The sequence below is a fragment of the Perognathus longimembris genome, chromosome 18 (assembly GCF_023159225.1).
Source record: "Perognathus longimembris pacificus isolate PPM17 chromosome 18, ASM2315922v1, whole genome shotgun sequence".
NCBI classification, from domain to species: Eukaryota; Metazoa; Chordata; class Mammalia; order Rodentia; family Heteromyidae; genus Perognathus; species Perognathus longimembris.
In genome coordinates, this window is record NC_063178.1 from 26,242,468 (window position 1) to 26,297,407 (window position 54,940).

The 54,940-nt window shown below is 40.1% G+C and overlaps 1 protein-coding gene across 2 annotated transcripts; it reads right to left on the bottom strand.

The window, feature by feature from the left end:
- Positions 1 to 317: 317 nt before the first annotated feature.
- Spag6 (sperm associated antigen 6) lies at positions 318 to 46,969 on the bottom strand. Of its 2 annotated transcripts, XM_048367783.1 has the most exons (11): positions 46,822 to 46,969; positions 46,608 to 46,703; positions 35,502 to 35,668; positions 31,826 to 32,009; positions 19,712 to 19,917; positions 18,736 to 18,909; positions 17,643 to 17,795; positions 15,096 to 15,287; positions 9,739 to 9,855; positions 6,029 to 6,174; positions 318 to 1,275 (listed from the first exon to the last, which is right to left on the bottom strand). In XM_048367783.1, exons 1-11 carry the CDS (start codon positions 46,844 to 46,846, stop codon positions 1,206 to 1,208), a joined length of 1,530 nt encoding a protein of 509 aa, XP_048223740.1. In that variant the 5' UTR covers positions 46,847 to 46,969; the 3' UTR covers positions 318 to 1,205. The 2 variants fall into 2 exon arrangements, with proteins under 2 accessions (XP_048223740.1, XP_048223741.1); XM_048367784.1 differs by lacking the exon at positions 6,029 to 6,174.
- Between the last annotated feature and the right edge of the window lie 7,971 nt (positions 46,970 to 54,940).

The following is a 54,940-nucleotide window of genomic DNA, read 5'->3' on the forward strand; positions in this document are numbered from 1 at the left end:
GACACAACAAAGCTATGGACTATTGGGAAATAGCAATGACAGAGAAATCCAGGAAAATGCTAAAAGATAATTTCCTTTTGGGGGGTGGGGAGAGAGAGAAGTGCAAGAAGGAAATCTGAAAACAAAGCCAGCTGGCTGGGCTATGGCATTGGGGATCTCTGGGCCACCCTTCCCGCCTTCAGGAGCAGTCTCTGTAAGGAATGTCCCTACGGGCCAGCAGACACACCCACCAGCCAACCCAAATTCCCAAATCCAAGCACAGACTCGACGTCCAAAACACACAGAAAGGTCAAGTCTAAAGCTGTTTTAAATTTTTTATTGAAATCCATGTTGACTCTAATAGCTTCTTTATTTTGTTACAATTTAATAAGAAAATGCATGTAAAGCCTGAGCTGGATGATATTCTTCTCAATTTTTTCCTTTAAAATTCCTGAAAATGTGACTTTGGGATTGGGGGAAGGTTATGTTTGGTCAAGGGAGGACTGAGGACTCATTTTACATGCCAGCTTCCTTGGTCAAAAGACTTTTCTATGAGAATACAGAACCGTTCGCAAGGTACAATGTTCAATACTGACTTGTACCATTCTCCAGCCCCATGAAAGATCGGGAACACCTCAGGCAGGGGGGAGAAGAAAGTCGCAAAACTGGTGAAGAGGAGAACCTTCCTAAGTTAGGAAAACCTAACAACGACACATTATCCCCAGGCTCGGTGTTAGCTTAATGCATTTATGTGCCCAGCCTCAAGGGCTCTTTCTAGAACACTGAACTTATGTCATCACTTTCCTCTTGCATCTCTTCCCCTCTACATCCTGCTGTGTAATCACTATGGCCAGTTTTCCTTACCTATGCCTACTTCCTAATTGGCCAAAATAAGGGTTTCTAAACACCATTGCTTACATTGTTGGAGAGGAGGGGTGTGTTGTGTATTTATTTGATTGTGGTCTTAGTAAAAAATAGCATATGCCTTAAACACCATTAGTGTCTTTAAGTCTACCTTTAGAGCAAACCCTATACATGCAAATGACTATGAATGGTTCCTTATGTATTCAAGATACTAATTTTTAAAGCATCACATAAACTTAAAATATTATCTAAAGGTATTTCACGTGGAATGAAACTAGTATGTACTTAGTTCAAATACTTTGAGCTTTAACGATTGTCATTCATTCTCTGTTGTGAATTTGAGTATAAAAATACAGCTTTGTTTAGTTGGTAAGTGGTTGATAGCTGTCCACCCTCTGCAGAAGTGTATCTGAATATCCAGGGGAATAATACCTGCAAAAGAAAATTTGCTATTAGCTACTTAATGGAAAGATTTTATGCCTGCACAGCAGGCATAACAGATTCTATATAAAGAATAGATTGAAGTACTTTTCTAAATGAAGCCTCGCATATACCTGTACGATTAGGAACTCATAACGCTGCTGGAGAAGCAGCAAAACATTGTAAGGGTGTGTTTTCCACGCAGGAGCCTCAGTCCAGGGGCAACATTTAATTACAGAGTCTCTCTATTCTATCAAGTGACTATCTTATTGTAAGGATCATAGCTACGGGTTGTTTTTTTTCATATATTAGTGCAACCTATCATTGCTAATCAACTTTGGCATTCTGGTTGTCTTAAAAATCATTTTTGTGTGTGTTTCTGTTTTTGCAGTACCCGGGTTGGAGTTCAGGTCCTAGAGCTGAGGGGCTCTTATTGCTGTGCCATACCTCCGGACCTGATTTGATTTGGGGGGGTGGGGATTATTTTTAAGATTGTGTCCCACTTCCTTCCTGGGAGCATGCATGGGCATGACCTTCAAGGCAGCTAGGTTAACAAGCCAACGCAGCCAGCTCCATGTCGAGAAGGAGATCTCATGAACCTCTCTGCCTGGGCTGGCCTCAAACCATCCTAGCCTCCTAAGCAGGTAGAGTACAGGCATCAGCCACTGGCACTGGCTAAAAATAATTTCTCTTTTCTTTCTTTTCCCCCCTAGGACTGCGTTTGGAACTATAGGCCTCCTGCTTGTTTTACTTTCTTTCTCTGTTGCTGTTCTGCCACTTGAGCCACACCTCCAGCTCAACTTTGTGATGGTTATTTTGGAGACAGATTTTTCTCTCCAGGGTGACTTCAAACCATGATCCTCCAGATCTCAGCCTCCTGAGTAGCTAGGATTACAGATGTAGCCACCAGTGACCTGCTGGCAATCATTTTCTTGTGTGTGTGTGTGTGTGTGTGTGTGTGTGTGTGTGTGTGTGTGTGTGTGTTTGCCAGTCCTGGGGCTTGGACTCAGGGCCTGAGCACTGTCCCTGGCTTCTTTTTGCTCAAGGCTAGCACTCTGCCACTTGAGCCACAGCGCCACTTCTGGCCATTTTCTGTATATGTGGTGCTGGGGAATCGAACCCAGGCACTCTTGCCACTAGGCCATATCCCCAGCCCCGCAATCATTTCTTAATACATGGTTTAATCAGATCTGACTGAGTTTGGGGAACTATAGTTAACACTAAAGAATTATTTTATAAATGGTTTTCAGGTATACATATCATACAAACATTAAAAAAACGAATGATTTCATTGGTTCTTTAGCTTATATAGTGCTATACATATATAATATTTGTTTTAAAGTATCAGATATGTTCATTAATGGTTATGAGATGCTTGAAATGCCATGCATATATACAAAAAGCATGCCAAATAAATTTGCCATGCCAACTTATGGATAGGGTTGTTTCTTTGAAGGTTTTGGGGGGGTTAATGTTTTGAGCTTTGAGTATATTTTAGATAGGACGCCCTTGTCAGATGTGCAGCTAGTGAAGATCTTCTCCCAATCTGTGGGTTTTCTATTTACCCTGCGAGCTATGTCCTTTGCCATGCATACACGCTGCAGTTTAATGCAATCCCAAGTAGCCAGCTGCTTTGATTTGTTGTGCTTCTGGATCTTTACTTAGGAAATTTTGACCTGTGCCAAGGAGCCCTAGTGTTTCCCCATATCCCTTCCTGTAATATTTTCAGGGTATTTTCTCTTATATTGATGTCTTTGATTTTAAAAATTGCCATGCAATATAGAATATAATAGATTTGAAAAATCTAAAGAATTGTAATTTAAAAATTTTTCCAAACACTATACAAAGTAAAGTCTTCAAAAGTTTTCCCCTAGATAAAACCTAATGTTAGGGTCTTCATTTGCCTTTTTTTTAAGTTACCTTTACCCAGGCCTAGATGCTTGACTTTAAAACTCCTAATCCACCTCATACCAACTTCTTCCATATTTGTTAAGTAAAGGTGGGTGACACAGAAAAGGACTTCCATTCAGGAAACAATCACACTGTGGAATACGTCACTGAGAAATTTACAACAGTGTTGCTCTCCATCTGAGTTAGTCACAAATGTGAAAGCTGGCCTCACCATCCAAAGTCCCTCATTCATGTGTCTGACAGAAGGTAGCTATTATAAAATATCTACCTCAGTGTAAGAGATATTTTAAAACTTTAAAAATTTGTACTGCTGAGGGGCTGAGAATTTGGCTTAGTGGTAAAGTGCTTGCTTTTGCATGCATGAAGCCCTGGGCTTGATCCCTCTGTACCACATACACAGAAAAAGCCAGAATTGGTGCTGTGGCTCAAGTGGTAGAGCACTAGCCTTGAGCAAAGGAAGCTCAGGGGCAGTATCCAGGCCCTGAGGTCAAGTCCCAGGATTGGCAAAAAAAAAAAAAAAAAAAAGAATTGTACTGTTGAATATGGTATTAATTACAAGTGGCAAGAGACCACCAGAAATGTGGCTACCATGTTGAAGGATTGGGTTTTTAAATTTCATTTAACTCAAGTCTTAAAACAAACACTTCAATTATTAGAAAATACATGTATATTGGAATAACTTAAGAGTCTGCCTTTATATAAATTTCATAAAACCTAAATATAGGTCAAACATTTCCAATGAGGCCTATCATCTGAAATAAAATGTTTGGATTGATAAGACATTATAAAATGTAGAATATAAATTTTTAAAATATAAATGTAAAACATGATAAAGTACTATAAAAATGTAAACTAGGGCTGGGGATATAGCCTAGTGGCAAGAGTGCCTGCCTCGGATACACGAGGCCCTAGGTTCGATTCCCCAGCACCACATATACAGAAAACGGCCAGAAGCTGCGCTGTGGCTCAAGAGGCAGAGTGCTAGCCTTGAGCGGGAAGAAGCCAGGGACAGTGCTCAGGCCCTGAGTCCAAGGCTCAGGACTGGCAAAAAAAAAAAAAAAAAAAAAAAAAAAGTAAACTAACTCATTCTAATTGTTATACTTGTTGCAAGTTGAAGTTACAATGCTTGGATATATTAGATTAACAAAAGCATACCATCCAAAATGTGCTTACCTTGATTCACTTATTGTTCTTAAATGTGGCTATTGGAAAATTTGAAAGTACGTATGTGGCTCACATTATTATTTGTTTTATTTTATTCTTTAGTTTGGTTTAGAGACTGGACTTGCTCTGTAGTCTAGGTTAGCTCAAACTCATGATCCTCCTGCCTTGGCCTCCTGAATGCTGGGGTTACAATACCACCGGATCCAGCATTTGCTTTCTTTTCTTACACATAGACCCCAGGCCTTGTACTTGCTAGGGAAGGGCTGGGCTATGTTCTCAGATTCACCATATTGCTATTATACATGATTGCTTTCAAATAATTAGGACCTCCCAATAATCCTTGAGGCTTTTCCAGGTTATTTCCATGCTAACTACTATAACCGTTTCCCAAGGACCTCAGAGATTTCACGGAAGGAAATGGGGTGAGGGCTTACCCCTTCAACCACATCTGCAGAGCATTCACTCAGAATACCCAGCTTCCCAGAGTTCATACAGACCAGGAAGCCTCATTCTAACTAGAAGCTATCTAATGCTAAGGAGTTCAAAAGTGGCTTTTCATGCCCACTAAGTCTCAATTAAAATATGCCTAAAAAAGAGTAAGAAGATTTCTGTTCAAGAAAAGTGCCTACCACTGGTCATTCACTTTGGGGCCCTTTAGTTTGCTTTTTTAACCTTTGTTTTTCTTTAGCTTCGTTATTTTGAAAATTGAAGGTTATTTTAAACATATATAAAATAAATTCTTTCTGTAGGGTTATACATCCCGTGTATAAAGACTAATCTTATTGGTAAAAATATTTTCATATTTCATTCACACATTTCATGTCCTATAATCTTTTTATTTAATTGTATATTTTATATGTAATAGCTCTACTTGTTAGATACAGTATGTCTTCGATTTCTTAAGTGTGCATCAAATGTTTTCAAAGCTGGCTTATTGCAACTATTGGCCAAGTAGCTCTTATATGCTTCCCCAAAGTGTACTTACTATAAACTACTGAGATACCTGAATATCATAAACATTAATGTAAGTTTTCATATTTAGGTAGGAACGTACTTTTGGTTACTAAATTTCTCTTATAATACTTCTATTAATATAATACAAAGTAAGTAAAAGTAATATACAGCAAACTATGAAAAGCAGAATCTAGGCAGAGTGCCAGTGGCTCAAGCCTATAATCCTAGCTACTGGAGGCAAAGATCTGGAAAATCATGGTTCCAGGCCAGCCCAGGCAAAAAAGTCCATGAGACTCTAAGTGCAAAATAGCCAGCAAAAAGCCAGGCTAGAAGCAGAGCTCAAATGGTGGAGCACCAGCTGAGAAAGCAGAGCAAGTTCAAACCCCATTACCACTGAAAAAAGATGACTGAAAATAATTAGAATTTATAGGCCTCTTCTAAATCAAGTATTCACAATTTTAAAACTATCCATTTAATTTGAATTATGTTTGGGGGCATTCTTCAGTAAAGTATAATACTGAATTAGTATAGAAATATCTTAAATGACATTCCAGACTGATTTAGAAATGTCTATGTCAATCAAAACATCGTCACTTAATTTACACCAGGAAAAAGAAATCAAGAAAGAAGTGAGATTACACACTGGCCAATACTATGTCAAAGTGCACCTTTTGACACAGTAATATTAATCTTCATTTGAAAATCAAAACACTTCTCAAAAGTCCATTTTCCCTACCTTACTATTTCCTCTGGGTAACAATTGTTAATACTGTTGATGTACTCCTGAAGGATAGAACCGGGCTCTGCTTTTATCTCTTGAACCTTCTTAAGTCCACCACTTGTCACAAAAAGTCGTCGAGCTTTGCTATCATGTGGAAGCACCTAGAACGGTGAGGCACATGAGAAAATCAGCACAAGTTAGATTATTACTATTGCAAAGCATTGATGTATCTGAGATGTAGAGGAGAATTCGGGCTCCAGTGAGTAGAAGTGAACTGAACTCTTTCTAGAAGTGTGTCAACTTTTCATGTTGTAGAGATAGAACAGGTCAGTGAACTTGAGTGAAGGCAATGGAGATCTACTGTAAACCTTACACTCATTTATGGTCTTTCCACTCCCTACAAAATTAAAGGCAATCCCTTGAACAAGGCAGAAGGGATCTTCTGTGATCCAACTCCTAAGTGCCTCCCTAGCCTCCTTAATAGCCACCGATCTACACCCTCAGTTTTGTTTAAATAACATCAGTGTATGCAAGTGATGCCATTCTTGGCCTGTCCCTTGCTGTTTCCTCTTAGAATTTTCACTCTATGAGACCCATCAATACCTCCACACCCTGTTCTGCATGATTCTTACTCCTTATTTAAAAACACAGCTCAATGATTTACCTCCTTTAAGAAGCCTTTAAGACTAAACTAGCCTGCCTCTCCTGCCAGCTCCAGAAACCCAGTGCCTGGCATTCTAATACCTGCCCAGCCCCCTCCTCTGGGTCATTGTTCATGTGAATCCAAAGCTCATTCATGAACAGTTAGAAACCTCTGAGTAACCAGGGAGGCTGGGAAATATATAGGTTTAGATTCTATATAGGGAAGGTGATGGTCACAATGTGGGAACAATGTGTTCAACAGGTTTGCATGGCCACAGATAACATCTTCCCAATAGCTCTGTCGCTCCTGACATCTGACACAGGATGAGCAGATTGAGATCCCCCTTTAAGACTGTGGAACATTACCCTTAAGTCAAAGACAAATGGTTCTTGGCAGTAGCTTGTTTTTGGCAACACTCTAGGGCAATGATGCCCCAAGTATTGTCCCAGGCCAGGGAAGGTGAATGCATTGTCAGTCCTCAACCATGTCAGCACAGAAATGGAAAATGGTTTTAGAAACACTGATGGACATTTGACAAAGTAACTTTAAATCCTTTAAGCCTCAATAATTAAAAATAGAGAGCCAGGCGTGGTAACACATGCCTGTAATACTAGCCCTTGGGTGGCTGAGGTAGAAGGATCTTGAGTTCTAGGCCAGCCCGGGCTACATAATAGCAAGACCTTGTCTCCTAGCTACTCAGGAGGCTGAGATCTAAAGATCATGGTTTGAAGCCAGCCAGAGCAGGAAACTCTTATCGCCAATAAACTACTCAGAAAAAGCTGGAAGTGTTGCTGTGGCTCAAGTGGAAGAGGGCTACCCTTGAACACAAAGAGGCTCAGACAGTGCCCCAGACCCTTACTTCAAGCCCAGAATGGAAGAAAAAGAGAAAAGAAAAAGAAGATAATTAAAAATAGGTGAGGACAAGCCCTGAAGAAAATAAGGCCAGGCATGATGTTACCTACCTGTGATCCAGGAGGTAGATAGGAAAGAATTCAAGGTTGGCCTGGGCTACATAGCAAGTTGCAGACAAGACTGAGCTATGTAGTGAGACTCTGTCTTAAAAGCTCAGGGGCGCTAATGGCAATGCATGTAATCCTAGCTACTCAGAAGGATCACAGTTCCAAGTCAAGCTGGGTAGGAAACTTTATGAGACTCTTATCTTCGATTAACAACCAAAAAGTTGTAAGTGGAGCTACAGCTCAAGTGATAGAGTGTCAGCCCTGAACTCAGTTTTCAGCCCAGAGTTCAAGCGTTAGGGCTGGAAACACAAACAAACCAAAGACTGTAAGTATAGCTAAGTGGTTGAATGCTTGTCTAGGAAGCACAAGGCCCTAGGTTTTGATCTCCAGTGCTTGGAGATGGGGGAACTTGAAGGAAATGGAAAATTCTGCCTGAAGTAAAATATTGCCAAAAGCATAGTTACAAGTATATCTGATATGACATACTGTCTTCAGCTATTTGAACCTCAATTCTCACAAATCCCACTATTGTATTTTCCTATTTTGAACTTTTAACGTTGGTTAAGTGTTCATTTTCATAATCAGTTCAATAAAATTGGAATATCTTGCTTATAGCTAGATAATTACACTACAACATGAAATGGTCAGAAATAATGTCAATTACCCATTTTTAAGAGTTAGGCACTGGTGGCTCACACCTGTAACCTTAGCTACTCAGGGCTATGATCCCTATTAGGATTGCAGTTCAAAGCCAGCCCAGGCAAGAAAGGCCATGATACTCTTATCTCAAATTAATCACCATAAAACTGGAAGTGGAGCTGTGGCTCAAAGTGGTAGGCTAGCCTTGAGTGAAAAAACTCTGTGTGCAAGCCCAATGACTGACTGAAAACAAAGAGTAGATGATTCTGTCTATAGGTGACCCATTAGTCCCTATTCCTTTCTTTTTAGATGATCAAATTAGCTAGTTTATTACTTAGCACCCAAAAGCACACCTAAGTAAAGAAATGGCTTGATTTTCCCTTTCCATGAGTTTGTCTTTTCCCTGAATTATTGGTTGGTTTTGTCCAGGAGCAGACCATATACCCGCACGTCCCTTGTAACTGGAAGGAAAGGAAGTTTTGTTGCTTTCTTGAAAGGAAGGAGACACGACATAGGTGTCTGCTACACAGAACTTTGTCCACAGGGGTCAGCAACAGAAAACTTCTATTTTCCAGTAACCGTGGTGCTTAAGGGTCAGCCAAGCTGTTGGGGGGCATGGAGGGAAAGTCCAGAGAACAAAGCTGTTAGTGGTTCTTTTAAATGAATATTCAGAGACTGCCAGCTTAGCTGGAGGGACAACTTTTCAAATTAATGTATGTGAGGACTTGGGTTGCATCTCTGGCAGCCAAAAAAAAGTTTTAAAGAAAAAATAACTGAACAATTACAGCTATTAAGTAGGAAATGCAAGCCTTCTAACTTTAGAGCCTACACACATAACAACGGTGATACACACGCAACTTGTAGAGACACCACTTTCTTAAGTAAGATATACACAGCTTCATTTGGCTAGTTCTTGATAGCATGGCGCCACCATCCCGACCACGGACGACTGTGACATCTGTCCTCCTTTTCCTGCCTTGCTGCCCGTCGGCAGCTCGCAGGCCCACTTCACCTTTCGGCCTTCCTACCACTTCTACCCACTTCTCTCCAAGAGAGTGGATGGCTACATTTATTAAAGTTGTTCCGGAAAGAAGTGTTTTAAATGACTGCTGAGCATGAGTCTCCAGTACAGCAGGCCTTTCTGAAAACACGTCAGCGGCTCACAGACCCCTGTCCTTTTTCTATAAGATCTTTGCTGTGTTCCCAGGTGAGCAAGACTAAGAGACCCTGGAAAATTGCTGAAAGACACTTATCGATGCAAATTATCTGTGTCATGTCAAAGTGGGAGTGTGAGAAAAATGTGAGGAAAAAGGAAGCATTTCATTTGCTGGTGGGTTTTATTAACCTATGCTACCCTTGTCATTGCAGAGTGGAGAGTTTGGTAATAAAACATGAGCCCTGGCTTACAAAAGAAAATGGGAAAAGCAAGTTACCAGATCATTTTCATTGTGTTCCCTCTCACAAGCGATGAGAGCACGGCTTACCTTACTAAACTGTCCAACCACGTGCTTCAGAATATTGGGCGGGGCATCATACAGGAACGGCTCCAGGGCTGGTAGGTAGGTGCACTTCTGCAGGATATTCTTGATGGCTTTTTTACTCTGTGGAAATACAAAGCAAAATACATAAAAACTGGATAGAAGTGAATTGTACAGCTCTTAAAATATCTAAGATTATAAATTAAAATCTAAATGAAAATCTTAGATTATACATTAACTGTAAAGCTATGTTATATTTTATATAATGTAATTGTTATAGATTACAAATTTATGTATATAAAAACATTTTCTGTATATGAAGTAGATAACTATTAGATCTTATTGCTTCCAATCAGAGGCTATGTGAAGATAACTTTCTGGTGAATATCTTTATTAGGAATTATATACATCTATATACAATACACATGTACACACACATACTATGTGTACATACATATAGGATATTCCAAATATATATATATATATATATATATATATATATATATATATATGTACCGAACTTCAAATTAAGGGCCTCGCTAGGTAGGTGCACTACCACTTAAACCATTTCTAGCCCTTCTGAGCTTTTGCTCTTTCTTTCATAGAGTCTTCATTTTCCCCAGGCCCAGCATCAGACTGTGATGTCTACATTTCCCACATAGTTGAGATGACAAGTATGCGCTTCCCTGCCCCCAGCTTGTTGGTTGAGATGGGGGTCTCATTAGCTTTTCCCCAGATTCTCCTCATCTCCTCCCTAGTAGCTCACATTGCAGATGTGCACCACCATCCCTGCTTTTCTCTAAAAGGTTTCATGACTCATAGGTATGCAGACAGAAATGTCTAATGTGTGCATTATTCAATGAGCATTTGCAGAGATGTTTCCAGGGATTCTGAGTGAAATTTTTCCCATTCATCCCATACATGGATAGGATATACTCAACTACCGAGGGAAGATTGCCCTCATTCCATCTCGATCTCAGCAGTGTCAAGCCAGCTGAGCAAGTGTGAGGCCTTGAGTTCAAACCCAGCACCAAAAATAAGAAAAATTAATGACCCAACTTTAATATGGGCAAGGCTTGGGATGTAGCTAGTAGTAGAGTGCTTGCCTAGCTTGTAGAAGGCCCTGGGTTCTAATAATAAAAATATATTGTAATGGCCAAAGGATCTGAATAGAAATTTCTCCAAAGAAGGTATAAAAATGACTAATAAGTATATGAAAATATTAGCCATTAGACAAATGTAAATCAAAATCACAATGAGATACTAATTCATACTCACTTGGATGGTAAACAAAAATAATGATACTAACGAGGGTCAACAAGGATGAAGAAAAATTGGAACCCTCCCACATTGCTCATGGGAATGTAAAACAACAGTTACACTGTCTGGCAAACAATCTGACAGCCTCTCAAAATGTTAAGTAGAGATGTCAATGATCCAACTATTCTCACAACTTGCCTCTAAGAAGTGAACACCTGTATCCACACAAAAGCTTGTACAGTCATGTTCATTGGCACATTATTCAAATAGTCCAAACGTGGAAATGAACCAATATCCATCAACTGGTAAATGGATAAACAGCATAGCATATCAATACAATAAGATGTTATTTGTCAATAAAAAGGAACAAAATGTTGACATCTATACATGGAGGCATCTTGAAACTCAGACGAAGTAGTAAAGGAATCAGGCAATAAAAGCCACATGTTTTATATGGTTCCACTTAAATGAAATATCCAGAAGAGACAAACAAATCCACAAGGATAGAAAGTAAATTGAGGGTTGCTGTGGCTAGGCCGAGGGGATGTGAAATGACTGCAAATGGGTAAGACATTTGTGGAAAGGAAAAATGCTCTAGGATTAGTTTGTGGTAACGGTTTTGCAATTTTGTAAATATACTAAAAACTACCAAATTGTATGGTTTTCTTGTTTTGTTTTGTTGTGTGGTGGTTGTAGGGACTTCTTATTTTCTTTATGGTGCTGAGGATCAAACCTATGGCCTTGTAAGTACTCTACCACTCAGCAGCCCTTGTTTTTCAGAATCAGGGTCATGCTATATAGCTTGGTCTGGCCTGGAAATCTGATCTTCTTGCTTCAACTTCCTGAGTGCTGGGATTATAGGTGTTTGCCACCATGCCAAGCCGAACTATATACTTTAAATAGATAAATTATATAGTATATAAATTATATCTCAATAAATAACACTTTATAGGTACTAAAAAATAATGGGCAACAATCGTGACCTCAAGAGCATAATAGCTACCTCAAGTAAGTACTTAGAAACAATCTCATAACTAAATTGATCCAAATGCCAAACTAAGATAAAACATTTCAATAGGATGTCTCTAAATCAAAATAAATGAAAATGCCTATTTTTATAACATAGAAGAGTAAGTTGATCAGATGAGAGTCATATTTTTCCATTTTATTTATTAAGGCACTTGGAAAAACACAGAACTTGGGGGAAAAAAGGCTAAAAGTACTAGGGCTATGTGACATCACGGGAGAGGCTGCTCACCGGTTCTCCCAGATTGGAGCCCATTAGAGTGCTCACTGAAAATGACGAGGCGAACTTCAACATGGCCTTACAATGTGAGAACTGCCACAAGGAGCATGAAAAATAGTACCAGACAGCTCCTGGTGATCTCAAATACACTCTCCCCACGAAGACAGGGGAAAATCAGACAGACTTGACTGCACTTCATCCTAAAGCCTTTGAAACAACCGCTGATAGATTCGAAGAGTTCTTGGAGAAGAAAAAGCAAGGATTAAATCTCTATAATAAGAAAATATTTACAAGGGCCTGGAGGCGTGGCATCACTCGGGTGGTAGAGTACATGCCTAGCAAGAAGACATGTCTCTCCCAGGGTTCAATTCACAGTACTTTGGCTTAGAGAAAAATGGTTTAACTTAAAGTTTTGAAGACTACTCCCAGGGCAATCTAATTCCCAGTATTGTTCCTGGAGGTAAATATTGTGTCAAATACAGGCAGAAGAAATTTAATTTCTATTTGTCAACCTAATAAAAATGACTTTGATAAATGAAAACAATAGTAGTTCTTATTTTATTTTATTTTTCAGTTTTGATTTTTTTGTCGGTCATTGGTTTTGAACTCAGGGCCTGGGCACTGATCCTGAATTTTTTCACTCAAGGTTAGTGCTCTACCACTTTGAACCACAGCACCACTTCCAATAACTCTTATTTTTAAAAAATTATTATTTAAAAATGATTTATTTTTATTCCAGTGATGTTTACATAACACCACAATAATTCATTAAAAACCAGTTATAGGGGCTGAGGGGTGTGTACTACAGAGTTCTCTGGCATATGTGAGGCCCTAGGTTCAATCCCCAGCACCACACCTACAGAGAAGGCCAGAGCCAGTGAGTCACTGGAGATAGAAGGGTTGAGGATAAAGTCAAAAGACAATGACATATGTAAGTTAAAATTATATATCTATATATAATATGTGTTATATAATATATATGTATATCAGTTCTACTGGACAAATCAGAACTAGAAATGGAGCTGTAGTAGCAGAAGTAGCTGGAGTAGCAGAAGGTGAAAGAATCAGAAGCCTGTTAAATTAGAAAAGACCTTTGAGAATGCACTGTTAAGCTCTCTCTCTCTCTGCCAAGAATTGTCCAACACTGGAGCTTGGGAGGGAAGCCCTAAAGTGGCTCAATTATTGCTCTGATCTGGAAAGTCTTACAAAAATTGAAAAAAATTGCTGATTAGAGAAAACAACTTTCTTCAATGAATTTGTAGAAAAAAACATGTAAACATAACCAAGTGAACATAAATTCATTTTTATAAAATTTATAAATCAAATAAATGATTCCCTAAAAACATTACACCCAGAGTCCCTAAACTCTATAGCCCAAGGAAACTTCACATCTCATTCTACCATCGAAAGTTGTATTTCAGGAAACATATTTTCCTATTTGGTAGTTTACTGTTTTAATTAAAATTCAATGTACAGTTCTGTCCTACAACTACTTAAGATATTTTTTAAATAAACAAATTCAATGTAATTTGCTGTTAATTTTATTTTGAATTATTGTCTTTTCCATGAGCTCCCTTCAGTCTATGTCAATTCAGAAAGTCATACATTTTCCTGGTAGGGATTGTGCAGAACACAGCTTTATTTTTAAAGAAAATACATTATTAAACTACTCACTCTACTTTATATTCATATTTTGTGAATCGCTTTAGTAGCTAGTAATAATTTTCATTAAACTTGACCTTTAAAAATCCTGATTTAGGGCTGGGAATGTGGCCTAGTGGTAGCGTGTTTGCAACTTACACATGAAGCCCTAGGTTTGATTCCTCAGCACCACATATATAGAAAAAACCAGAAGTGGCGCTGTGGCTCAAATGGCAGAGTGCTAGCGTTGAGCAAAAAGAAGCCAGGGACAGTGCTCAGGCCCTGAGTTCAAGCCCCAGGACTGGCAAAAAAAAAATTCATGACTTAAAAACTTAGTTTTCTTCATTGTCATAGTAATGTACAGAAGGGTTACAGTTTCATGTGTAAGGCATTGAGTACATTTCTAATCAAACTTGTTACCTCCTCCGTTTTCCTCTCACCTTTTCCCTCCCCAGATCCCTCCCCGGAGTTGTATAGCAACTCGGTTTACAGCATACATATTGTCTTGTAAGTATTGCTATTGCATTGGTTCACCTTTTACCTGTTGTCTCTCCATTCTGGTGTTCCCCTTTCCCTAATTCCAATAAACGTACATATAATACCCAGTGTACCAAAGTCAGTTACATGACATCAGGGGGTAAAACCATGGGGAAGAAAGACCAAAGAAAAAGGCATAATTTCATATGGTATGTTGAAAATAGCAACAAAGATAAACCACTTCAAAACTTAAGTTTTTAAAGGATTTTTTTAAAGGAAGTAACACAAGACTAACAATTGAAAATTTAAGCAGCCTTGAAGTAAGAAGTAAGGAATACTCTGAGATTACTTTATACCTCGAAACAAGCATTAAATTCTTTTGGACTCAATTTTTAATGCAAAAAATTGAGAACATTCTCTCCAGAAAATTCCAGCTGAAAAATCCTATTATTCTTTCTTTCCTATTTGGGGGGAGAAATGTCTACCAGAGCATAGAATGCAATAACCAGAATTTCATTTCACCAATACTGCTGCCCCTACAGAGAAGGCTCTTGAAGGTATATTACTGATTCTGAGGGACAAGAATAATCTAATTTCAAAAAAGAGTGGCATCAATTCTACAAATTTATATTTCTTGATTCGTGAGTGCAATATTGTCTGTCCATCAGGAAAAATAAAGTATTTTAAGTCACAACTCTAACAGGTCTTCCCCTACGACCTTTAAGAATGAAGCACTTACTTTCACTTGCAGATCCTCAGAACTCTCCGATGACATGTACAAGGAAAGGAGAACAGGTAAAGTGTTTGTGACAGCAACAGCCCGTGCATGTTCGGAAGTGTGTCTCCCAATCTGTCCTAAGGCCCATGCTGCAGCAGCCTTAATGTGATCTTCCGGTTCTTCTGACAGGCAGATTGACAACTGGGGTACACCCTGCAGCCATGATCAAAAGAGCAAGTGCTATAAATCTAGAGTGGGATTAAAGAGGCTTCGGTGCCTCTCAAACATTAGAAGAAATCATTTCAGCCTTGATCCTTTTTTTCCTAAATGGTTCAATAAATGAGCACATCACAGGCGCTGTCATTTTTAAGTCAATAAAATGACCAGAACTAAATGACCTTCATTATCTGTAACAGTCCAACTTAGAATATCTCTACTAGCCTCCCCCAAGTACAGAGACATTTAGCCAAACAACAGATGCCACGGATTAAGCCAAACCAGAGTCTTCTGTGACAAACCAAAAATGTTTAGGATCTAAAAGCTTTGCTTTCCTTTGTTAACTTAGGACTCGGGCTGTAACCCCAGAGCTTTTCCCGAGCCTGGCACTTACCTAGCATCCACGGGCTCTGGGCATCCTCACAACCGCAAGCACAGAAAAACCAAATACTCATCTCTTTTTTTAAAAAAAGAAAACTACTTTTTTTTGCCAAGTACAATAAATCTAAGGACAAAGTAATGACTACAGTCTCAAAATCAAATGAATAATAAGTACATTTTAGATGGAATACATTACGCTAATATCTTTCTCAAAAGCATACATAATTTTCCATTAATTTTGGACAATTTTTAAGTACAGTTTTGCTGCCTTTAGCTTGATTAAACATCAAAGTATAAATATGTGACTTGTTATACAGATAAGCACATGCTTGCATTTTACAACATAGGCTTCAGTTTCAGTTAAACAGTGGAAACTGTTAACTAGAGGGCCTCAAATGTATCAGTTTGTACACCTAAGAATCAAATAATTAAATACTAATTCCAGAATCCATATTGGTGTGATTTTCAAACTAATTTGAGATCATAATAATAGTACCCAACAGCTTTTGATTTGGTTATTAAGAACAATTTTCTGAAGAGACTTGCCACATTTCCTCATTTCTGCAGACTAAAAATGTATGTCTGCCAATATAAAAGGTCAGACCTGTCCTCAGAATGAAGTAACTTTCTCAAAAGCTCATGCTTCTAGAATATAACAAGACTTAGGAAGAGAAGGAAAAGTAGACAGCCCCTCCTCCCATCCTTAGATTCTACCGTACTGGCCCCATTGTTTTGAATGGACAGAGGAGACAGGAACATGAATCGCTTCCAAAGTGATGTCATTAGACGTGAGCTTCTGTCATCACTGGTTCCTATCACACTACATGGGAAAAGGAGGGAATGCTACTAAGACTGCTGCTTCCACCTGGATCTTCAAATGACTGAAAAACAAGCCAAGTGGGAGGGGCAGGCAGAGGCTCCTGGTTAACTTGACTATGACAGGTCACAAGCACAAGCAACTGCTGCCCCTTTCATCATTCCTGTTATATGGTGGCTTTCTGACTACCCACAAAGGAGCCAAGGATCAAAAGTCCCTGTACCATCCTTCAGGTGGCCCTTCCCAAAGTCCAGACACTGTCACAGTCTGTGGTCACAGGAGAACAAAAGGAAAACAGCAAGATAAAAGGGAGCAAAGAAGCATCATAAAATAGGCAGAAAATAAAGATCTGAAATTCCTTTTCATTCTGAGGATTAACAAAGGATTAAAAAAAATCCACCTTTCTATGTAACATACAGCAGCTGGTTTTCTATGCTGATAAGAAACCTACATCAGAGGGTAGCCACACAGACTGTAAGCAGACAACCCTTGACATACTCTTCAGATCAATCTTTATGAATTTTGTGAGCACCTATGTGCCAACACTGCATATGTGAGTTTATATGAAGTTGAAAATTGAGATAAGACAAAATTCCTAGAGAAAGAACACACACACACACACACATTGCTGCTATCTGCTGTGTGCTCTAATTGCCTATATCTAGCTAGAGAAATTAGTGTATGATATCTGACTATGAAAGAGTATTGAGAGGATGTTCTAACCATTGCCATCTCCTACCTGAATGACCTCTGAAAAGGGTGGAAATTCCTTCCTGGCATGTCATTCAAAATAGCTGTTTGTAACAAAAGTTTGTTATCAGTGTTTGCAAATTAGTTTGCAAATAGTGCACAATTAATCCTCCTAGATACACATATACTTAATATTTAAATATAGATAACAGCCATATTCAAAAGAGTTAATATTCCGTTAATACTAAACACTGAGTAAAACCTTCCATCTCCAGTAACCTCCACCTTTCTTCAAGGATCGCTTCGAGAAACCTAGTAATAATCAGCAGTGAAATAAGCGTTGAAACTCCTGACTACACAGTCAGGTCATTCTTTTGCCACTGGCCAGTTACATTTCCTAGAATGTCAGCATGTGCTTCTGTCTTCGGCTATGTGATGAGGAGGAGAGGCAAGCACGCACGCACCTTGGAAATGATCACCGCCATGGCCAGGTTCTCAGAATGAGCAGCCACATAGCCGAGCATCATGATGCCGGGCAGCCGGATGTTCCCCTTGCAGGCTCCAATACAATCAATCACGGCAGCAACGCCTCCTGCATTAACGATCAGCTGCGAGAGCTGAAGGGAAAGACAAGAGCCAGGAAGCAGAAGATGCTCTTTCAATATAATATGCCCATGCTCGGTTTAGGTCTTAAAAACAACTGGACAAAATTGAAGTAACGTTTAAAGAAATTATTCTGTTTCAGATGTATCACTGGGAAGAGCTTTGCTTTTTTTTTGTGGTTCAATTTTTCATGTATTAATCACACAACTTTTATCCCTATTATAATGAATGTCAAAATTCTCACCTAAACACTAAGCCAAGGGCTAGTTCAAAACTTGGTAACTACTAAATGCCCAGTCACAATGCACAGGATGAAGCGGATTAATCCCGGCCTGCCAAAGGACCATGTCAGACATAGAGCCTAGCCTAGTTGTTCCCCTTTGCTAGAATGATTACTAGCTGAGTACACTTCAATTTAATATTTTTTTAAAAAGTCAGCCAAATAAAGATGTTAGATGATACAAGAAGTGTCACAAAATAAAAATCAATTCATCAAAATACATGCAGAAATGGCTTTATCTCTACTTCCTTTCACGTCTAAGAACTCGGAGCAGTGTCGTTACGCACACTAAGCCAGGGGACCTTTGTGGTGTCCACTGCTCTAGCTGACATAAAGTCATGCGGATGGTCTAGAGCCACAGCCCCCACAATCTAGAAACTGAAAGCTCAAACTGCACTAATAGAGTTCACTGGTTCTCAACTAGGGGCAGTGTGTTTTGATTGCCCCACCTGGGGAGCTACTGGCATCTAGTAATGAGAAGCTAAGGACACTGGTGAACACCACCCCGCAAGATAGAGTCTAACTCCCCACAAAAAATGACCTCGTTCAACCTGTCAGGAGAGCCCCGGATGAGAAACCCAATGTCCTAGTTCAACCCTTGGCCCTGTAAACAATTTGGTTTTTCATTTTAAAACTGTGCATTATTGCATCTCAAGGTTTTCTTTTTCTTTTACCTCAGGTGTATGTTTGGCAATTTCTCTAATTAAAGTAGACGCATTTTTCTTCACATATTCATCTTTTTCCTTAAGACAGGTGAGTACAACTGGGAAAATCTCTGCTTCGACAACCATTTCTGCCAAATCCACAGAATGTTTTGCAATCTGACTGAGAGCTGAAAGGACCTGACGCTGTTAAGCAAAAACAAAACAAAACAAACATGACAACATTCCCATATAACCTCAACAACTTCATCCATAGTCAAATTCCTTTCTAAAATGAAACCAGTATATACCCAATGTAACTAAAATTTCTGAATCTTGAGACTTTCACATCCTTTTCTTACACTTCGATTTTTTTAATTCCCTAGTTTCTGAATTCCTTCTCCATTATTTACTTATTACAGAAGATTAAAGAATATGACCTTTGGATGAAGATTAATTTCTTAAGTGTGCAATGCTTAAATTGTTAATTGATGTTACATGTGGTAGTTAGTATAAGTAGAAATAACATTGTTTTGGCATGACGTTGATACCATTTCAAAAGTGTTCCCATTGCTTTGCTAATGACTTTAAAATTTTATATGCAAGTATAACTGGTAACTTACTAATTAGAAATCAGATTCTAGAAAATTACAAGAAGGAGTAATATAAATACAACAATTTTCAGAAGAAACTAAACTACAGTGGTAGGCTAGAAAATCTGGTCCTTTCCAACCCTCAGATTCGATTCTGTATCTTAATTATTCGTGTTAGTACTGATGATACATCTAACTCACAGCATTCACATAGTTTTCGCAATCACATCTTAGTGGTGTGACCCTTGCAGCACTGTTTTCACATCTTAAAAGACCCAGTACCTATTGTATTTGTATTTGTTCCCAGTGATATTTTAAGAAGTATTTTGGGTATATAATAACAAACTGTATACATTTCTATTTTTGTAGATTATTAAAAGACTGGTTTGCTGTCTTGTAAACTCATTTTTAAGCACCTTCAATTTCGGGTCAGGGTTGAGGATCATCTGAGCTAAGTGGGCCACAGCGCCTGCGTCCACCACCGTCTGGGCTAACTCTGGAGAATGCTTTGAAATATCACTGAGGGCCGAAGCAGCAATCCTTTTCAAAGCAATTTCTGGCTCCTGGATACAGAGTACTAAAAGAGGAACAGCTCCCGCGTCCACCACAGCTTGTGACAGTTCTGTGGGTCCAAGAAAAGTAATTAAGTGAGTATGGGTGACTGACCCTTGTGCAAGCCATTTTTCACCCTGACAGATACAGCAAAGAAAAAAGGGGAGGGTGTACTTCACTCTCCCGACATCTGCATTTCAAATCAGCCTTCCTGGTTTCATAAACCATGTGGACCAATCCTGAACTGAAAAGAACACAGGTCAATAGATGGACCTCCATTTACATGAACACATTTGAGGTAGATTAGGCTGAAATGGCTTGTTATTCTTTTTTTTTTAAGAGAGTAAGCAGATGTCAGCTGTTTAAGCGCTGACAATTCTGCACTTCTCAATAGGCAAGCATTTTATGCATGGTTTACAATAACAGAGAAAATTAAAGTACCAAAAATTTACCAACCACACTAATTAGGCAGCATTTTGTGCTATTTACGTAAGTAAACATTAGCATGAATCTTGTGCCAATAGTGTTGATTTTGAAATTCCTTTCATCTTATAATACTTTAAAGACTCTTTTAAGATAAAATGCTGTGTTCTCACTGTGCATTAAAAAGTACTTTCAAAACAGATTTGCAAATGATCAACATAAATGTATGGATGTTCATATATCTGAGCAAGATATATAAATGTCAATATTTAGATAAAATTATAAATCTACCTTAGTCATGTTTCATGTCAAAAATCATATAGATATCTTTTACAATATCTTGTATGAACAGGAATAAGAGATACAAAAATAACATTTTTAGTTATAGAAAATGGGAGGCAACCAGACAGGCTTATATGTGTGCCAAAAAATTTATATTTTCAAAAGTGTAAAGTATCATATGTAATTACAGATACAGGGGGCTGGGAATATGGCCTAGTGGCAAGAGTGCTTGCCTCCTGTACATGAAGCCCAGGGTTCGATTCCCCAGCACCACATATATAGAAAAGGGCCAGAAGTGGCACTGTGGCTCAAGTGGCAGAGTGCTACCCTTGCATCACACAACTCATTTCTACAATTTCTTACTTGCAAATATGTCCTTATTTTTCCTGATTTGTAGTGTCTTAGCAATCTATGCCCTGCCAAGTTAAAATAATTACTTATGGGGGCTGGGGATATGGCCTAGTGGCAAGAGCGCTTGCCTCGTATACTTGAAGCCCTGGGTTCGATTCCCCAGCACCACATATACAGAAAATGTCCAGAAGTGGCACTGTGACTCAAGTGGCAGAGTGCTACCCTTGAGCAAAAAGAAGCCAGGGACAGTGCTCAGGCCCTGAGTCCAAGGCCCAGGACTGGCAAAATAATAATAATAATAATAATAATAATAATTACTTATGCTAGGCACTGGGGGCTCACACCTCTAATCCTAGCTACTCAGGAGGCTGAGATCTGAGGATCACAGTTCAAAGGCAGTTTGGGCAGGAAAGTCTATAAGACTCTTATCTCAACCACCAAAAAGCCAGAGGTGAAGCCATGGTTCAAGTGGTAGAGCAACAACTTGAGCACAAAAGCTTAGGGGGATAAAAGGGAAAGCATATTTTTTAAAGACAACAGCAGAAAGGCATAACAGGTTTCTCAGAATGAATCCCCAGGCAACTGCTGCATAGCAAAAAGTGAAACGGATGATCCCTGTTCCCCGAGTCCCACCCCCCCCGCAAAAGAACACAAGTATGACATGTGTCATTGCTGAGTAAACAATTCTTACTTCCTCTTAATTATTAACACATTCCTTAAGAATACAATTCAAACTATACAGATACCATACGTTACATATAAATTTTATAGGTGCCTACTTGAATATAATGGGCTGAGCACTTTGTCTCCAGAGAGTGTAAGGAGTATTGCACCGACTTATGTATTTCTACTTTTGTACACAGTTTCCAAGAGTAAAGAGTATTCAGTAAACTACAATTCTTTAAAAGCACTAAGGACACTGAGATACATCATACTCATAAACTGACACGTTGAATTGAAATGTCTTTGCACAACTAAAGATAATATATATTTATAAACTAATAGCATATATATAAATATTTATAAGCTAATATACTTATATACTAATAGCATCTATTTATAAACGAATGCATATAGATGCATATGTGTGTACATATATTATATATGCATATGTGTTGTGTGTATATATATATATATATATATATATATATATGGCCAAAAGTGGTGGTTCATGCCTATAATCTTAGCTACATGGGAGGCATAAGAGAATCAAGATCCCAGACTAACCTGGACAAAAAGCATGGGGCCTTATCTGAAAAGAATAACTAAAAGAAGGGCCAAAAATGTGGCTCAGGTAGTCCAGCCCCTGCCGGACAAGCACTGTTCCTATCCTTTACCAGATATATATAGTCCCACAGAGGTGAGCTTTGCTCCTGAGTGGCTCACGCTGCCCCTTGGAAACGATACTGTTCGTTACCTTCACTAGTATATGAGATCTAAGCTAGTGCATGTGCAGGTACAAACGCAATAGCCGAGGGCATGGACAACAAACACTTCGTATTCTGCAGCCTTTCTCACCTGGCCTTTGCTACCTCTCCCTCCACACATCTGTCTGCTGTTTCTGTTCCAGTCACTGTTAATGGCCCCGGAGAAGGCCTTGTTAGCTGGTGTGAGCTTTGTGAGCCAGCCTGGCCCATGCGCCGGGAGAACTCATCTGGAGGCATCTGTGAAGGGCAATTTGCTCCTGAGATTCACAGGAGAAAACACCTCCTCTTTTGCGTTGGCCATGGCCATGTGTACAAACGGCATCTGGAAGTCCCACATCCATCGTGCCACTGTAGCAGAAGGAATCTCTACCATGCCGAGGAGGCTGAGCACACAAATGAAAAACATCTGGATTCTCCCTGACACTGCCCTGCTTCACAGCCAACCTAGGAAATGCTCGATGCTGAACTCCGTCATGTGAGAAAAAGAAATGTTTAATGTCTTTATTGCTTAAACTGCTTGTAGTTTGATATCTGTAACCTACAACCTACAACCTGATATAATTCTTTCCTCTCTCATGCTTGCTGTATATATGTATTTTCCTCTTTACCTTCACTCATCAGGTATTGGTTAAGAGCTTAACGCCTGCTAGGAACATGAAGAGAGTAAAAAGCTATTCTGTGCTGGAAACCACTGTTCACGGGCCACTGTTCTGGGCCTGTACTGGGGCTTGAACTCCGGGCTTCACATTCTCCCTTGGCTTTTTTGCTCAAGGCCAGTGCTTGAACCTTACCTCCAGTTCTGAAAGCTCAATTCTGACTCTGATTTAGAAATAAGCTTTTGGAGGTTCAATTAACTAGCACGCTTATGATATCAACTACTGATATATAGACTTAGATGCCCATTGAAATTTGACCAAATATGCAGTGAGCCAAGAAATTTCTCTTTAGTATGTGAAAACATCTTACCTTCACTTTAAATTAATGTTTAAAATTCAATTAAGAATATATATATTCCAGGGGTTGGGAATGTGGTCTAGTGGTAAAGTGCTCACCTCGTATATATGAAGCCCTGGGTTCGATTCCTCAGCACCACATATATAGAAAAAGACAAAAGGGGCGCTGTGGCTCAAGTAGTAGAGTGCTAGCCTTGAGCAAAAAGTAGCCAGGGACAGTGCTCAGGCCCTGAGTTCAAGCCCCAGGACTGGCAAAATATTCTAGTATTCAGTAAAATGTAACACAATCACGTTTTCTCTCATATGTGGAAGCTAGATCTAAAATACACCAGGATATAATAAATAAATAATACAAGTCTTTTGTCATTCACACACAATGACATTAAAGGAAGCTTCTCTTGGAAGAGGAATAGAAAGGCACAATGCCTATGCATACCTGATCATACAAAATAATACTTATCGAAATAAGCTCCAGGAAATGGAAACAAGGTTTTTTTTCTTTTTTGCTGTTTTTGTTTTCATTTCTTTTTGTTCTGTTTGTTCATTTATATGTCTTTGAGAATCTAATTGGAGGCACAAAAATGGAGGGACAAAAGGGTGAACAAATGCAGCAGTGGTACTCACTGGACACTGTGTTGAAAATGAACTCTACAATTTGTGAGTAGGTATGGGAAGGAAAAAGTGGGAGAAGGAGCGAGGGAAGGGGTGACATCGTCCAAAAAGAAATGTACTCTTTACCTGATTTATGTAATGGTAACTCCTCTGTACATCGCCTTTATAATAATAATAAAAAATTAAAAAATATGACACAATCTTATACCATTAAATAACAAGATTAAAACATGGTTAGAGCTATGTTTAAAAATACTAAGGAGGGGCTGGGAATATGGCCTAGTGGTACAGTGCTAGCCTGTTATACATGAAGCCCTGAGTTCGATTCTTCAGCCCACATATACAAAAAAGGCCTGAAGTGGTGCTGTGGCAAAAAGAAGCCAGGGCATTGCTCAGGCCCTGAGTTCAAGCCCAGGACTAGCAAAAAACAAAACAAAAAAAAATACAAAGGGCGAGCTAGAGATGGAGCTCAGTGGACAGCACTTGCCCAGCATGTGTTAAGACCTGGGGTTCCGGGCTGGGGATATAGCCTAGTGGCAAGAGTGCCTGCCTCGGATCCACGAGGCCCTAGGTTCGATTCCCCAGCACCACATATATAGAAAACGGCCAGAAGCGGCGCTGTGGCTCAAGTGGCAGAGTGCTAGCCTTGAGCGGGAAGAAGCCAGGGACAGTGCTCAGGCCCTGAGTCCAAGGCCCAGGACTGGCAAAAAAAAAAAAAAAAAAGAACTGGGGTTCCCCTTCTCCATTGTTGGTGGGAGTGCAAATTAGTGCAACCACTTTGGAGAACAGTATGGAGTTTCTCAGAAAGCTCAACATAGACCTACCCTATGACCCAGTCATACCACTCCTAGGCATCTATCCTAAACAACAGGTCCCAATATATCAAAAAGACATTTGCACTTCCATGTTTATTGCTGCACAATTCACAATAGCCAAAATATAGAAACAACCCAGATGCCCCTCCACAGATAAATGGATCCAAAAAATATGGGACCTATACACAATGAAATACTACATAGCGATTAGAAATGGTGAAATATTGTTATTCGCAAGGAAATGGTCAGAACTTGAACAAATAATGTTGAGCGAGACAAGCCTAGAACACAGAAAACAAAGGGGCATGATCTCCCTGATATATGACTGTTAAGGAGGGGGGAGGGGGAGACAGTAGAGACCAGGTCTGCGAAACCAAAAACTGCTTGTCAAATGGTATTTCCCACAGGATTGGGTCAGCAACCCTACATTATGTAACTAAAACCAAACAACTACTCAACATATAAAGGCCAAAAATTGACCTCTCAGTGGATCACAATAGCTCAAAAGCTATGTATGTACGTTCATATAAGACTATTGTTGACATAGTTGACTGTCAACATTACATTTAAAGCCCTAGGTGAATTTTCTTGGGCATAGGCCACGTGGCTACTGTATATGTTCTTGGTACACTGTGTATTGTATATATGTCTACCTGACCTAGGGAAGGGAAAGAAAAACAGGGTGTAAGATATCACAAGAAATGTACACACTGCCTAACTGTATCCCTTGTGCATAATACCTTGTCAAAAATTTGTTTAATTAATAAATAAATTATTTTTTTAAAAGACCTGGGGTTCCATCTTTAGCATCCAGAGGGGGGGAAAAAGCCACATGTTATGCCAATATACTGACAGTTTACTGGGCCGATAGTAGCACTAGTGATATATTTCTTCTCTATTTGCCAACTTTCCTCAGTGTGGCTATTTTTTAAATACATACACACATCTCTGGTCACACATACGTCTAATTATGCAAGGAAAAATGCAGATAAGATGGGGTTTTTCTCAATAAAATAGAAGATTTCTTGTGTTTTAATGGTGAGATACGCATCACCTTTAAATAAAATACTGTGAAACACTATGTAATTCGTTTGAAGAATTTCTACTACATGCTAGAAAAATCACTTACTTTTTCACATTTCAACTGCTACCTTTATTCATGCCCTTATTACATGTAAGTTAAAATACTAATCTTTCCATGTTAGGAGGCATTCATTTTTAACAATAACTTTAGACTGCAAATCCTCAGAGAGACTACATCATATTTCCCTTATTCACGCTTATTAAAGCCATGTTTAGCATAGCGCACATGCAGATCGCTGAATGCATAGTCTGCAGATTGGTTATCTGCTGTTTTCGGTACAGGACTAGCTCAGGAGCAGCTCATTGAGAGTGAAGGAGCCCCGGGCAGTCTCCTCTGTCCCACGGGGGCTGTGGAAAGACAGGGCAGATGCCACCTTGTCACACTCTGCCTCCCTCTGTTTTCCTGTAATGCTTTTCCTTTTTTCCCTGCAGTGCTGGGGATGGAGTCCAGAGCCTGCTGCATATGAAGCAAGTGCTCTACCACCCAGCTACAGTATCCCCAGCCCCTTACCCTTTCTTCTCAATAATGTCATGACTACTTGTCTCCTTAGACAGGTCCCAGGCAAGTAACTAAGTGAAGCCAGAGGAGGAAAGAAAAATAGGGTTTGGGGGAGCAGTGGGAGAGTGGGAATGTCAAGGCTTCATCAAGGCTCAGTCTCAGCCCCAGGTGGCCATGTAGGAATAAGGGCCTATTGTTGTGAGAACATTTTGTAATGTAAATTGTCTGGCTACTTTTTAAGTGTTGGCAACTTTATTTTTTAAATAACTATGTGAGACAGCATAGAGTAGGCCAAATAAAACACATCCATCTGTGAGCCAGCTCCAGCTTCAATTAACATTTTACAACATCAGAATTTAATTTTACACCTTCTTAAACAACCTGTAGGCAGGCTCTCTGGATATGGAAAAGTTCTACTTTTAATTCTTGAATTATACTTCGGTGTCTATAAAGGAAGAAACACTTTTTGATTACATTAAAAAAAATTCAGAAAAGAATTCCAGGAAATTGATTAAAACCTAAACATTAGCCAGCAAAAGCACAAGAAAGAGAGATACAGTGAAAGAGAAACTCAACTTTCTTTCTGCTCCCAGGAAAGTTAGCGAGACTCTTACCTCCAATTAAGCACCAGAAAACTGAAGTGGAACTGTGGCTCAAAGTGGCAGAGCAAAAAGAGCTCAGGGACAGCACCTAGGCTCTGAGTTCAACCGACAAAAAGTAAAATGAAATAAAATAAAACAACCAAGCATTTCTTTGCAACTAGGTGGTCTTATTTCGGTTTAAAGATGAGCTAGTTTTTGTAGCTGGCCATAAGACGAAATGATAAAGAATATATTATTTTACAAGGTATTACTTTAACACCTTCTTGAAATAAAACAGATTAGAAAACCCATTTCAAATTTGTCACTTATGACATTAATCTTAAGTTAATCTGTCATACCATTCAGCCAATTTTTTCATGATTATGTGAACTTGTAATAAAAAAACAACAAATATTGTACTACAATAGCCTAAACTGGTTATTAACTGGCTATACTCCAGTATGCTTTTAGTAATAGCACTTTCAAAGTTTTGGTCTAACCTCGCTGTTCACAATGTGGTTATCTACTGCTGTGTAATAAATCACAACAAACTTAGAAACTTACAATATTTACTCTCCCGGAGTTCTGTGGGTGAGGAATCCGGGAGTGGTTCACTGGTTGGTTCAGGCCTGTGACCTCTCACCAGGCCACAGTCAAGGGCTGAGCCGGGCCAGCAGTGGTCTGAGGCCTCACTTCAAGCACACTCAGGAGTGTTGGAAGGAAGCTCAGTTTATCACCATCCGGGCCTCCCCAAGACTGCTCATATTGAGGTTCTCCCAAGATGAGTGATCTAAGGGAGGCCTCAGGACAATAAGCTGTAGTCTTTAAGCTTGGACTTTGCATAGCATCCCTTCTGCTAAACTTCACTGCTACACTGTAGAAGATGACCTGACTTCCCTGACTTCAAGACACAAGCTGGATGGAGAAGGCTGCATGGTCCAAGGTTTCATGGAATTCCCTGTGAGTGCTAGAGGCCTCTCCATGGAGGCTGGCCACCCCAGAAACCTTTGCACCTCACCAACACATCTAAGAGAGGCAACGTCCATGGCAACCATAGCAAGGTAATTCTGGCTCCTTTAAGAGCAACTCAAATCTAAGTCAAATATGCTATTGATCTGTAGCTAATGGGGCTTTAGTTGAAAATGATAGCTATGTGGGATGGATAGACAATGCTTCCAGGGTTCAAGCATAAAAAAGCAGCTTCAGAACCTGGTCAGGGAAAGCCACCAAGTAGAGCCCAGAGGAAGTGGGGAAAGATGAACTCCGGTACAGCCTTGAATGACAACAGGTAGGAGAAAATGCAAAGAGCTTTTCCAACTGTCCCTTTCTCCCTCTCTCCCTATAGGGAGATTTGAACTTAGGGCCTTGTGCTTAGGCAGGTGCTCCACCACCTGACTCACACCTCCAGCTCCCTTAGCATTTAACTTTTACCAGCTGAACAAGGCAAGGTTATAGACAGATTCAGAATGCCCTCTGAATCAAATCAAATATACTTCTCATATCCAGAATTTTCTCCCACTTGCTTTATATAGACTTGCAACCGCAATTTGGTTTTACTCCACCCACAGTTTTGTACTCCACACACACACACACACAAAAGAAACATAATATGGGGGGCTGGGAATGTGGCTAAGTGGGAGAGTGCTTGCCTACAATGCATGAAGCCCCAGCCTTGATTCTTCAGCACCACATAAATAGAAAGAGCAAGAAGTAGCACTGTGGCTCAAATGGTAGAGCACTAGCCTTGAGCACAGAGAGGCTCAAGGACAGTGCCCAGGCCCTGGACTGGCAAAACACAACAACAACAAAAAAAAACCCACTTAATATGGTAAATACACTATTATTGATAGTCATGTGCATATCATGTGCATTCAGTAACTGGTTATCTAACCATAACAATTTAATGCTATAATTTGTAGACATTGAAACAAAACAAACACCATTTCTAGCTGTCAGCACCGTTTTTCCTATGATTGTTGCTAGATGTATTATATATGTGTGTGTATGTGTAACTTGTAAAAATTGTATTTTTCAAATAAGCAAAAGTCAAATAATGCCTACTTGTCACTCTTTTCTGCTATTTGGGAGCTCATTTTACTTTTTACTTTCTATAATAAAATCTTTTCCTTTGATTACCCTTAAATATTTGTTTAAAGGCAATAGATTTATGATCTAAACGTTTAAGAGTTAAACATTTCTTAAACTAATCACACATTTTACCACTAATATTAAAAACACACACTGAATGAAAGTCTTCCTATTAACCTTCTCTCTCTATATATAGATATACATCAATCCATATATAGGTGTGTGTATATATATACATATATATGTATGTATATACTCCTTTTAGGAAACCATTGAGAACTAAATCAGGTTACTTGGAGGAAAATCGTGTACTCGCACTGGTTTGGATGAGAACGAGGACTTCTAGGGCCTGCTCAGTTATCAATTTCCTTTCCTTCTGAGAAATCTATGCAGTAATCTCTTCTGGGAGCTTCTGAGTTCCAGGCCTCTAACTACTGTGAAATATTGAAATTACACTGGGAATTCCATGTGGGAGCTAGATTACAGTAAGAAATTGGAATGGGACCCCTAAGTCAGATCTTATGTATGAACTATAATAATTTCACCCTGACAAGTCAAGGGGGGAACAAAGTGGTTATCTGGGAGCACCTGCTGGATACACTTACTTATCTGTACTGCTGCCCTCAAAGATTTTTTTTGTACCACTCTGAAATATTCATGTCACAGTTTGTACCAAGCCCCTCTGACATACCAAAACTTCACTAAATCCACGCAGGTAGATAGATACCTAGCTTCTGACTTAAAACACTGCCTTAGATTTCTCCCTCAACATGTGTGACAAATGTCTTAAAGGAAACTAGATATGATGGAATTTTAATATATTCATTCTGAATCATTCTAAGTACTGTCAAAGTTTTCTTTCCCAGCTTAGTTTCCTATTGCTTTATTACTATTTTGTCACAATTTTAAGAACAAAATTAAGTATAACTATGACAGAGCTTCTCCTGTTTCTATGTGTAAGATTTTCTTCCATATTAGTGGCACATTATGGAATAGGAGCTTTGGAGTCAGACACACTTAGACATAAATTCTGACTCTATGATTTATGCAACCTCGGACATTCTAAGTTACCCTTTCTTTCTTCATTCTAGAAAGAATACGTACCCAAGGGTAACTACAATCAAAATGAGATAATGCATCTGAAACACATTACACAGATTCAGACACATAATAATTACACAACACACAGTAGCTACAATTTTATACATACACACACCAAAAAATCTAGAAGTGAAGAAAATGTCTTTTTATTTTACTACCTTAGTAAGACAAACATGTTTTACTTCTAATTTATGTCCACATAAAAACTCACCTAGAGTATAACCGTAATATACAATTTTATCCTTTTTAACATTATAATTACCTTTCCATGTTACCACACAGGGATCGTAATTACCCTTCTGCTTTGCTGCATGAGATTCTATTAAGTGAATTACTATAATTTAACCAGTAAATTTACATCACATATTTAAGGTGTTTTAATATTAAAAGCATTATAGTAACATTTTCATTCTGTGGGATTCTTTCCTTAGCGTGAATTTCCAAAGCAGCTTTTTTAGGATAAGCATAAGCTTTTTCATGACTTACATTCGTTTTGTCAAACTCCTTTCCATGTGTTTTTATAATTTGTAGTTGATTCTGCAATGTCATAAATATTATTTTATTATTATTTTTTGAGACAGGGCAGTATTAGGTTGCCTAGAATGGCCTCAAGCTCATGATCATCCTGCTTCAGCCTCTCTAGTAATGATTGCAGCCAACAGCTCCAGCTAAACACTTTTAATATCTAGTATTACCCTAATATCTTACATTTACTGAGTATTTACTAAGTACTGTAACATATTACTTCGTTATCCTCACAACAGATCTCTGAAGTAACTACTATACACTCTCTTGCCAATGAGAAGATGACGATTCAGAAAACTCAAAACCCACGTCCAAAGTGTCTCAGCTGCTAAGTGGTGGTACACGGACTCAAACTCAGATCCTGCCTAAAGCCACAGCACTCTTAACACATGGCCACAAGGCTGCTTTGTTCCTCCTCCCCTCTGATCAGCAGATGGAGAAAGACCCTCCAAATGTTTTCAATGGGCTGTTTGTTTACTACCAGCAAAGTTGGTCACTTAGATTTGCCAAACACTGTATTTTTACTGTATGTCACTTGATCTTAGGAATGTCTACAAAGTAGTAGAGACTACACAGTTCCCTGTGTATGGTTTACCAGTCAAGTGTGTTCACATAGATTTCTTCCAAAAGGCCCTGGTTGGCTGTTCTTGATGACTTACTTTATACCAAGGAGTCAGGCTATAGGAGAAGGTACCCCTATTGATTTACATCCTCCTCCTTTCTTGCCAACCTGAGCTGAATACAAACATTTTCTACAAAGTCATGTCTATTTCTTTTCCCTCCACTCATTCATGTGGCATGGCTCCTGACTGATTTGGCACCCCTATCATGAAGGGCAGTGAGAAGCCAGTGACCCTTCAAGCCACAATAAACTCTTTAGCTAAGTCTGTTTGCTGGCACTGACTGTGACAGGGTATCTCTGAGGCACAGGCTGGCTGCATTACGATCCTCCTGCTTCAGATTCCTGAGTGCAAGGATGACAACGCAGCCACACTTGGCCACCAAGGCCTTTGAGAACCAACCCAGCTCCCCTCCTCCCTCCTCAAATTTCCCTTGGCTAAGATTAAATTTGACAGATATAAGTATTTTGCAAATATGCAATCCAAACAACTTGGCTGACATTCAAAACTAATCTCTTCCAATGTAGAGAAACCCCACCTATGGGTTATTAGGCAAAAATCTGATTTAACTAATGAACGGATGCTTCAATCATCCTATGTTCAAATATGCTCCATTACCTGCATTATGTCTTGCAATGTATCCCAGGGCCCAGGCCGCAGCCTCTTTGACTCCAGGATCAAAATCTTCCAGACAGATCACCAGCGTGTCCAGCGCCCCGCAGTCCACGATGGCCTGCGCCAGCTGAGGAGAATGCTTGCCAACCGCTCGCAGCACGAAGGCCGCTGCTTTCTTGTAGAAACGCTGCCAGGGTAAAAAGAGCAAACTCAAAAGGGGCTGAGCACTTACATATTCAAATCCAGACTAGACCGAGAGCCACAGTAAAATGCTCTTCATATAAACGAAGCTCCACAGTTCTTAAATACACAGAATGAAAACTATCCTGTTGAAACCACTGTGTCTACTTGACATGTCCCAACTAAGTGAAAGCACAGTTGTTTTAAATTGCATTTTAAATATTTTATGCTGAAGCATGCATTCAGAAATTGTACAAAATACAAACATTGTACTTTGCAAATTCATGGCATCATGCGATGTGTCTGCACTACACTGAACAGTATTGCTGGGCCCATGGGAATGCTTAGATCATGTGTAACTAAACTCTCTGTCAACTGACTACTTCATTTCCTTTTCGGGTCTCCAGCCTCTAAGCCTGATTGGCCTTTCACCACCTCAACTAATCTTCCTGGTGTCCTCAGCTACCCTGAAATAACAACCACATTCCAAGATGTACTTACCAATCAGCATGTAAACAGCATGTATTTACAGGGCAAATAAGTAAGCTAAACAATAGCACTGAGGTGATGTGTCCTCTAGAAATGTTTTTACGAAAAAATAAGAGTGAATTAGTATGATGTGAATTTTAAATACTGCTTCATATTTATTTTTCCTATATAAAAGTTTTATCTGGCCTGATTCCCAGTCAGGCAACCAAAAAAAAAGGAAAAGTTTTATCTGATTTTGGAATGAGAAACCGAAAGTGCAACACAGACCTAGCCTGTCTCTCTTCATATTGTTAGGGAAATGATAGAAAACGTTGTTTTGTGGTTAAAATAATAGAGTGATGGTCTCATAACTTACTTTCATTAATAAAATTCTATTAATCTCCAACTTGACACTCTGAGTTTCCTTTTCTTGCTGTGACTACTGACAACTAACCAGGTGACTACAACACCTGCTTTGAGAGCTTTCTGTGAGGCTAAAACTCAGTCACAACAAAAATTACAGGAAGAAGAGAGAACATCAAGTATATTTTAACACATTATATCTAAGAAGTTGATATCGACTGCTAATATAAGAAGCTAGTACTGATGTTTTGATGTGACATATTTTCTTTAGTTTTCTGTTATGTCAATACTCAATTAGTATAGAATCCTAAAGTAGCTTTACATGAGTGGTTTTCTTACAATTGTGGGAAAAGAATAGTGATACATTTCTTGCACAGCACATTAATGTGTTAATTAATTTCTTGGACATATATCACCTTAGGCTCATTAAGGTAATGAGTGTAACTGTTCTTCATAACTATTAAATTTACAGTTTATGGGTACCACTAGTGACTACTAACTCTACAGACTACAAAGTCTTTACCCTACTTTTTATTTTACCCAAATTCCTTATGTTCGTCTCTCCCTTTCCTCACCAAAAGATTTGCCTTTAGGGGGAAAAAAAGCAAAGCAAAACCACAGGACTTTGTACCTCATAAAGAGGAGATTAAATCTCCTGTGAGAAATGACTTAAAGGCTGGGAGGGGAAAGAGACGGGCTTGTGAATACTGCTTTGTGTTCTCACTGCCTCCAAAATTTGCTGCCTCATATTTTTGTCTCTTGACAACTAATATAACACTCATTCATACTTAGAAATTGACTGGAACCTTCTTTGTGAGATACAAAAACACACAGGATAGAGCTACCAGTCCAAGAAGAAGAAAATATTTGAGTATTTAAGGCAGAAGGCTCATCCCTGAGAAAAAGAAAAGTTCCTTATAGAGGCATTAGTAGACAACACTCAAATCAACATTTTGCAGAGTTAAGACTTTTTAAAGTTTTGGTAATATATGTATACATCATAAAATTTTTCACTGTAAAGCATACAATTCAGTGACATCTAGTACATTTGCAGTGTGCACAACTATCACCACTGTCTAGCTCCAAAACCTTTCTTTCCCTCATTACAACAAGAAACCCCTGTAAACTAAGTAACCATCCTCCAATATCTGCTTTCTTCCCCAGCCCCTGCTGTATGTGTGGATTTACATATTAAGAATGGTTCTAATAAATGGGATCATACACTAGGTAACCTTTTGTGTCTAGCATCTTTTACTGGTCATATTTTTAAGAATCAACCATATTGTACCATTCACCAGTACTTTGCTCCTTTTTGTGACAGAATAATAGTCCATTGTACGGGTAGACAATATTTTGCTTATCCATTCATCTGTTGTTGGTGGACTCGGGCTGCTTCCACGGTTTGGCTATTGTGAGTGCTGCCACTCTGAACATCTCTGTGGACTTTTGTTGGAGCTGGGTTTCACTCCTCCTGGGTGCACAACTAGGAGGCGAACTGCTGAGACAGGAGGCAACCCCAGCTAACTCCAGCTTGCCAAACTGTTCCCACAACAGTTGTACTGTTTACATTCCTGCCAGCCACATATGAGGATTCCAGTTTCTCCACATGGTCCCCAACATTGATTTTTCTGTGTTTTCTATTTTTTATGATGGCCACCCTAGAAGGTAGGAACTAATATTGTGGGTTTTATATGCATTTCTCACTGGCTAATGCTGTTAACTTTTTATATACTTCTTAACCATTTGTAGATAGTCTTTAGAGAAATAGCTATTCATTTGCCTACTTTTCAAATTAGGTTTTAAATACATAAACGAAGGAAGACATATGCCTTGGTTATTTAAAAAAAAAAAAAAAAAGGAAGAAAGAAAAACCTAGCTGAGGAGAATAGTCCAAAAGCCTTCCATAGCTATTGGAGAAACCAAACAGGAAGCACTGTGTAAAATACACACCAGCACTAGGGACAGAGAAAATTGGGGGCACTTCCACAGAGTACTTTAAAAAGTACATTTGCCCAGTGCCGGTGGCTCACACCTGTAATTTTAGCTACTCAGGAAACTAAGATCTGAGGACGGCAGTGGAAGCTAGATGGGACAGAAACGTCCAAGAGACTCATCTCCAATTAACCAAAAAAAAAGCTGGAAATGGAGCTGTGGACCCAAGTGGTAGAGCACCAGCTTTGAGTGGAAAAAGCCAAGTGAAGGCGCCAGGCCCTGTGCCAGAAAAAAGGTGATATGCTTGTTTATTGATACTAAACGCTTTCTCCAACTTTCCATTGAACACATTCCCTCCTTTTGGCTGTCTCTCTACCCCTTGCTTCAAGGCTGTCTTTCACGCTCCTCACTAACCACACTTCATCTGGATATAATGATTGCTGAAAGCAGCTCTTTATTTGCCTTAAGGTCCTGCACTCTTCCTTAAGATAGATACTATAACTTTGTTTACGACTTACAGATTTCTGGATAATTCCCTTTAAAACACTGTCTCCTTCATCGGCATATCATCCCTGAGGCAAAAATGCTCCAAAGATATGATTATACACAGTTCAGAGAATTTGAGGTTGTATTAATATCCCAATCATTCTAATGCCTATAGGCTTTGCAGCTGTGCCCAAACTATGTTTTTTAATTTAAAACCAAAAGGTCACGTAAATTTGTTAAGAATCCTTACGTTCTGTTCTGCCAATGAATAAACCAGCTGCGGAAGAATGTCTCCCTTGACAACTGCTTCTGCTAAATCATCGTTATAATTGGCCAGTCTCCCGAGGGCCAAAGCAGCAGTCTGTTGAATTGTGGGGACCACGTCCAGAAGAAGAGGCCGCAGTAAAGACATCACACCTGAGTTAAAAAGTAGGAAAAACAGACATCCACAGATTTAAATTTAAAAGCACACATACAATTCAACAGAAATATACAGGTGAGAAAATCAGGAGTTAGAAAATTATAAATACACACACACACACACACACACACACACGGCATTGTAGCACACACCTTTAATCTCAGCACTAGAGAGGCAAGGCAGGTGGATGGAGAGTTAAGAGGCCAGCCAGAGATACACAGTGAAACTAAACCTAAAACCTAATGGGATATTTAGGAAGCATCTAACTGGCCAAGACACAAAAATCATAGAAGCTGTAATATTAGACCAGCAGCATAACATAAAAATTTTAAAAAGGCTTTAGCATTAGATCAGAATATAAAATTTTCATTCAGAAATCTCTTTGTCCCATGATGAAGTTGTCATGAGGAATGGAGACAAGTTGCTGGCTTCCCTCAGCCTTTGCAAATCCTGTCTTTTAAGGCTCATTCGGGTCTTCTCAATGAAGTCTTCTTACACTTCATTTTAGAAGTTTTATTAGGATCTGTCTCAGAGCTGAGGAAGCTAGGATGGCCGTTCTGCTAGGACCTCATATGGTGAATACTGTCCCCAAATAAACTCCTTGAGATAAGTAAGTATAATGAATTACTAGCGCTCCTATTTATTCCAGAATTGACAATATAGTATGTCACCATCATCACCACCACATAAAGCAGGTTATAGCGATCAAGTTGTAGGCGAGTAAATGGTAGAAAAAGGTTAGAACTCAACATTCTAATGATGTCTGGATTCTTGATGATTCAATTAAAAATATGCATTAAAAATTGGAGAGTGGCAGCAGGAGGACTAATAATAACTGCATTGTAGTTATTTTACTGGACTCCCAGCTCTGAACCAACTATGACATACTATTAATGTGTGCACAAGAGCCAACTGCTATTTCTGCTTCAGTAATGCAGTGGGAATCTAGGGTTACAGGACAGGTAATGACATATTTCCAACTGGAAAAAGTGCCCCTTGACTTTCTAAACTTTACCCAATTTACCCCAGTTTATTAAGCATAATGTCATCACATCCTTTCTTTAAAAACATATCCTGGTTATGCATAAAAGCAAACATTACCAATAGTCTTTTATCACTAAATCTAGAAATGTTTGAAATAGAAACAAAATTACAATAACATTTGAAATTAGACTAGAAGAGCAATAATACTACCAAATAATATAAAGCAGAAAACAGTGATGTATGTCACAGATGTATTTAACGTGATTGTTTAGTCCTTAGTTTTATGTCTAAAGGGGCTCGCTCATCTCTTCTTCTATATATCACCTAATGGGGTCACACTGGGGCCACAGCCCACGCTCAATCCAATGTTCATAGACACTGATTACATTAGCATCGAGACTTTTTGCTGGAGATAACTGAGGTCTCACAACAAGAGGTTAAGGCACAGAATAAGGTATCAGAATATCTACGGAAAGTTGGGTTCAAGTTAGTTGATCTCTTCTTTGCAGTTTGCTATTTTGCTGTGATAAAATACAAATAACATAGAAAAGTTGTCATTTTAACCCTTTTAAAATGTACAATTCCGTTCCATAAACTACCAACTACAATGTTATATATGAGGGCCTTCAACTGCTTTCCACCATTACTATGCTATTTTATGCTTCCATCAGCAAAATTCAATTTTTTTTACATTCTCACCAACAATTACTATTTTCCATATATATATATTTTTTTTAACCTTTTTGGTACAGTCCTGGGGCTTGAACTCAGGGCCTGAGTGCTGTCCCTGTACTTTTGTACTCAAAGCTAGCATTCTACCACTTGAAGCACAGCTCTGTTTTTTACTTTTCGGTGTTTAATTGGAGATAATATAGTCTCATGGACTCTCCTACCTGGGCAGCTTTAATTTGTGATCCTCAGATCTCAGCTTCCTGAGTAGCTAATATTCCTGAGTAGCTAGGTGGGCCACTCCCATCTACCTATTTTCCTTTTTTTTTTTTTTTTATGACAGGAGCTCCATGAGTGTGAAGTACTGTCCCATTATGGGTTTTATTTGTATTTCCCTAATGTTAAAAACGTTGAGTATCTTCTCTTGTGCTCACTTGGCCATGTTTCATCATTTTTAGAGAAAATGATATTCAAGTCTTTTGTGCCTTTTTAGCTAGGTTTTATTTTTATCATTTTTGTCAAGTATTACTTATTATCATAATGAATATGCACCATTTTATTAAGATAGAACAACACTCTAAAGAATAAAGCTACATGTGTTGAAATACATTAAATGTTTCATAATAAATGCACTATAAGGCCTAAAAAGTAGAAAGTATGCTTAAAATAGCTTTTCTCTCCTACTTGATACATTTATGTGAAAGCAGTAGCTTGTTGTCTCCTGAAATAAATTGGGAAATCAGTCTAAAATGGGGTTATTCATATGGGATATTTGAAATTAAGCCTCACAAATCTCAAACTTATTAGGCTAAGAATTTTTTAATGAGTTAATATATTTAGGATTGGAATAATTACCTGTTTCTGAGTTATAGAATTTAGCTAATCTTACCACAAATCTCTCCGATTTGGAATAATTCTGTTTACAATTTAGAAAATATGTACCCCTTCAAAACATTTTACTCATCTTGTGTAGTCAAAGAATATTTTTTGTTTCCTCAATATTTTTACTGTATTTCTTTTCCTCCTATTCCTGTGTCTAATATCAAATTTAAGTCCTTATATCAATACTTTTGCTCTATGACAATTATACAATATTCTTTGTTTCAGGTAGTAGTAGCACAATGCAAATTCTGAAAAAAAAAAAAAAGCTCTAAACTTAAAAGATGAAATGTCCCTTTGAAATGCCTTTGAAGAACTGTATTTCTTTGAATAAGGTCCTTTTTGCTTTAGAAAAAAAATAAAATTTTCAAAAATATTCCCTGAATTGCCACTTTGTGATACTTACCTCTTACACGCAGTAAGCACAGACACTTTGATTTTTGTTTTGTTTTTTGTGGTTTTTGTTGTTATTGCTGCTGCTGTTTGTGCCAGTACTAAGGCTTCAATTTGGGTCTTAGGCACTATCCCTTAGCTTTTTTGCTCAACATTAGCACTCTAGCACTTGAGCCACACCTTCACTTCTGGCTTTCTAGTGATTAAGTGGAGATAAGAGTCCCTGAAGTTTGTCCGCCCAGGCAGGCTGTGAACTGTGATCCTCAGTAAGTAGCTAGGATTACACGCATGAGCTGCCAACACCTGGCTGATATTTTGTTATTCTAATTGTATTTATAGGGGTAAGGATGTAGCTCAGTGGTAGAAAACTTGCCGAGCATACCCAATGCCCCAGTACCACAATCACTTAATCAACCAGTAAATAGCTTGTCTTAAAAATACAAAAATGTAAAGAAGATTGCATAAAAACTAAATGAAAAGAGAAGAAGCAGAATAAAGGAAACAAAGGGAAGGCAAGAGCCATAAAGAGAGAAAATACAGAAATATATATGACATAAAAAGAAATTCCTTTCTGCCTGTTCGTTAAGAATCCAGTCTGTGACTGCCTTAAAATTAAAGAGTCCATAAATAACATGACCTTCACAGCTGGCACAGGCCGCTAAATGAGTTTTCTTCTGAAGGGCCAACATGCACTACCTGACAACACATTAAAAGCAAAAAAATTAGGACTCAAGATGTGACTCAATAGTCAGAGCAGTCAGAGCACAGGTTCAATTTCCAGCATTGCAAGCAACAACAACAATAACAATAATAGTAATAGAGCAGGAGCTGGTGACTCACGTCCATAATCCTCCTCGCTACTCAGGGTGCTGAGATCTGAGGATCAAAGCCCATCTGGTTAAACAAACCTTTGAGACTCTTTCAACTAACCAGCAAATAATAATAAAAAGCCAGAAATGTAGATGTGATTCAAGTGGTAACACACATCTTCTCTAATACGATCCTAAGGCAAAAATTCCTGATCTTGTTTAAACCTTTCCAAATGATTTACATTACTGCTGAAGTCATCTTTCTAAAGGACAAAATGGGTCTAGTTCTCTCCTTTAAAACCCTTCAACAGCTTTGCATTTATTTAAAGAGAAATTCGACCCAAGGTCCTTCATGATTAGGCCTGTGTTCCCCTCCACTTGACTTTTCTCTCCTTTGCCCTATTACCCCGCAACCCCTGCCTCTCTCTGTGCTTTCCCACATCGTGTCCTCTTGGCCCGAATGCACTTCCATCTGGCCAATTCCGAAGTTCAGCAACACCTACTCCTCTGCATGCTCTTGAACGGCACACCTCATCCTGAAGTGGGTGCCCTCCACACCACCAGTAATGTACTCATGTCTCTCTCTCCAGGAGCACTTAGCCACTTCAGGGCAGGGACTGACTATTCCTTTTAGATGCGTGATCAGCATCTAAGCTTTCATGTAGCACTTGGACACATTTAACAAATGTTCATTGAATAATGAATGAACCAACTGTGAAAATTAATGTGCAATTTTCTCTCCTTTCAGGTCCATTTTATTTAGAAACAAAACAGATACTAGCACATTCACAGTTATTTTCTCTTTTGGTATAAAATGTGAGGTATTTGAATGGCACTATCAGACGTTCATAAGCTGTAAGGAACTCAGAAAGAACATGTATACTGTTCTTTCACCTAAAACCACCCCCATGCAGACATAATTCTATTTTAATTCAAAAAGGCTTGGTTTTTTCCCGTGGTACTAGGAATTGAACCCAAGGCCTCCACTTGAGCTATGTCCCAGCTGTTTTGTTTGGGGTTTATTTTTGCTTCTTTTTTTTTTTTTTTTTTTTTTTCAATCATGGGGCTTGGACTTGAGACCTGGGCACTGTCCCTGAGCTCTTTCACTCAAGGCTAGTGCTCTACCACTCTGAGCCACAGCTCCGCTTCTGGTTTTCTGGTGGTTAATTGGAAATAAGCGTCTCATGGGCATTTCTGCTCCAGCTGGCTTCAAACTGTGATCCTCAGATCTCAGCCTCCTAAATAGCTAGGATTACAGGTGTGAGCCACCAGTGCCTGGCTTGCTTTTGTTTCTGAGATAGGGTTTCACTAACCTTGCCTGGGCAGACCTCAAACTCAGGTTCCTCTTTGTTCTCCACCTTTCATGGGACAGGTGAACTTTATGCATTAGTATTATTTGCTTTTACTAATGTCATGCCAATGACCCCCATCTGACTGCACGTGATTAGGATGTCTAGGAAGAAGATAGCACAGGGAAATACAACAATGCCAGAAGTACCTGCCCCATGACAGTTCACATTTGAATAGGAAATATTTGGGAGGCAATTCATTTTTTTTTTTAATCTGTCACAGGGCCTGGGTTTAGTCTCTGGGACCAAACAAAAAAATCTGTCTGCTTTTGAGCCAACTTAATGTCTTGTTTTAGTCATATATCACCTACTAAAAGATTTTTGAGGTAATATACTCAATAGAGTATACATGTCATAGCACGGCCCACCAGCATGTGTGCATGCACACACACACACACACACACACACACACACACACACACACACACACCATGAATAAACAACTAATTATGGACGGAGATTGACAATTATATCAGGTTAGGGATGTTGCCATACTTGATCTCTGAAACATTGAATTACTTGGAAATAAAAGGGAAAAAAAAGAAACATTTTATGAAATGAAAGGAAATAGGAACAAATGTTTTTACCTGAAATGCATACTTTGAACCTACATGGAGATATAATAGTAAATACTTATGGAATAAATAACATGTCTTTATATAAAAGAACAGGATCCCATGTCTTCATTTATAAACTTAAGGAAGTTGTGGGAAAAGTAAAGTGTTCCTTTTTTAAAATGGTCCCTCAATTAAAAAAAAAAAAAAAAAGAATGTTGTAAGCTAAGCATGGTGGCACATACCTCTAAATCCAGCCTAGGCCATAGAGAGAGCCCATGTGTAAAAACAAGTACCATAGCAAACGAAGTCTGAAAAAATGTTTCTTTGGAAAAAATAATAGTCAATTTCAAGAATGATTTTTCCTAAGACAGCTATAAAACAAAATATTTAGAAAAGCGGGTAGATACAATTTCCTTTGTAGACACACATGCATGCACTAACACACACACACACATGCACACATAAATATTACTTGTTTCCAGCTAAGCTTTAAAAGAACCAGAATAAAAAACATTTAATATTGAGCCACTTATACTAGAAAGTATGAAGCACTCAAATAGCAAAACCAACCATTCACTTTTAAATACTAAATGGCGAGGCTTGTAACCACCCGGCCAGCCCACCCCCCACAGCAGATTTCTCAGAATGTGGTCCTGGACATGCCTCCAAGGCCACGGAGACTACGCAGGGAAATCCCAGTGCTGCCGGCAGTGGACAAGAAAAAGTACTTCTGACCAAGCATGCGTGAATAAAAACAAAGGAGGAAGGGTTGTTCAGAGACTTCCACTGGCCAACCAACAAAACTCTCCCAGTGCTGTCAGAAATGTGTTCCCAGGACAAACTGATCTACCAGTCTGCTAGATCCAGGTGGGTTACCAGTAGGACAACTCCTTGAGGCATTCTCAACTCCCAGTCCATTACAGGTCCCTCACCCCCACCCACCAAGTGCATTTATGAAGCTCCTGGTTTGCCAGGTACGCTCACACCTGTAATCCTAGCTACTTAGGAGGCTGAGATCTGAGGATACCAGTTCAAAGCCAGCCTAGGCAGGAAAGCCTATGAAACTCTTATCTCTGACTAACTACCAAAATGCAGGAAGTGGAGCTGTGGCCTCAAGTGGTAGAGTGCTAACTTTGAGCAAGGAAGCGCTATCAGAGATAGCGCTCAGGTCCTGTCCCTGAGCTCAAGCTCCAGGACCAGCACAAACGACAAACAACAACAAAACAATAACAAAACTCTTGGTTTGGTAAGACTTTTCTTGTGAACTAAGGAAGCTTAAAGATCCTCTAGGGTTCGGAGGCCAGCTTAAACTCTGAATACCTTTCCCCCTCCCTCAGGACATACCAGTTAAAGTTCTCCAAAGCTGCCTCCACTCAAATTCCCATGATCCTCCTCAAGGAGAGCTCAAAAGCAGCCAAGTTTCACAACTTTTGGATAACCCCTGCTACTGAAAAGCCTAAACAGAGGACGTGTTCCAGTGTGAATATCAAAGTCCATTAGTAACTTCTAGAACCATCTAGAAATGGAAAGAGAACAAGACTGGGTAAAAATTGAGAAACTCATTCTGGAAGTACAGATCAAGAAGATGGTAGCTTGAGGCCGAAAGGTCAGCCAGACCTTATCTTAATACACTAGACCTGGCGGTGTATGCCTGTGATCCTAGGTAGATGGGAGACTGGAGGTAAGATGATTCCTCCTTTGAGGCTAGCCCTGAGCAAAAATGTGGGAGCCTACCTGGAAAAAAAAAAAAAAAAACACAAAAAACTAAAGCAAGAAAGGGATGGGGGGAAGGGGCTGGGAAAAAGGCCTATTGGCAAGATGGCTGGCCTCCTATACATGAAGCCCTGGGTTCGATTCCCCAGCACCATACATATAGAAAACAGCCAGAAGTGGTGCTATGGCTCAAGTGGTAGAGTGCTAGACTCGAGCAAAAAGAAGCCAGGGACAGTGCTCAGGCCCCCAGTTCAAGGCCCAGGACTGGCCCCCCAAAAAAGGGGGGAAATGGGTAGGATGTGACTCCAGTAGTAGAGCACCTATCTCGGGCCCTGGAATTCAAACCCCAATATGGCAAGGAAAAGAAAGGAAGGAAAAGGAAAATAAAGAGCTGTTAAGTCACTTTACCCTAAGAGCAATTCTCTAACTTTCTTTGGGCTTAAGTGTAACACTACTGAACTTGCTTGCCTAACTGTTATAAAGATTCCAATTTATTTTTCTTTACCTTTTTGAGACAGGGTCTCACGACACAGCCCCCAAGCCAGCCCAAACTCAAGATCTTTTTGCCTCAGCTCCTGAGGGTTGGGATTATTCTACCAAACTTGTGAAAGCTTAAATGTGTGTAACACAAACTACTCTTTCCTTCACTGCTAAGTATTTACTAATAAGAATTGTGCTAGGCCTGGGATTCATGCTTAGTGAGGAAAAGAGACACTAAATGCTTATAATTGTGCTAAATGCTGTGAAAGAGAAGCAGTAGTAGAAAGACAGCAACAATTAGGTGCAGAGGCAGCTTTTCCTTTTCAGCATTCTGAGAAACTAAATAATGTGAAGATTTGGATTTGTTTGCTCAAGACAGATGATTTCAAATTATTTTATACCAACAACTCTTACTGCTTATTTTCTTGAACTCTAAACCCATAAAATTACTTAAATCAGCAACATGGTTTCATACAGATGCATAATAAAAGGACTGTGTTGACTTCATAATTCTACTTCTGGAAATGTGCTTAGTACTAATTTTCCATGCTTTACTGCTTTTTAGGTTATATGTAAAATATTATAGAACTTACATAAATAGCTAGTTAAGAAAAAAGGTATTTTATGTAATCTAGCAGTTTAAAAATAATTTTCTTTGCGTTCTGGTTAGCTTATTAGACTTCCTAAACAGGCCTAAGCATGGCCTAGTATTCAATGTAGCACAAAACATGTTTCTTGTTTTTAATAAGTATCTCCAGTTGCCGGGATTTTTTAATTGGTAAAGGTAACAATGCATTATCTCTATCTTTACTACTACAGCCAGATGTGGTTGATTATTCTGAGAGGGAAGTATCAAAATTCATTTTTAAATTGCTGCAAGATGTAATGGTTCAAATATATAGTTTGAAGGCACATAGAGATTTTTATAATAGTCATTAAACATTTTAATGTTTTCATATGTTCTTTTGACTCAGGAAGAATCAAACCACAACTTAAAACCTTAGGTTACACACACTTTGTATACAGTTCCCTCTAGTAATCATTTTTATTAGAAATTAAACTTATTTTCCAACTACTCTAAAGAAGAGGTTTTTGATACTTTCTTTTGCTTTGGTAGTGACTTTGGACATATTCACATTCAGGCAAATTTTCTCATTAGCACATTGAAAATGTAATGAAAAACTTCAGAAAATGAGAATAAAATCCCATTGATAATCTTCATTTTAATATCCCTTTCACATGAAATGATTCAAATTTCATACCAAGAAAATTACTGTTTATCATGGTTTCTATATAGAAAATTTTCTTCAGAATATTCTAGATCCATAATAATTATTTAAACTGTGTGTGGGAAGGGGAAGCAAAATCTTCTCAGATATGTAGATAATAAGTCAAAGTCAAAAGTAAAATCCACTAGTAACTTACACCACCAAAAATGAAGGCACTTGTCTGAAGAAAGGTTGCAATACATAATTGATACACACTTATTGTGGCTACATAACAAAACACTATTAACTTTACAGGGAAAAGATGTTACAAACAGACAATAATTTATTGTTGGTCACATTCAGGAATAGCAGGAGATAGTGTGGTTACAATGATGGCTATGATACAAAATAGAATATAAAATTATACACAATGAAACAAATACAGCAGGGGGAACCTTAAGATCAATGAATTTTTACCCACATTAACATCCTGTTTGTGACACTGTACTCATTTTGCAAGATACTAAAGGTTCCAGAATCTCTCCTATTATTCCTTATAACTACACATGAATCTACAATTATCTCAAAATGTAAAAGATTTTTAAAGATACCTTTTTTCATTCTAAATGCTTCTACCACCTCTACTAATGAAAACACTCAGTGAATAATCCCAGTGACAAAAAAAAATTACTACATAAACGCAGTAGTAATTCCTCTCAAAGAAACCCAGAGTAAACATGATGTCTAACTATTCTCATTTTGAGCATATTCTCCATTTATTTTGGTAGTAGGTAAACTAGTGTTAGAAATCTGATCCTATAAACTAAAAGTTTATTTTTATATCCTTTGTCTATATGTGCCTGTGGATAAAACATGACATTTTAATAAATATATATCAACAAATTGTAACCATTTCATTCTGAATCTTTGAGTGGATTCCCCCTTGAATGTATTTACTTCCTCGGCACAATTTTAAACCTATAGTTGTATTATACAGCAGTTACACCCGAAACATTTTCAGTGTGCTTCGTAAGGGGAAATCTTATTTGTTCTTCATTGCTTTTTTTTTTATTCTGGAATTTTCCTTACATATCTATAAAATATTATATAGATGGGTATAGACCGTACATAATGTGAGGGGGTTTCACTGTGGTATTTTCACACGCACACACAGTGTGCTCTGAGTTCACCTCCCTCTACCATGTTCAAAACTGAGGATTTCTTAAGACAGTGTTGACAGCTGCCTTACAGTTCAAGTGGCGGTAGACTCATCTTAATCCAAAAAGGGAGGATGGACTGACTCCCCTCTCCCCTCTCCCCTTCCCCCTCTCCCTTCTCTCTCCCTTCTCCCCTCGCTCTCTTCCTCCCTCCCCGCCCGCCTCTCTTCTCTTGGTCCTGAGTGGACATATGGAGACCCCCTGGGATCCCACGGAGCCGGGTCTTTGCCCTTCTTGGAATCCCCAAGATTCGAGCACACCACCCTTTCCCCCTCACGCCCGCCCGACGGGGAAGGCTGTATGAACAACTCGGCCACTTCTCGGCGGTGAGGAAGTCGAAGGGAATCAAAGACAGGGTGACTGGCCAGGACACCCGGATAAATCGGCTCTCTTTAGGGGAGATCCCCATCCACGTAAAATGACTTCCAGGCGGTCATTTTGCGTGACCTTGACTTTCACCCTGACACCTTGCCTGAGGGCCGTGAAGACAGAAGCCAGGAGCTGGGGGCCGCCTCGCACCCACCTGGACGCCCCCCTTCCCCTCCGGAACGCTCGGCTTCGTAGAACTTAGACTCCCTCCGGGTGCCCCCCCCCAAAGCTCAGCTGGCCGGGAGCGGGGATCTGGGGCCCGGGGCGCGGGGCCGGGGCGGCGCGCGTCGGGGTGCGCGCGGGCTCACCCGCGTTCTGCAGCGTCTCGATGTTTTGGGGTCTGGTCGCCAGCTCCGCCACCATCTGCACGAACTGGGTGCGAGCCTTCTGGTACTGCTCGAACACTGCGGGGAGGGAGGAGGCAGAGGGCCGGTGGGTGGCCCGGCCCGTCGGGGGGGGGGGGGGGACGCGCCCGGCCCGCTCACCCGCCCGTCGGGGGCGCCCGGCCCGCCGCGCCCCTACCTTGCAGCACCTGCCTCTGACTCATGGCGCCCGCGGCCGCTCGGCGCCCCGCACCGCCCGGCAGCGACGAGGGGCGGCGACGCGGAGGAGGCGACCGCCACCACCACTCGGGTCTCGGACGGAGCCGTTCCTCTGTGTACCCGCGTCTCCCGGGCAACCGACCGGAACCGGAACGCCGCCGTCTCGCGGCAACGGCCGGGGCCGGGCGTGACGTCACGGCCGCGGTCCCGGGCCGCCCGCGCGGGGCGGCGCCCGCACGGCCGGACTCCCGTCCCCACCCGGGGCGGCGACGAGGGGGGCGGGGACTCCGCCGCCCGGGCTTCCCCCGCGCGCCGCCGGGAAGGGCGTGCCCCGTCGAGGGTCACTCCTCGAGGGCCGCGCTCGGCACGCCGTGACCCCTCCACCCGCACGGCGCCCTGGCGGCGGGGCCCGGGGCCGGGCGCGGGGAGAGGGCGGCGCTCCCGGGCCCGCGCGGCCGAGACCGACCGCGGGTAGTTTGATTCCCTGGGCGGTCAGGGCGCCCCTCCGCCAGCCTCCTTTCTGGGGTCTGTGAGTTCAGGGTTCCCGCCAGGTCACTGCCACGCTCAGACGCTGGGTGACACCAATGACACTGGCGACTGGACCCAGGGAGCTCTTCCAGAGAGGCAGTGGGGAGGCAGAGGAGGAGATGGCAGCACACGTCTCCTGGTTTTTGCTGTCTCCACGTTTGCACGTGCTGTCTAAAAACACCTTTTACCTTTAACCTTCATTTTATTGCCGGGTGACCTTTGCCCCCCAGGAAAGGGAGAGTACCTGCAAAGCCAGGTGGCCCCCGTTTATAGAAAACCTGAATTCTGTACCTAGTTACGTTGGGCAAAATGTTAAGGGCTCCGTCTACTACTGGGGCCTCCCCTGTCTTTGAAAACCACATACTAAATGTTTCAATGACAATCGACAGCACACATATTTTTTCTCCGTCCGAAACTACCAATTTCACCAGGTGGCAAGCACAACTTTTTAGCAGATTGCCACAGCTGGTGTGAAGGAATGCCCAAACAGGAAATCCTTGGTAGCTCTTAAGGGAAGAGAGCATGCAAACGTAGTTGGTTGTCATATTTGGAGTCAGTCCTCTATAATAATTTTTGAGATCTCACTTGATCTAAGACCTCTGATAAAGTCTTGATATTTTGTGGGAATTCCCCTATCTGGGGTATTGACTAGCAATCCAAGAAAGGTTCCCTGCCACTCAGAGCCAAGTATTATTCTTATTTCTGCAGCTCAGAAGCCATTGACAGTCACAATCCCTGAACTTAACTATGCTATACATGTCACAGAAATCTCTATATTTTCCTAATGAGTCTTTTTTTTTAAGTTGTAGACTCCCATTGGAGATGTAGTTGCATTGAGTAAATAATTAAAATTGTAAATTAACTGCCCTACTTTTATTTTCAGTTCCTTGTTCCTTATTATTATGGGGGTAAAATCCCCTTAAAACTAAAAGGTTCTATATTTAGTGTCAGCCTTTAAACAATTTAAACTCCTAAACAACCACATCTGCCATGTTTAGTAACTTCTTTGCTGTATATATCCCACTTTAAAGGTGTGAAAAGCACAATGAGGAAAATATCAAAATCTATCAATATAACACAACCTACGGATGGAATGCTACAAAGTTTGAAAACTTAAGTTCAAATGGTATACAAATGAATTTATAGAGCCTGAGTGTCAGTGCCCATGCATTAAAATTGTATTTATTGTCCCTGGCAAAAACCTAATATAGCATGCTTACTTCATAACCCAAAAGTTAGATCTTTGTTCTTTCTTTTACCTTTCTTTTGGGGAAAAAAGTGCTTAGATTGTAATGAAAATGTAATATAATGATAATATACATGTAAATGAAAATGTTATTATTTGAATATAAAATATGGCAGAGATTGCTTTCACTGACAAGAAAACCAGTCTACATTTTCTGATCTATTTCTCAACTTTCTAACTTTAAAACAAAGTATCACTCTGTTTTACACAGTTAAATGTGTATCCTGTGATCACACACACCTTTAGACTAACAGTTAAGCAGTGGGAAAGAAAACTGCCTAACAGTTAAACAATGGAAAAGAACTATTCAGAGATGTTCTCTTAAAGAAATTTATTAAACCAAGGTTATTGTCCTTAAAATACCAGCTGATTTTGGAGATTCAGAATGTAGTCTGGACATAAAAACATGTATTTGCTTGAGAAGAAAGCATCTGAAGAACTTTCTAAAGCATTGCAATGAAAAGTTTAGAAGCCTTTGGCTCCTTTTGGGAAAAGCTAATTTTAATGCTGTATATCACATAATTTCAGAATCATTTTTTCATGTGGTTCCTTTCTTACAGAGAAGGACTGAAAGCCCAACAAAATAAAGCCAATTTCAAAATCATCTTCTGTATATCTTTGCAAATGTCCTTTAAGAATTCAGAAAATCCCATCAACATAGGAATATACACTACTGCACCTAAAAAAGTTTTTTCTAAGTTTAATATACATGTAATCTTTCAGCTCCTTTGAAGTTTAAAAGTTAAAGTTGTATATATACTAACTATATATTAAGATCTACACTTTAAAAATATGTTGAAGTGTCTGAAGTGCATATATGTTCCTCTACCAATCCAAACATAAGTGTGTGCCAAACACTTGCAATATAAGACAGTGTGTTCATGACATACTGTCTTCTGGGGCATGAAGTTTAATGAGAGACATTGGTTCATTCTGCAAGCATCAACTGCAGCCTGTAATTAATTTTGCAAGCGTAGACCCACTACTGCTTAAAGACTCATTGATCTAACACGCTGTAAATGCTTTTGGAGCAAAAGATGAGATGCTTATGGTAAAGTAGGGAAAGAGTTGAAAATATTTAAAGCATTGAAAGCATGCCTTTTAAAAATATTTTATCTTCAAGTAGCTGTACAAAGGAACTGCAGTTCAATGTCATTTGATAAAGCAATGCATCTTGACCAGTGTTGCCCTCTCCCTAAATCATGTCTTATTTTTAACAAAAATTAGGTGTTGTGTCTAGATATGAAATCTCCTCAAATGAAGATAGGCATTCAACTGGTAAGTGCCTATAATTATTCAAGTTTTGAATGCACAACAAGCACACAACAATCATTTTGCCAACACCAAATCTAAAATTACTGACATAACTTCATATGTACATGGTTGAATAGAAAAAAATCAAAACACTGCATACTCCATAACCAAGTTAGTAGGTGCTAAATATTATCTATAATGATAAAAGCAAATATAGGTCTATCCTGAATGTTGTAGAGCCCCAGTTTGGGAAAATCCAGATTTCACATTTATGCATGAGCAGATCATCCAATTGTGCCATCAAATTTGTTAGAGGAGAGAGATTTGGACATTACCTTCTGAAGGGGAGGAAAAAAACGTCAACATGTCAATGCATGCTTCTTTATTCTTTACTTTTTGAGCCCTTTAGAACTAACGCCATGATTTTGAACTTTAAAGTTCTTCTCTTTCCACTTAGTGATGAGGTCAGGAGACGGTTAGGGTAACAGTGATTCAGCTAGACCTAGAAATACACCTCAACAAGGCTCTTGTCCAGCATTTCAGTGGAGGTGAAGATTTAAACCATCCTTTCCACTCTCCCAATTAAACTAATTAGGAGGATGTATTTCTCCAAGAATGGTAACTCCTGGCATAGAAATTGATACAAAAGGGGGAAAGGGGACGCTTTTCATGTAGATGTCAAATGCGATATAACACTTCCCAGAACAATAATATGCAAGGGGGGGGGAGGTCGGGGAACAACAAATTCTTGCTGCTTCGGGTATTCCTTTAAAGAGAGAGAGGGAGAGGGGAAGGAGGGAGGGAGGAGAGAGGGAGAGAACCTTCTTAGGTACGTTTTCTTGATTAAAAATTGTGTACCAAAGCCAGTATAGCCAAAAAGAAAACCCTTAAGATCTCGGTTCATCTTCTAGATTGTCAACTACTCTCAATTTCCCACCCCTTCTAAATCTTGGAATTGTTGGACTTGTCTTAGAAATTGTAGGTATGGTTGCTCTCAAATATATCTACATATGTGTGCACATATATACGATTCCTGTAGTACTAATTATTATTAATGCTGCACACACTTCAACAGGGAAGGTGCTGCACTGAAAAGGATCCCTGAGCACATGGAGCTGGCGTGGGGGGGGGGGGCCCGGGGGCGTAGCGCACCGGTCCCTGGGGTGTGAGTCCCGCCAGGGTTGAGTCGCGTCCCCCCCCCCACCCTTAAGCCGGACACCCTCGGGTCTCCGAGCTCCGTGGGCGCTGGGTCCCCAGCACGACCGCATTGGCCCCGCTAGGCAGCCGCGTCCCGCGTGGGCAGGGCCGTCGGGCCGCCGTCGGGCCGAGGGAAAGGGCCCTGACTCCATCTGCTTTTTCGCCTTTCATCTAGAGTCTCCCCAACTTCCAGGAGCAGCTTCTCGGCCCCAACAAAGTGTCTAAGCACGAAGCGGGCGCCGGGGGTGGCGGGGAGCTGCACCTCCCTCGCCGGGCTGCAGGTCGCCCCGGGGCCTGGCGGCTGCGATGGCTCCGGAGAGGGGCGGGGAGCGCGGGCGGCCGGGGAGGAAGGGGCCGGGGGGCCCGGCCCGTGGGTGCGTGTGCGGAAGGACGTGGCGGCTGGGCTGGGGCCTTGGGTGCGTTTGGGGCGCTGGGGTCCCCACTGTGCCCCCCTGGTAGCGCTGCGGGCGGGCGGGGGCCGGGGCTCGGGGAGGGACGGCGGAGCACCGGGGCAATGGAGACGGCCTTTCCTTTCGCTTTGGTCCCCAGGCCTGGCCTCGCACTTGAAATGCAAGGCTGCGCGGGGCCGGGGCTGGGGCCCGGGCTGGGGCCGGGGTCTGGGACGGAGCCTCCCCGCCCCGCCGCGCGGCTGGCCCGCGGGGCCTAAGGAGAGAGCAGCCCCGGCGCCCGGGGAGCCGGGAGCCCCGAGGCCGCGGCCGGGGCGCAGCACGGTCGTCCCCGCGGCGCCGGGATCGGCCGGCCGGGCTCGGCTCTGCGCCCCGGTGCTTCCGAGAGCTCTTCACAGCTGGGGGGCCCGGAGGGAAGGGCTTCGGGGTCCCCCCCCAGCCGGGAGCGGGGTGCGAGATCCCTGCACCAGATTACCGAAGCCGCCCTCCCCCCCACCCCAGCCCGCGGCGCAGGCCGGATCCCGCCGGGGAGGGCCGCCACTCGCACATTTAGAAAAGGGGGGGGGGGAGGAGAGGAGCAAGAGGCTACGCACTGCGCATGTGCAAGCCTCTTTTATTTATTTTTTTTCTTTCTTTTGCGGTCTTAGCGCTTTGCCCAGTCCCAGGGCAGAATGTCTTTGCACATTGATTATTTTGGAGGATTACTGATGGTATGCTTTGACTCCTGGATACCGCAGCAAAAGTATAGAAAAGATTTTTTTTTAATTTCTAAGACCTTGGAAATAATTTCACACACACACACACACACACACACACACACACACACACACACACACCTTTTTAACCACTGTTCTCCGTTCTCCTCCCAGAAATTATCTGCGCAGAGTGCGCTTCGCTAAAATGTGGACTAAATTCCAAGACACCGCAACACTACCCTCTCATTCTTTCAGGAGAGATGCTTGCACTGCAATTTCCACTCCGTTTTGTCGGGAAGAAACATTTAAATGCTGCTAAGTCTGAATTTTTAAAATTCGCCTTCTACCCCAATTTTACCTATTTTAAGTAAGAAAATAAAAATTTTAATGTGAACAATATCTCCAATTAATCATCCACATGAAGAAAATACTAATACCTCTTTCCCATTAAGAAATACTTTGTCTTAAGGACATGAATTTCAAATAAATGCTTATCTATTTATTCTGGGAGTGGTTTTTTTTTCCTTCTCCCTCCTAATGAAATAAAATTCAGTTGCTGTCACTTCATTTATAAGCCAAAGGTAAAGGTTGGGGAAGTTTATAATTAAAGTTGGATGTATACAAATAACTGCATTATGTTTCTGGACACATCTCCAAGAGAAACCGCTTAGTAATTAACTTCTGTCAAAACTAAGGGCACATAATGGGTAGAGAGAGGTTAAAGACTTCTTGCAGCACAATTGTATAGGAAAGACATTGAATTTAAAAAAACACCATGATTATATATGATGCTGTAGATATATGCCAAAAGTTACAAAGAGAATACCAAATACCTGGTACTATGATCTTTCTGGGTTAGGATGTTCCCAGAACCCATTTGAGAACATAACAGTATTGCTGCCCTAGTCTATATGTAAGAGAGATTATGTACCTTGGGTATATTAAAGGTCATGAAAGTGCATTTTCTTCAGTCTATATTAAAAGTCGCTTACCCAGTGGGCAAGCTTAGTTTGTTGTAATGAATTCCTAAGAAGTATTGTCCAAAGTGGTGTCAACATTTTTTTAAGTTACTTTTTTGGGCAAAACAATCATTTAATAAAACTGAGTGGGTTCTATTGAATCTGGCAGCCGCTTTCTCCCTAGAAAGTGACAGGAGAATATAAAAAAAGTAAAATACTTGAAGAAAATTGTCATGAACATTTAGAAACAGCTGTTAAACACGTTTTCCTAAGCTTACCCTGACTTGAGTTCTTCAGTTACACGACAAAACAAGCTGTAATGAATCATGTTCCAAGCAAAACCCTCTCGAGCTAATTACTGATAACACTAATTTGTCTGATTCCTGAACAGCTAAAAGGTTTCCAAACATCACTGGGTCATCCCACTATAATTCACTCATAAGCATTTGGATATGTAGTTGCTGGATTTAGGAGTTTTCTTGAGAAGTCTGGAGAAAGTCAAAACTTGAGTTAAATTTTTAGTTTAAAAATTGGATGGGGAGTACATTATGGAAATGACTTAGTTGCTTAGCTTCTGCATCCACAGAAGAGAAATTCTACAGCCTTAGAGGTGGAGCCTCAAAAGCAGCTCGTTCCTGATTGCAGTATAAATAAAACAATGCAATCTGTCATTAGTTCACTCAATAGCGATAATTCACATGAATATGAATGCACTTGATCTTATCCTTTTAGGTCATAGAAAGACACGGCCATGGGGGGGGGGGGGGAAGGAGATAATCTCTTTAACTTAGTCCAAAGCAAGTTGTTGGAGCTTTTCTTTTTTGAAAGACCATAGAAAGAAACTTTTCAGGAAAGCCTTGCGTTCCCATTTTCAAGGTGACTCTGGGGGCAGTTGGGCAAACTACAGGTTACACTGCCTGTAGGAATCAAGTGTGTGCTAACTTTCTGCTTTGAAGTAAACTGTTTGACTTAATGAACTTGACATTTTGTAAAGCTTAAAGATGAATCCCTTTCACAGCACATCCACGGGGGCATTTTAGGAAACACTCATGCGTTTAGTTTAGCATCATTTATGACTAAGACATAGTAAATACTTTGTGATATTTAGAAGCTATTTAAATTAAGTAGGAGATGTCAAGGTGCATTGTCTCAGTAGATTTGCAAGATCTAATACTAGCCCCTAAAGCATTCCTGTAAAAACAGTTAACGTCATGTTTATGGTATATGCAAGTGTGAAATCAAATCTTACTTTACTAATGGTTTCTTAGCCATTTTTTTAGACTTTTGGTGGGAGATCAGCAAAGTCACAAGTTCTTATATACCATTTGTCATTCTCAGAATCCTGAAAGCTACCTTAGTCTACCACACTTGAAATATAATTGTTAGAATATGCATAAATGATATCAAAGTAATGCCACCAGCTTGAAAACTATTTTGCATTTCATTGAGTTTATCAAACATACCCAAGCTTTGTGGTCATAATTAGTCAGTTCAGATTTTTTTAATTTAAACTAATAAGGGTCATTGGGACTTTGAGACTCCTCTGAAAAAGTGGCAAGTACTTGTTGAGTTATAAGGGCTCCAGAGCTCACAAAGGTATTTACATGAGCCACGCTTGTCCTCAGGGAGCGTTGATCTTAGAAATCTCAGCACATTTGTGATTTACATGAAATCTCAACTCTTGAGAGCAATTGTAAAGCAGAACATTAAGAGCAAAGAAATTTGGCAACACCCATCTCCTTGCTAAATAAAATACTTAGCGGGATACAACAATTCTTCTATTAAAAAAAAAAAAAGGTTAAAGCCATTTTCT

Coding starts and splice junctions, on each gene's coding strand:
- Spag6 (XM_048367783.1), bottom strand. CDS start 46,846: ATGAGTCAGAGGCAGGTGCTGCAAG. Junction 35,669..46,607: donor CGAGACGCTGCAGAACGCGG/GTGAGCCCGCGC, acceptor TTTTTAACTCAG/GTGTGATGTCTTTACTGCGG. Junction 9,856..15,095: donor CTGAGGATCTGCAAGTGAAA/GTAAGTGCTTCA, acceptor GTATTTCCACAG/AGTAAAAAAGCCATCAAGAA.